This window comes from Oryzias melastigma, linkage group LG7, assembly GCF_002922805.2.
Source record: "Oryzias melastigma strain HK-1 linkage group LG7, ASM292280v2, whole genome shotgun sequence".
NCBI classification, from domain to species: domain Eukaryota; kingdom Metazoa; phylum Chordata; class Actinopteri; order Beloniformes; family Adrianichthyidae; genus Oryzias; species Oryzias melastigma.
The window spans coordinates 8727587-8788866 of record NC_050518.1 but is presented as its reverse complement, the minus strand read 5'-3'; the positions used below and the strand labels follow the sequence as shown (position 1 = coordinate 8788866).

The 61280-nt window shown below is 39.3% G+C and overlaps 5 protein-coding genes across 7 annotated transcripts; 4 read left to right on the top strand and 1 right to left on the bottom strand.

Moving 5' to 3' along the window:
- Positions 1–751: 751 nt before the first annotated feature.
- nr1d4a (nuclear receptor subfamily 1, group D, member 4a) lies at positions 752–10682 on the top strand. The gene is made up of 8 exons (XM_024293247.2): positions 752–1455; positions 5365–5673; positions 5754–5842; positions 5933–6077; positions 8058–8620; positions 8712–8897; positions 8999–9209; positions 9307–10682. Exons 1-8 carry the CDS (start codon positions 1437–1439, stop codon positions 9501–9503), a joined length of 1719 nt encoding a protein of 572 aa, XP_024149015.1. The 5' UTR covers positions 752–1436; the 3' UTR covers positions 9504–10682.
- Positions 10683–14113: 3431 nt separating this feature from the next.
- On the top strand, positions 14114–18911 carry mfsd5 (major facilitator superfamily domain containing 5). The gene is made up of 2 exons (XM_024292259.1): positions 14114–14271; positions 16824–18911. Exon 2 carries the CDS (start codon positions 16905–16907, stop codon positions 18351–18353), a length of 1449 nt encoding a protein of 482 aa, XP_024148027.1. The 5' UTR covers positions 14114–14271; positions 16824–16904; the 3' UTR covers positions 18354–18911.
- A 279-nt stretch (positions 18912–19190) lies between these two features.
- LOC112158757 (protein lifeguard 2) lies at positions 19191–25556 on the top strand. Its single transcript, XM_024292263.2, has 12 exons — positions 19191–19578; positions 21198–21288; positions 21406–21494; positions 21585–21649; positions 21725–21778; positions 21868–21918; positions 22097–22136; positions 22264–22301; positions 22405–22492; positions 22611–22706; positions 23940–23993; positions 24099–25556. The coding sequence occupies exons 1-12, from the start codon at positions 19564–19566 to the stop codon at positions 24246–24248; spliced, it is 831 nt and encodes a 276-aa protein (XP_024148031.1). The 5' UTR covers positions 19191–19563; the 3' UTR covers positions 24249–25556.
- A 221-nt stretch (positions 25557–25777) lies between these two features.
- On the top strand, positions 25778–34866 carry si:dkey-21c19.3 (sentrin-specific protease 1). Its single transcript, XM_024292258.2, has 18 exons — positions 25778–26413; positions 26596–26654; positions 26764–26945; positions 27079–27154; positions 28711–28903; positions 28986–29130; positions 29207–29325; positions 29583–29863; positions 29965–30028; positions 30887–30925; positions 31017–31101; positions 31177–31314; positions 31934–32065; positions 32182–32385; positions 32459–32538; positions 32619–32703; positions 33824–33919; positions 33999–34866. Exons 1-18 carry the CDS (start codon positions 26280–26282, stop codon positions 34059–34061), a joined length of 2175 nt encoding a protein of 724 aa, XP_024148026.1. The 5' UTR covers positions 25778–26279; the 3' UTR covers positions 34062–34866.
- A 138-nt stretch (positions 34867–35004) lies between these two features.
- LOC112158756 (RNA-binding motif, single-stranded-interacting protein 2) lies at positions 35005–55573 on the bottom strand. 3 transcript variants are annotated; one of them, XM_024292262.2, is made up of 14 exons: positions 55271–55568; positions 50219–50406; positions 47524–47582; positions 46878–46969; positions 41894–42051; positions 41688–41767; positions 40577–40686; positions 40384–40430; positions 40223–40316; positions 40096–40146; positions 39845–39955; positions 38105–38182; positions 37945–38026; positions 35005–37864 (listed from the first exon to the last, which is right to left on the bottom strand). In XM_024292262.2, the coding sequence occupies exons 1-13, from the start codon at positions 55340–55342 to the stop codon at positions 37949–37951; spliced, it is 1218 nt and encodes a 405-aa protein (XP_024148030.1). In that variant the 5' UTR covers positions 55343–55568; the 3' UTR covers positions 35005–37864; positions 37945–37948. The 3 variants fall into 3 exon arrangements, with proteins under 3 accessions (XP_024148030.1, XP_024148029.1, XP_036068610.1); XM_024292261.2 differs by having other exon boundaries at positions 50219–50409; positions 55271–55564; XM_036212717.1 differs by lacking the exons at positions 35005–37864; positions 37945–38026; positions 38105–38182 and adding an exon at positions 38212–38374 and having other exon boundaries at positions 50219–50409; positions 55271–55573.
- Positions 55574–61280: the final 5707 nt, after the last annotated feature.

Below are 61280 nucleotides of genomic sequence, written 5' to 3'. Positions count from 1 at the left end.
AGCAACTTCAATTATTTTTTTATTATTGTTATTTTATAGGGATTTTGTAACAATAGCAATAACACAATAAATAGACCATAAATATTCAGAGCATCCAGAATCTACACTATTTTTTGCATTCATACCCTTTTTATTGGTTTTAAATCTACAATCTTAGTACCTGTGATGTACAGCCCAGACATAAACAAAAATCAACGCATCACTTTTCGTAATGATTGCGGAACATCCATAAAATGTCAAATTGATAAAGGATCCGTTAAGGTCTTGTATCTTAGAACTAAACATGACAGTGGGTCAGAATTCCCTTTGACCATTTCTACCTTAACTGTTATTTCCACGAATTGTCACAAGATGGCGCTTCAGCCACCTGATCACTAACATGTACATTTTATTACAGGATAAACATTGGAATGTTGAAAATATTTGATGTTAAAGTGACAGTCATTATCATTACTGACTATTGAATAATTGTCAAAACAACCGAGAATTGATCAAAAACAGACTGTCTGGGTTGAATACTTTGGTGTGTCACGCGCCAAGTCTGTGTTATTTCCGCTTGTGTTTCCATCTGGGCTCTAAAGGTGCCTCCTGCACGATGTTTGGCATGGGCTGGTGTTTACCATCCATTTGTGGCTCTGCCCGTCTGAGAGCAAGCAGTCACGGTGAGCCACGCCTATTGCCCATGTGCCTCATCCTCCAATCTCTCCATCCCTCCCAGCACGCTCCGCGCTTTGCATAAAATGTGTATCAGTAGGGCAGCGCTCTCCGCGGCACATGCAGAGCGCACATGCAGCGTGGCTTTGCAGGACGCATACCACAGTCGAATAAGCGCATCAAAGTCCCCTCAGCTCCAGATCCCCGCCAATGAAAACGCACAAAGGCGTGAAGGGGGGAAAGAGGGAGAGAAAAAGACTACAAAGAGAGAGAGGAATCCCACACATACAGACACAAACAGAAGTTGGGGCAGGCGGGCGGGGAGGCTGTCACATTTCCTACTCACCTGCAAACGTGATTGATGTGGGTGTTTGTATCAGTGGGTGTGTATGTCATGCTTGCCACTCTCTCACTGCGCCTGGATGTGCTGACTCCACTTTCTTGGAATTCATGAAAATCGCCTAATCTTCGCTCGTGCAGCAACACGCGTGCTCGACCCTGGTGAGGCAGTATCCAGAGCGCAGAAGGCACTCAGGTACCTCAGAGGAGCGCAGCCAGTGAGATCTCCACCTGTCAGAGAAGAAGTCTCAGGTTACCACAGTCTACTGGAGGAGCCTGACGCGCACTGGACGCGTTTTTTTCAACGTTTTTACGCTTTATGGAACAGGGGTTGTCTCCATAGACGACTTCTGATTTTCACAGCTGTCTTCCCAAGACTTTTACTTCGTTTTTCTGAAATCTTCCTTCAAGGTTGATCAATTTGTTCAACTCCAAAAAGCGAAATGGATAACAGTCCTGGCGGTAAGTCAACTCTTTGGTTTTCTTTCATTATGATATTATTATATTTATGAAATGCAAACTGTAAAAGTGTTGAAAACAAGTATAGGAATTATATTTTTTATTTTATTGCACAAATATTTTTTTCTATAGTGCATCTGTTTCATTGATCACTGCGTTTTTTTCTTGATGTGCGCGCAAAAAGTCACATTTTCTGATTTGATTTGTGAGCTGTTTGTAGATTAAAACTTTACTGTTTTCACTTCTGACTATCAGTTTTACCAAAGTTAAGTTTTTGAATGTTTAGTTTTTAGATCTACAGTGGAAAAAAAACATTTTTTTCTGTCAAAAATGTTTGGTGAAGCGGTGAAGTCACCATGATGCATTCAAGGGTCAACTTCTCGTTTGGCTGCATTCACGGCCGCCCCTGCTCATGAGTGTAGTGAGGAGTGTCACTTCCTCTTTCTCTTGATGAAAACAAACTCACGTGGAGCTACAGTAAGCAGACTGTCAGCGCAGCGCAGTCATCTGTCAGCGCTGAAAGCAGACTTCAGCTCCGTAAGGGCGTGCTGGCGCTATCAGGGCTGCTTTCGCGAGGCGTAAAAGTTGATAACCACTTCAATTAGAGGCATTAAACTACGTTTTCTCGAGGTCAGCCAAAAGTGTCACATGTTCCTAACCCTTAACTTGACGGCGAATCATTTACAACGACGAGCATCACGTTCCCGCACAGGTGATGGGCGCAGCCTGCTCTGTCAACACGAGCTGCTCCACTGAGGAAACTGGGCTGAACCCACTCCCTTTATGTATTTATAGTTCACTGATAAGTGGACCCCGTGTTTTCCTCGAACAAGTTGATGAATGAAATGATTAATCTTAGATAGAGTTGTTGATGCAGCCACTAATGAAGAACTTTGGTTGTTTGGCTTCAGAAATTACAAGTTTCTTATGTTTAAAAGTCAAGAATCTAAAATAAAAAAGACTGATAAGCGCTAATATTAGTTCATTTTTTTATGTCTGCATGTTTTATATATTTTTCTTGTGCGTAAATTGTTCAAATTTGGCACAATCACCCTTTTACCCTTTATTTTTCCCTATTTTTGACTTATGTGTTCAATTTAGATTAATTAGGTTAATTACTTGTAGCAACTATATTAAAAGTTTTGAGACACACGTTTCTGTGCATGTAGGTGGTGGGACGCGCACTATTACGCACGTGTTGCACACAATAGCACCTAAATAAAACAGGTTCAACTCTCCCTGAAACATCACTGAAATCCATTAAAATAGAGGCTTTTCAGCAGAGATTACACAGACAAACAGTAATACCATCTTATTAATATGAATTCGCAGTATTATGTCATAAAACTGCATCCTAAGTGAAGGGTGTGCGTAAATGTGGCGATTTTTTATTCTTAGAACGAGATGAGTCACTTCCACCACAGAGTAAGAATTGCGGCTAAAGTTGATATTTACAGAAATTGAGGGAACTTGGTCAGTGGATGCATTTCTCTATATTGCCAGTGAGTGGACGTTGCAGGTGCCCCCCCCCCCCTTAAATGGAGCATCAAAACGCATGACATGCTGCTCTATTTAACTCTCCTTGTGCGCTTGTGCGGCTCCGGTCTGCGGGTTGAGACGCAGCTTCGTGTCTTCCTAATGCGCGCTCTGTCAAGAGCCTCCTCACGTGGCTTCCTTTGCAAAGCCGCGTGCGGCGCGTGAGGCGCCCGGGCCCTCCCCCTGCCGCCTCCCCCCAGCTCTCACGGACGCCTGTGAGCTGGTGCCGCCCGTGGTGATGGCGAGGGAGAGCCTGGTCAGTGGGTCAGCGATTCCGTGCATTAACTTCCCTCTCTCTGGTCACGTTTTCCCGCCTCATGCACTGTTTGCTCTGGCTCTCCCTCCCTCTTTTTTTTCTTTTTAAATTGAATCACCAACATTGTGTTGTGGTGCTGGAAATGGAGTCGATTTCTGTGAGTGCGCTCCAAAGGGGGGCACACATCCGCTTTGGATGCGATTCAAAGAGAACGTGACTCTGCCGCATCCTCATGGCCTGGCATGATCCCTCTGAAGGAAATTGTATTCTATTAGAATGATAATATTTTGCATCATTTCTGACAGCTTTTAATGTTTGTACCAAATCTGTTTCTATGACACCAGTTTGGTGCAGTTCCACCAAGTTCCTGTGATATTGACCTACTTCAACAAGCCATGTGCAATAAAGTGTGCACTCAAGGACTCTCATGGTTTTTACAAGTCTGACATAGTTAATGCATTTCTGGTATGTGGTTCTAGTTCAAGCAGCATTTTCATCCAAAGTGCAAACACACGGATGAGACTGTGGATTGCTCACTGCTCACGTTTCTCTGCCTGCTTCCAGTCTCAGGCAGATTAGTGTCTGCACGAGCAAGCTCAACCTAAGACTGAGTGACTCTTCAATCAAAGCACCAGCAGTGGCCTATATCTTACATCTTCTGATATGCATATTTGCACAGAACTTGAGACAGACATGCAATATGTGACTCCTCCAAATATCATATATATATATATATATATATATATATATGATATTTGGAGGAGTCACAATTTTTACCAAAATAAATAATTTATTTAACCTATAAATTGGGCTCATGGTGATTTAAGCTAAAAATAAACATTGGTGATGCTATACTCCATCTGGATGATTTGTTGTGAAATTCTATGTTGAAATGTCCCTTTATGATTGCTAAAACGGTGTGGTATTAGATGGATTTTTATTTGACATATCACGTTGACTTTAAGGGTCAGTCACAAAGCGTGTGCTACTGTACATGTGAGCCTTCAGGTGGACTTGCAATGTGTTAGAATGAGTGGGAGGTTGGGCACAGACTGAATAAGCTCAGCAAGAGGTAGGGCTGCTGCTGCTGCTGGATCTTTCTATGACTCTGGCATGAGTCAACAAATCCAGGAACACGTGCTGGTGTTGGGATTATAAAAAAAAGCATTTGAGCAAAACAAAACCTCGTGCAGCAGAGGGATGATCATGCAGACCCAAACTAAGCTGAGTCAATCGTGCCATGGTTGGAATTTCTTATCTGTAAACATCAGTCACTCATTGAGTTAAGACAAAATATTTGCCCAAAAGCAGAATTACATTTGCAGACAATTGTCCACTCTCCCTGTCACTCCACAGTGTTTATTTGCAAAAACGTGACTCGCATTCTTTAACTGCTGGCCGTGCATGACCAGCTGAGGCTGCAGACTGCATGCAAAGGAGCCTCCCAGGCGTGCATGTGTTTATAAACGCAGCTTTGACTTTAGACTGTTGTGTTTTTCTGCACGAGACTGCGGATTTGGCGCGGACAGGAACCGTGTCAGGAGTCCATCCATGTGAGGCGGCGGTCAGGTGTCGTTCTGTAAGCTGACGCTGGGCATGGCGCCAGGGGAGTGAGGCTATTATTGGAGCGGAGGAGGCAACAGACCCCACAGACACGTGAGGTCGTGTCTCCTCTCATCCACAGCGATGGGATGGAAGCGCGCGCTCGGAAAGGGGTGTGGGGGCAAAACAAAACAATAAATATAAAAAAATGTGGGTTTTTTACTAAGAAAAAGTAAATCGGAATATTAATAAAATAAATTAGGATCAGTTTGGTGGATCTGCATGTTTGGTTGCTGGGCAGCCGCAATATTTTTAGCGCGCACTTTATCCGCTTGAGCGCATCATTACCCCTGTTACGCTCGGGATGCTGCAGATCCTCAGAGCTGTTCTGCAATCGCCAGAGGATATGCAACATTACATCACATCCCAGGCAACTATTCAGCTGATAGGTTTCTGTGGAAACACGCATGCCCAGCTCCATAAGTCACTTTTGTGTGTTATTTAGTTGGGGCTCCAGGTCAAATTCAAACCATAGTCTCATCTCTAAAACTTCACTCTCCTTGATATCATCCTTGCAGGAGGTGGGGTCATCCTGTATGCAGGGTCTTCTGGCAGTTCAAGTCCAAGCCCTGGCAGCCCCTCCAGTGGGTACCAGACCCAGTCGCCCTCTTCACACTCCCAACCCTCATCTCCAGAGGAGGTTACCTTCACAGAGATTGGGGCCCTGAAAAAGGGCAGGACGTCCGGATGCAACACTCCATCTTCCAAACTGGTGTTCCAGTTTCCGGAGGTCTACAGCAATCCTTCAGCAGCAACCACTCCACAGCATTCCTATGCACACCCCATCGCAGCAAAGAAGCCCTGTGGCTTTACTGGAACTTTCACAAGTTAGTGTTTCCTCTCTGTCACCATAAATGTTCCCTCACCAAATTTTTGGTGGCTAATCTGTTTGTTTTTCATTCTTCAGAGACAGGAGGAATGGTCCTGCTTTGTAAGGTCTGTGGAGACATTGCATCTGGTTTCCACTATGGAGTGCATGCCTGCGAGGGGTGCAAGGTGAGGCTCCAACCACAAAAATGCCTTTCTAAAACGTGTTATTTTTTATGTTAAATGGCTTGAAAAAAAATGTGTTTGTGTGTGTTCCAGGGTTTTTTCCGCCGCAGCATCCAGCAGAACATAAACTACAAGATGTGTGTGAAGAATGAAAACTGTCTGATCATGCGCATGAACCGGAACCGGTGCCAGCACTGCCGTTTCAAGAAATGCCTGGCAGTTGGAATGTCAAGAGATGGTGAGCCATCCTCAGCCTTGTTAGAGCACTTCAGCTTTCTGAAAAGCTTGGGGGGAGAGCACAAAAATGTGATGCAGAGAGGATTTTGAGGTCATCATGCCAGTAGCTCAGTCACTAGAGAAGTTGCACCTGAGTTGCCCTCTGGTTTAGTCTTTAGTCACTGTGTTACCACACAAAACCATCTGCCTCGCTCACATGCGCCTCTGTGCCTTTCCGCCGTCCCTCGCATCCTTACCTTCAGGTTCATCCCCTCCTCCTTCAGCGTGTTCCCTCAGCTCCCTTACATTCTCCCCTCAGACAGTGATTTATGAGAAAAGGAGCTCTGAAGTCCCTAAAGCTATCCATCATCTGGAAAACTGCAGCAAAGTCAGTAATTATTTTGGGAAATTGGAACAGGGTCAGTTTGATTACATTGTGCGTGCACACAGAACGCCTCACTACAATTATTTAGAAACAGGGCAACAATTAAGCAAGGACTGCAGAAAACATAACTGTGGCGAACTTCATTAGGTATTACCTCCCTGTCACCTGGTTTTAGCTCTGCGGGCTGAGCCTTCATTGATCACCCATCATCTCATATGAAAGGAACAGTTGGGTCGACCTAGAAAAACAATACAGAATTGTCCCCATGGTGTACTCATGCATCGTGACCTAGTTGGTGTAGTTTGCCTGTTTTCTTCCTCTCAGTACGGTTTTTTGCTTATCTCCACCCTCCAGCACTCTGCAGTGCCTAATCTAGTAAAGAGGTTAGTGTTATTTCTGCATGTGCTTGACACTTCTAGTGCACAGAGAAAATAGGCTGGCGAAACACAGCTCAGTCAGGCCGACCCTCTACGGGGAGGTTTTTGAAAGAGCTAAGGACCACAACCTAGAAACCCCTTTTTGTATCTGTTTCAACAGTTTTGAAAACAGGAAAACCACTTGCAACTGCCTGCAGCCCATAACTTACAATGCCATAACTTGATTTTTTACCAAAGGCAGCTGAGCGATTCAACAACAATCTGTTATCAGGGTGGCACACTTTTTTATATCGAACTTTTGTGTAAGAAGTGAAATGCTTCCAAGTTTTTCACCACATCTTTGCAACCTTTAAGCTTGCATCCTCATCAAGAACCTCTAAAGGCAATAAAACAGTAAAGCAATATTTTGCAGCACCAAGTCAACCTTCTCTGTAAATATTAATGCATGTAAAACGTTCATGTCATGGTGCATTGCTTTGCTGAAGGACCTGCTTCAGTGCAGAATTACAACCAAACCTCTAAAAACTGTGGTTTCCTTGCAAAAGTCTTTGAAGCTCAACTTTTTTTTCGACCTATTTAACTCCGACCTTGCGGGTACGCACATTTTCACACATCACCTTACTACACTGACCTACATTATTTTCCCTTTGGCCTTCTCTAACCTTTAGTTCCACCACTTACCCCAGTTTTCAACCAAACCTGAAGGTCATATAGTTTGAAATTTTGTTTAAAAAACACATTTTTTTATCTTCTCCAAAACCCTTTTACGCTCTGACTGCATTCTCCACAGTTAATTTATGTGCCTCTAGCTCGATTTTCTCATCCTTCTCGCTTTAACACTCTCAAATCCACTGACATCATGCTCACGTTGCCCCACTGCCCTACTTACATAAGGTGGTAGGGAGTAAAATAGGCAGGAGAAAGGGGTGGAAGGAGGGGAGAACGAGGCAGATGGCAGCAGGAGGTCTATAAATAGTCTCTGCAGATGATGGATTCTGAGGATGGGGACACGGGTGAGGAAAGAGACGGTCTCATTTGCCAACTTGCACTCATCCTGAAATTCCTCAATGTCATTTCATGGGAATTTGTTATGTTCGCACATTAAAGGAGATCTGGAGGACTCTGACCTTTACTGATTGAGTTGTTTCGCCTTATGAGATACCAGATCATATATTTACAACGTCAGTTTCCCCATTTTCACAAATCCTGAAAGCTGATCATTTTTGTGTGTTTTCTGCAGCTGTGCGTTTCGGTCGCATTCCGAAGAGAGAGAAGCAGCGTCTCCTGGACGAGATGCAAAGCTACATGAACAGCCTGAACGAGTCGGCTGCCATGGAGGTGGAGTCGCCAGCGAGGGACAGCCCCACCAGCACAGATGATTGCAACTCAAAAGAGGCCATCGGGGCCATCTCCAGAGCCTACCGCGACATCTTCGCGAGCAGCAGCAGCATCCGCGAGAGATCCGCCAACATCAGCACAAACAACAACAACAACACAACAACTTCTTATTCTCAGGATGGCAATTTTGCCCAAGTCTCCTCTAATCCTACCCCTACTCATAATTACTGCCCTGTTGCCCGTGCAAGTGCGTGCCCCGCTGCCTCTCAGGACAACAAGCCAGTGATTCAGAACGTGGACAACAATCACTATTCGTATTTAGTGTCAACACATCAGAATCATGGCCAGTCCAACTACATGGCGCATCAAAGGAGCAGCTCTGTGGACAACAGTTTTGGGAGTACAGGAAACATCCAGAACCAGCCATCCTGCCCATGGAAGCTGCCACCAGGAGCTAAAGTCCTGGTAATTACAATAAACTTTCTATAATCATTTAGTTTGTTAGATTTGTATTCAATTGACATTGACAATTTTGTTCTCTTTGTTTTTGTCACAGGCCTGTCCTCTCAATGCATGCCCTGTATCAGGAGCAGAGCGCACCAGTCAGGAAATTTGGGAATCCTTCTCTCAGTGCTTCACCCCAGCTGTCAAGGAGGTGGTGGAGTTTGCTAAAGGCATCCCTGGTTTCCAAGAGCTCAGCCAACAGGACCAAGTTTTGCTGCTCAAGTCTGGCACCTTCCAGGTAATACTCGTCTCAAATTCTTTATTTTTACATAAACGCAAACCCTGTGTCTCATTCTTGTGTGATCTTACATTTTGTGTTCCTTTTCTTCTGGTGTTCAGGTTCTCATGGTGAGGTTTTGCACGTTGTTCAATGCTCAAGAGCGCACCGTGACCTTCTTGAACGGCCAAACCTACTCTCTGTCCACCTTGAGGTCCTTGGGAATGGGTTCCCTCCTAGATGCTATGTTTGAATTTAGTGAGAAGTTGAGCTCTCTGGGGCTGGAGCCTGATGAGATGGCCCTCTTCATGGCTGTGGTGCTGGTATCTGCAGGTAAGGTGCAAATATTTCAAAGTAACGTGGATCTTTTTCTAAAATACATAATGTAACTGCAACATTCACTCACACATGTATCCTCTGCTCTCCTCAGACCGCTCTGGGATCTCAGACATGGAAGCTGTGGAACAGCTGCAGGAGGGTCTGATCCGAGCTCTTCGGTCACTCATCACCCGCCGTCGTCCAGATGACTCCGCCCTCTTCTCCAAGCTCCTCCTTCGCTTACCAGACCTGCGAACCCTAAACAACCTGCACTCTGACAAACTGTTGGCTTTCCGCATAGATCCCTGAAGAGTCAGCTCATCCGTGGAAAGCATGCAAACAAACTGCATACCGACCAGACTTTATCTTGAAAGGGCAGGACTTCCTTCAACATTGATGAACAAGGACTTGTGCAATCAAAGGAGTGATTTTTGAGAGGGAAATACGAAGGAACTGAAGATATTTTGGACTTATTTTCCTCAAAACAATAAAAATACTCAGTAAAACTCATGTACATAAACCTCAGCACTTCCTGCAAGACATCAAGTGCAGACCATGTTTCTGTAGAAATTTACATTTCTGACTGATAATTTGTTCATTTGCTTACCTCAAAGAATTAAATGTAAACAAAATCAAACTTATTGAAGTGAAAATCTGTATATTCCATAAACCATCTGTTATCATCCCACCTTGATGCTGTAACCAAGTCACAGAAAAACAGTTATTACTTTGGGACCATTCATGATAACCTCTTCTAAAGAAAAAGGGAACCTGTACATAATAAATAGTGAAATAATATTGTATCACAATCATACCATCTGCATTAGGACAAGAACTAGGCTGGTATTTTATAGTGTCAGGATGTGTTCAGTCACTCATTCATTTTGTAATTATATTACCATCATTTGGTTTTAATACACCAACTTCACAAATCAATGGCAACTTTGTAATCCATGAAAACATTGTGCGTGTGTTACTGTATTGTGTCTCCTTTGGATTGACGGAATGCACTTCTTTAACGGGGACTTTAAAGTTTATTTTTGTCGCTGTAAATATTATTTTACCCAAATGTATATATATATAATCTGCTGAAGAGATTTAATGGATCAGACATGCTGTTTGAGTTTAGTCAAATGAAGAATGTACTACCCTCTCTATACTAGGGAGGGTCTGGCTATGCCAAGGGGGGGTCTTTCCATTACAGAATGTGTGGTAGGGGTTTTCAGATGGCTTATATACACCTCTTGCAGTTAGATAAGGTAACTGACCAGCATAATCCTTGAAATCACCAGCACTTGGTTCACACACCCTTCCTGAGCCCTCAATGTTTGTCATACAAACTCAAGAGATATCTTTCGGTGGGAGATCGATTGAATTGGTGCTCTAAGCTTGTTTGATTGTGGTTGATTGAGCACATATTGTACATTTTGTATTTTGTTCCTTCCTAATTGAAATAATATAACAATATAAAAAGAAAATGACAAATTATTTCCTTATCCTGTGTCTTTAATTTTTATTCCCTCACACTCAAAGCAGTAAAGCGCTTAGAATGCAGCTTTTTCATTGTGTCAATTAATTATTTTTGGGGCATTTTGTGATTTGAAGAGTGGCTTTTGTTACTAAAAAATATGCAGTGTGGAACAGATAAAACACAATTAGTCTAAAAAGTCTTACTTTCTTAGGTTACAGTAGACAGAAGACCACAAAAATGTAATTAACATCATGTCAGATTGTTAAGAACACGTGACCTACTAAACCCTGCCTCCACTCATTCAAACAGTAAGCTGTAATACAGAAACAAAAGAAAATTCGCTAAATTCTTTGATATTTTGATAAATCCTGTCAAGCAGCATTACCTTGAAGTCATTGAGTTGTTAAGGAATTTTTCTTCACACTCCTCACAAAAGTACATCGGTTCACTCAGGTTGGCAGGTGTCAATTCATGTGCACCTCCCTTAAAGTTCAGAACAGCTTTCCAATGAGAAGCAGGTCTCCACAGCTCTGACCCTGTTTTCTATTGCTTTAGCCAATTTATTTTTTATTAAATTCTTTAGTGTTTCTGGGAATATTGTCCAGCTGCATGACCCAGTTTTGTCTCCTCTTGAGCTTTTCAAAAGAGATGGCCTCACACTCTTGACTCTACAGAACTTCAAGATACAGATTCATTCGTAATAAGATCATGTGAAAAATGAGTTTAAGTCATCACACCTCCAAAGTCACACTTGTCAGGGTGAGCTGTTAGTGTTGACAGAGCCTTCACTTGAAGATGCTGTTTTCAAGCTCATCTTAAATTTGTAGTTACATTTGTTTTATATTTGTAATTAATTAAATGCATCAAACGAATGCTTGATTAAATCCGCACTTCCTCTTTAGAGTCAATGAGGTTAGCAGTCAAACAGGTAATATCCTTCCACAATTCAAGAAACCAAGAAAGTAAATTAAATTTCAACATTTATATGCTTTTCTGCGTAAGCCTGTATGGTTATTGATATCTTAGTTGAAATGCAAAATGTGTACATATGAACGTATCGCATCATTGGTTACTTACAAGATACAGTATATTAGGGACCATCCAGAAGATGGAAGTTGTTGTCTGGTACTAGAAACTGAACCAAAGTGTTCTTCCTTTCATGATTGTATTGGGTATTTTATACAAAAACACACGAGATTTAAGCCTTATTTATCATGTAACACTGTTTACCAATCCAATAATATCTGTCCAGTCAGGTTTAATTTAAAGTAAAACAATTTCTGACAATACTTTAACTTTTTAAAAATAAATCTAACAGGTTAAAAAGTTTATTGTCTTAATAATGTAAATAGTTAAATGAATAATGCATCCCAAGACCTTCTACGATTTCTCTCATGGATCTTAATGTTGTGGTAAAAAAATAAAATAAATAAATGTTTATATATATATATATATTAAATACATCTAGAAATATATATGAAAATACAAATTCAGTTAGATATCAAAATGCTATATTTGGTGATACTTGTATCTATGTAAAATCCTGTCAAGCAGATATTTAGTTAATTATGTATAAGCAAACATGTAGTTCAGCCTTACTTTTTTTTTCCACTTAAATGTTTCCTAAATTACCAAAAGAAAAGCACCATGAATTTGTTTGAGTAAAAGCAATTTGTTTGTGACACACAGTTGCAGAATTTGATGTTCTGTTCATTAAATAACAGGTATTTTAAAATGTTACTTTTACAAAAAAATTATTAACATTCAGATAATTCTTTAGTCATGATAAAAAAACCTGTGAAATATAGTGTGGTACTGCCTTATATCAGGATATGTATCATATCATGACACGTGTATTGCTTTACATCATGTAGGACTCTAATGCACTCAATGCTAATAAATTTGACAGCTTCCCCCCCATCTGCCCTCCTCATTAGGATCTTTGGGGAGGAGGTGGGCCTATGACAGACTTTGAAGGTTGGTCTACTTGATAGAAGAAACTCTCCCCTGTGCCCCGTCCCTCTTGGTTTTTGATCGCACATCAGACATGAAGGCCCATTATTTAGGAGAGTGTTTGGACACCACTCTTGACTCCTGGTGGCAGGCCTTTCCTTTGGGGCTGGAAGAACCTCTGGGTGGATGAGGTGTTTTACTGGACCCTGGGAAAGGTAGATGATCTGCTCTTTACCCAGGCTGGAACCACAGCCTGTGTTTCTGTGCTCTCCTACTCCTGGGGCTGCTATGTCAGACCCTTAGGCCCTGTTTCAGGGTGGCTGGTGTCAAGTTGTCTGGGGGGGTGGTTGTCCCCTGGTCTGCTTCGCTATGAGTAGGGTATAGGAATCTGGAAGGCTCCGACTGTCATTGTTGCAGCATTGTCTTCTCTGGGCTGTGAGTGAGGGTTCCATCTTCTTAGTTTTCTTTCAACGTTTAAATTCCATAACATCATTATACATTTACATAACACACTCACCTGAGCACACCTGCCTGCTCACCCTTGCACCGACAACATTTGCATGCATGCAGGTGTGATACATGTGCTACATGTGTCTGTGTATGTGCGTGACTTTGTCTGTATATGTCCCACATATGTGTGGGTCTGACATGTTTATGAGGGTTTTTGCAGTTAACACTTTTGTGTGCTGTTTGGATGTGTTAGGTCACTGAACTACAATCAATCCAGGACATCTTACGCCAAAAATTCAGCCAGTGTGATAAATACCTGGTACTCAACAGTGCAGGTGAGTTTTCCAGATTCCTTGTATTTCTTGCAACATAATAAAGTGTAATTTAAATATGCGTAAAAATAAACAAGTAACAATAAATAATGACAAATCCATTCACATTCTAGATTCATAAACTTCAGCCCTCATAAAAATAATACAAATAGAACATAAACAGAACATCATTAGAACTTTATACTACATGGTCATCTCTTTGCAAAATTCAAAGTATTTCCTCACATTAGACTGTAATGATGGTTTGATCATTTTTTGCTGCCATCACATGTGTGTTGTCTGTTAAGATGGTCGTTTTTACGTAATAATAAAATAAAACTATATCTTAATCCAAATGGTATTATATGATCAATTTATTTCATATTGAAACAATTGTACTGTATATTGGTCTAGGTTAATTTGATTTGATTCGATTCACAACTTGCATCAGACAGATCGACCTGGTTGGATAAACTGGTTTATTAATATTCGATTAATTGTTACACTTTTACTGTTTAGTTGTCTATTTTTTTTACCCACATCTTTATCTTTTTATTTCTTATTGTAAATTACTCTCCATGTACACAAAAACTATGTCTACTTTTTCTCTTTTCTTTCCCCTCTTAAGGTGAATGTAGAATTGACAAAGGTAGTCAGAGATGGTATCTCTTGGAAATGGATGTTCTCAGGCATCAAACACCTGCTCCAACCAAGTACCAACAGAGCACGAAAAAGAAGAGCCACGGCTGCCCCCTGGTGGTGAAATAATAGCACACACACCACATCCAGGAAGTGAATGTTTTAATGTGTGTACCTGATTCTGTTACCTACTCGTTCAAAACTGACGGTCGCGAGGGACTCGCTTGATATGGGACGGTTGTCAAATATTACGGTAGGATTGAATACGTTGGATAATGTAGTATTGGTATTGAAAAATTAAGATGGCGAGACCACTTAGTCAACTTAATCGTAGTAGCATGCAGCTAACGTTAGCTAATAGCATACGGTGTTCACTACTTTATTTCAAGAACTAAATTGTTTATCTGTGTTTTAGGTATTAGAAATTGTTGAGTAGTGTTAAACTATCATAGAAAAAAAACAACTTTAACCACAAATTAAAATTAGTTATTTTAAATAGCAAAAATATTTAGCTAACACCACATTTGATTTTACCCAGCTTTCTTTATTCAAATCGTTGTGAATGTAGAACAGATGAAAAAATCTCCTTTGAAAAAACTTGTAGCTGTGACATAGATGCTACAGTTGGTTCCCAAGGTTCCTGCTCCTCTCTATTCTGAGCATCCACTTGCTAACAAATAGATCCATGGGTCTCTCTCTTTCCTCATCCTGGTATCTGGCTCAAAAATGTACAGCTAGATAGCTCCAATATTGGTCGACATTTTCATTGCACCTACTATGTTAGGTTAGGGTTAAAAGGGGCTGTAAGAATTGACTGTATAAGATAACTGTACCGAGGGAGTGTGTCACCCATAGAAAATGCCTTACTTCCTGGTCCAGTGAAATGAAGCCAATTCAGTCGTTTTTTTTTCACGATGCGGACGTCGCCATGTTGGAACCAGATGACGGTGATCAGTCATGGTTGATCTAGGTCAATATTTCTATGGCAGCTACTGTCACCAACCATGAGTAAGCTTGTTGGTAGTCCCACGCCCCTTCCACTGACAGTGTCCTCAGGAGAAACTGTCAATCAAACGTTTGAGATGGGTGCCAACGGACATCACATGCTTTAACTGAGGCTTCTGATTGATCAATTTATAACTTTCACAACTTGTGATAAAGACAATATATCATGAAAAAAAAGTATGATTAGCGAGAATATGTTAAAAAATATGCATCTGAACATGTATTAACTGTGTAATAGCGGTTTATTTCTCAATAGAATTTGAATTTCTATAGCCAGCGCATACTTCTTCTTTGGAATATGAGGGGGAAGGAATCGCTCAGTCCAGTTCTAATATACAGTCAATAGATGTAAGCTAGTGGGAGAGTGTGCAAACCAGGAGTGTCCAAGTCTAGGCCACAAGGGCCGATGTTCTACATCTTTTCCAACCAACCTGCCATTGAAGCTTCGTATTGGCTAAACACACTTGATCAAGGGAGTCAACAGCGGATAAGGCGGGATTTCTGGAAAACTAGCAGGAAGCCGGCCCCCCGAGACCTGGATTTTGACACCCCTGGTGTATACCAGGGGTGCAACGGATCAGAAAACTCACGGTTCGGATCGTGTCACGGTTTTAGGGTCACGGTTCAGATCATTTTTCGGATCAGTAAAAGTGAAAAAATCTACGTGAAATCTAAATGAGGGCTGCACGATGGCGCAGTGGTTAGCGCTCTCGCCTCACAGCGAGAAGGCCCCGGTTCGAATCCCGGCTGGGACCTTTCTGTGTGGAGTTTGCATGTTCTCCCCGTGCATGCGTGGGTTTTCACCGGGGACTCCGGCTTCCTCCCACCGTCCAAAAACATGCTTCATAGGTTAATTGGTGACTCTAAATTGCCCCTAGGTGTGAATGTGTGAGTGAATGGGTGTGTGATTGAGGCCCTGTGACAGACTGGCGACCTGTCCAGGGTGTACCCCGCCTTCGCCCTTCAGTAGCCGGGATAGGCTCCGGCACCCCGCGACCCCGAAAGGGACACAGCGGTCAAGAAAAATGGATGGAAATCTAAATGAATCCTTTTGCTTGCCATACTATCGTCCCCTGACTGCACGCGTCCCTGTTACTTCGTCCTGAGCGGAACAGCTGCTGCTATGGCGGATCCTAACAGGGAGATTCACTGAACCTAGAACGGACACTTGTACCAATACTTTTATTCAGCTCTTAAAATTAAATAAACCTGATATTTTACCATCCATGTCCTCCATGATGAAGTCGAGAAAAGTTTTCGACGGGAGCTCCTACCACAAGCAGCAGCAGCTTTGAGTTCCCACACTTTTGGAGAACTGTCAAGCAGCTACTTTAGCGCTTGTTAAAACAAAGACAATTTACATGAATTTGATGCAAATTACATTCGATGTGAACGGACAACTGATTTCAATTATGCAAGGCCGAGGTGTGTGCGCACGCGGGGGGTGGTGGTTGAGGTGGTCCGCGGTACACGCGTGTGCCGAACCGTGGCTTGTGATCCGTTCGGATCAAGGTTTATCTGTGATCCGTTACACCCCTAGTGTATACAGATGGGTGACGGACAGTGGGGCTTACTCTGTGCCAACAGGCACGTTTCCAACCCAGAGGCAAATTTCTGATGAGCTCCTGTTGCTCTGCAGAAACTATGTCCTAGAAAACAATAGATCTATTGATTTAGGGTAAAAGCAGCATGCTCACAATTAAAAGACCACGGAAAATGCTTATACAATAGATCAAAAGGTGACTGGAGAGGGACTTAAAAGACACATTCATGTTTACATTTTCTTTTTCTCTTCCGAAGGAGCTGAGGAGCAGACGGAACAGAGTTGGAACCGCTTCAGTCTACCTATTTTGACCTCAAGCGGATGCAGTCTCAACCACCATGCTGGTCACAGCATATCTCGCCATCATTTTCCTGCTCGCCCTGTGTGTTGGCCTGGAGCTGACAGCACGCCGCATCACACCCCCTGAGTCTGCTCCTTCAGCTGTGGCCAACCCAGCTTTCCGGCGTTTCCAGAAAATCTTCCTGAGGGCTTACCTTTTGGCTCTGTGGGCAGACTGGCTCCAGGGACCCTATCTCTATAAACTATATCGCCACTACAGCTTCCTGGAGTCCCAAATAGCCATTTTGTACGTGTGTGGCCTGGCTTCCTGTGTTTTGTTTGCTCCCTTCTCGGGCTGGCTGCCTCAAGCCTTGGGCCGCAGACAGACCTGCCTTCTCTTCTGCCTGTGCTACTCTGCTTGCTGTCTCACAAAGCTTTCCAGAGACTACTTTGTTTTGATTGTGGGCCGTATTTTGGGGGGCCTGTCCACATCCCTGCTTGCAACCACGTTTGAGGCCTGGTACGTGCATCAGCATGTAGAAGTCCACGATTTTCCGAAGGAATGGATTCCCAGCACTTTCACCACAGCTGCTACTTGGAATCACGGCCTCGCTGTGGGAGCAGGGTTGGTGGCCAATATGCTGGCTGAGTGGCTCCACTTGGGCCCAGTGGCTCCATTTCTTCTGGCTGTGCCCTGTCTGTGCTGCTGTGGCTGGGTGGTGCTAACAGACTGGGGGAAGGAGGAGGCTGATGGCAGTTCTGAAGGGGACAAAAAGACTCTACTACTTGGTACTCAAAATGGAGGAGGTCCCCGTTTAACCGCAAAAGGCAGGTTCTCCAGGAGCTGCCACGAAGGGCTGCGTTGCCTGTTATCCGACAAAAGAGTGCTCCTTTTGGGTGGAGTACAGGCTCTATTTGAAAGTGTTCTCTACATCTTTGTTTTTCTATGGACTCCTGTACTCGACCCTCACGGGCCTCCTTTGGGAATAGTTTTCTCTTGCCTGATGGCTGCAAGTATGGTCGGCTCCTTACTGTACCGCCTCGCCACCTCCACTCACTACCATCTGCAGCCTGGTCACGTGCTCTGCCTCGCTGTTCTGATGGCCTTCTTCTCCTTTTTCATGCTAACTTTCTCGACTGCAGCAGGACAGCCGAGACCACATGAATCTTTTTTGGCCTTCCTGCTGCTAGAGTTGGCCTCTGGTCTGTACTTCCCGGCAGTCAGCTTCTTGCAGAGTAGAGTGATTCCTGAAGAAAAGCGAGCGGGCGTGTTGGCCTGGTTCCGGTTGCCATTACACCTTCTGGCCTGCCTGGGACTCCTGGCGCTCCACGGGGAGGTATCGGGAACGGGTGGAGGAGAAGGCGGTGGCGGCACGAGACACATGTTTGGAGGCTGTGCCGTCATGATGCTGGCAGCACTGATGGCTGTCGTTAGTCTTTTCACTCTGGGTAGAAACGATGCCGACCTCAGACTTGAAGGAACTAGAGGAGACGGGGAGATGTTTTAAGAACTGGAAACACCTTTGACTCCACAGTTTAGGATGCCACATTTTGTTGATAGAACTTAAAAGAAAATGTGTTCGGTAAGTTCATACGTTTGCCAAATGAAGGAGATTGACAACCTAAATAAGGCTAGTTTACAACTTTTGTCACATCATTTGTTACCTTTTGGTTCTTTATTTAAGAAAACACCTATAAATGTTGTCAAACAAAATACTTTGGATTTGACAAATTTTCCTGGAAATTTGTCAAATCTTTCAAACCATTCCAGGCTGAATGTATGGAGATGGTGTTATTAATGGGATGCAGTTCATTTATTTTCTTCTAAGCAATCAGTTCAGGTGCCCATTTTAATTTAAAGAATGATCCCATAAATCCTTCACTTCAATATATTTTATTTTAGTTGTTTCAAGTGTCTTACGATCATTTAGGTCAGATTTTCTTTGGATTTTTTTTTTCTTCTTCAACTTGAGGATATATTGTGCGTTATGCTAGTAGCAAACATGTTCATCACACTTTTAATAAATATGCACCTACCTGTTAAAAAGGTGAATTTGTTTTCTGGATGTCTGTGTTATTGTGTTTTATAAACTACTTTATTTAAAAAAAAAAAAAATTAATTTAAATACTGAGAATCTTACTGATTTAATTAAAATAATAGTTCATGCTGCACAAGTCTTTTATTTACTAAACAGATGCTTTGGGTGTGTTTTAGAAGACCTGCAATAACTTAAATCTACAACATTTTTCTAGAAAATACGTTTCTAGGATTGATCTTGAAATTTCTCAGATGTTAAACTCTCTCAACCCCTCCCACTTCTCCGTTAAATCTGCTGCAGAACAGATTTCTAGATTTCTCTGGACTTGTGTCCTTGTAACAAATGATGCAGGTCCGTGCCTCCCCGTTTTTTTCGGTGCTGTGGTACAGTCCCAGCTCTCGTCTATGGGTCTGCTCCATCTGGATGCTACTAGAACATCCCTGTTTAGGTGAGGGAGGGGGCCATCTGCACGCTTTAAACGGTGTCTATTTGGGATTACATCATCACATGCGAGAGGCTTTGGAGCAGGCGAGAAAGACACCAAAAGTCTGAGATCCTGTCTGCGTCACCAATCCTTGGTTAGGTTTCAGGGTTACAATAACAAGGAGGGAAACACTTGAGCCTCTTATACTGGTTAGCGCACGGATCAAGACGACCGGCTGGAAAAAAGACTGACATCATGACACAGGGCAAGGTATGATCTGGCTGGTTTTAATCTTTTTATTAAATCTATGCCTAGACACTTGAATGATCTGAATTTGTGCAAGTGCCTTACATTATTACGTAAGAGGTAGGAAACATGGACCATTACTCATTCAAAAATCATCCTGTTTCTAGATTGAAGTCCACTTAATAGGTTAATAAAATAATTATTTGTGCCATGTATCAACATCCTTACTTTACTTGAGCTATTCTCCGTCTGTTTTCTTGATTGAAATAGATGCTCAGGAAAATGCGTCAGCAGTTGTTGTGTCCCTATGACAACCTATTGCTTATAGATGGATACAACCCAGACAAGCCTCTAGTTTTGGCCTTTAAGGCCTCGTGTTTTCATCAAAATGGTGACTGGACCCTCTTAAAAATTAACCCTTACATGTCACTCAAAATGTTATGTAACATTTGCGATTTGAAAGATTTGTAAGACAATTGCTTGGTGAAGCTGCAATTATAGATCCTTATTTTTATGTATTTATTTTTTGGGTGTGATCTAACTTTACATTTCAGTAAAAGTGATAGTGTATGTTATGGAAAATGTAGCTACAAGCTAGAATGGCCCTATAAAAGGAGAAAAAACAGCAGGAGTTACCTAAATTAATAAGTTTTAAAGGAAAATGTATATGTTAATGACAAATTATTTTAAAAAATGACAGTTTTCAATTAAAATAAACTACTGTAACTTATCAATCTTTACAAAAAACATATATATCTAATATACATATCTTACATATCTTATCTAATTTTAGGACTCTTGGATGCCTTAAAACACTTGATTAAATTAATAAGCAAGAACTATTTTTTAAAATGAGGTGACATGAATTTTGTCAAGGTTTTCTTAGAAGATTGTGCTAATAGAAACCCTCAAATGCCTGTCAGGTGGAGCTCTAGTTTCTCTGCTCTCTTTAGGGTCAGTGGTGGGGTTCACCATGGGGGCTCCCCTCACCAGCTTCATTCAATTTATGCACAAATATGCTCTCAGAAGAACTGCTAGTCTTTAGAATAGACTATTCTCTGGTCAGTCACTTATATTCTGTCTGTGCAGATATACAAACAGCTGCTGAACTCTGAACACAAAATTAAATATGATCTAACTTTTAATCCAAAGATAAGAGTTGTTTTAATTTATAGAACCTCACAAGATAAAATCCTTTATTTATAGATTTTTTTTACCTAATTGGAACAGGTGCTACCTATGTGCATAAAAGTATCATGGGAATTTCATTAGTATATTCATTAATGAAAGCATATGTCTGGTTTCATTAATAGGGAGGGTTCATCTTTCTTTGATTAGCTTAAAGTGAATCATCTATGCAGTGAATTCAGATAGTAAAATGTGAGAGCTGAAATTTGAAATGTAATTCCTATGTATCTTTTATTCCAAATGGATTTATATTGATAATGTTTTTGTATTAATAGACTTAATGTTTGCTAATGAAGGTGATGATGATGATTTTATACATTTTAGTTAATTAAATGAGTTTCAAGTTCAGGTCAACTGTAAAACAGGCTTTCGTTGTCACGTTAGTAGTAACTTTATCTCTCAAGGACTCTTACAAGATTAAATTAAGTGTTTTTTTTTTTGTTTTTTCCAAAAAGCTTTCACTTGCTAACAAGTCCACTGACGGCTCCTCCTGTGAGCAGGCCATCGTGGCACCATCTCCTCCGACGTATGAGGAAGCTACAGTTGGTACGGCTGAACTTTTCCAACATTTCATCCTAAAACTAACAGTCAAATTGTCATTTTTTTGGTGATAAATGTGTGTTGCATAAGCATATTCAGTGGATAACATGTTGCTACCTTTAGGCATCAGTGCTCCGTGCTACAATGATGTTGAGATGCTTACAGAATTCACCTGGGATGATCACAACATCAGAAGAATCTTCATCCGTAAGGTATAACATGGGTTTATTATCTGAGCTATTAATGACAGTTTATGATTTATTTGATTCCTTCACCACTAATTTACTATGTATTCCCATAAGGTGTACACCATCTTGTTGATCCAGCTGCTGGTGACTCTAGCTATTGTGGCTCTTTTTACATTCTGGTGAGTATTGCTCATTGTTATTTTAGGGTTTGATCAGCATAAATGCAGTGCCTAATTTAAGGCTTTTTCTTTCAGTGACCCTGTCAAGGAGTACATTCAGACAAACCCTGGGTGGTACTGGGCCTCATAGTAAGTTACCCCTTGAACCAGAAAAATCAATTGTTTTTGTATAAAAACCTCTCCAAATGTGGCATTTATGGATGTTATTTGTCTTACAGTGCCGTGTTCTTTGTGACTTACCTGATTCTGTCATGCTGCTCCGCACCAAGGTAATAGAACATTTCTAAAGGGAGTTAACAACATGAACATTTTAGATGTTTTATGAGTTTTTTAATCTGTCTGATGAAATTCAGTGCATAAAACAGAGTAAGCACAGCAACATGTGGAAGTTCTAAAAAGATTAAAATTACCCTGCTTATTAAGAAAATGTTATTGTCATTCCTGTAGGAGACAGTTTCCCTGGAATCTGATTTTACTTTCCATCTTTGTAAGTATTAAGCCAATTATTATCTTATCTGTTGGAATATTTTGTGTCACAAGTTAATGTAAAGAATAACAGAACATCCTATGTGAAGTCAATGTTGACAGCATGTGTGTTCTTTGCTTTGTTACAGACTCTTTCTTTGGCCTATATGACAGGGATGCTGTCCAGGTATGATTATTTAGGTTTATCGAGCAGCCGCCTATATTTCCTGTTTGAATTGTGTGTGATAAGTTAAGCTAAATAAATGGTGGCATATCCATTGTTTTTACAGTTTCTATAACACCAAGTCAGTTGTGATGTGCCTGGGCATCACGGCTTCAGTCTGTCTCCTGGTCACAGTCTTCAGTTTCCAAACTAAGGTGAGAAAATAAAATGTCCCCTCTTGTGCTTTCTTTGAGATCATAAAAGTGTAGTAGTTTATGTCAAATGCCTTCTCATGTTTTCTGCATGTCTTGTTGCTCTCTCCTTTTTTTCCAGATCGATGTTACTTCATACCAAGGAGTACTCTTTGTCTTCTGCATGGTTATGTTCATCTCCGGACTGCTCCTAGCTATTGTCCTCCCTTTTCAATACGTAAGTCAGACTTTATTCATTAAGGAAAAATACCCAGGACATCATGTAGAAGCTGTTGATGGAGATAAAATGTTACATAACATGAACGTCTTTGAGAAACTAGGGCTTAACTTGATGAGATCATGACTTCACTCGAGCTTTCTCAGGTCCTTTCCTTGATCATATTCGATTCCCTGACTCATCACAGATATGCATGAGGTCAGGATCAGGCCGCATCGTTTTTCAAGGCACAAACTGGCCCTTTGGCATCATTTTTCCATTCAGAGAAATGTGATACAGTTGTCATTTGACTTTTAAAGCAGACACCAGGAGGCTCAGCCAAACGCTGATGGCATCACACTCTAACAAGTTGGTTGTGGCAACAAAAATGAAAAAAGACCAAAAGAAAAAAACAAACAAACTTCCGTTTATGCCATTTAAAATACTTTTTTATAATTATGCTAAAATTGGCTTTTCTTCAATAATTAGAATGTGAAGATGAGCAATTAAAGTTGTTATGTGACTATGGTGTAAAATTAAAATGTCTCAAGTCACAAAGGAGTGGCAATGATCTGAAACTCTGTCATGGCCACAGGTGAAGAGGTTGAGCATCTGTAGATTTAAAGATAAGAAACTGATCTGCTGGAACCTCAGGAAAGTTTTACATCTTCATATATGATACTGGTAAATGCTGATATAAAACAATTGTTAGCAAATAGCAAAAAATAAATAAAGCTAACCACTAAAAAATAAATGCCAAACAATAAAACTTCTGTTGTAGAACAAAAAAAATAAAAGATAGTAATAGCTAAAATGGCACATGTAAATAGACAATATAGAAACCACAGAAACAAAGGTAGGCAGTGAGGGAAAAATACCATCCCAGATCAAACCCAGAAGTTTAGACCTGCAGTGGGATAACTAAATACATGGCTGATGGTCAATCAACTTTAAAGAAAATATTCAAGATCCAGCCTCAAAGATGGAAATATACTTTATTTTAGCCTACTCCATCTGCAATCAACTCAAAGAATTTCTGCTAACATAACACACAATGGCATTTTTGCATATTTTGTCAATGAGAAGCAGTTTTTTTTTTCATTTGAACTCTGAAGAGTACCACATTTGGAAAAATTATCATAGTAAATGTGTCCAAATTGGACTCTTTTCTAATTTATACTGAATTATCATGATTTATGATTGGTATGCAGGATTTGAAGAATCATGCCTAACTTGCCAACTTTTACAAAACAGGTACCTTGGTTGGATTCCATCTATGCTGCTCTTGGAGCTATTCTGTTCACTATGGTAAGAACAGTGATAACAAAGCAAGTCAGATACATATATAATGTATTGGTGAAAATTACATAAAGCAAATGTTTCTTTTTTCTCTGTCTTTTCTGTTTGTTTCAGTTTCTAGCCTTTGACACCCAGCTCCTAATGGGTAACAAGCGGTACACCATGAGCCCGGAGGAATACATCTTTGCCACTCTCAACATTTACCTTGATATTGTGTATATCTTCTCCTTTTTCCTTCAAATCGCTGGCACCAAACGGGAATAAGCACATTTTTTACAAGTGGCATACAAGTGTGGCATTGTTATGAAAAGTTAGTTAGAATACATATTGACTTTATGCATTGCTACAGCAAAAATTGTGTTTTAAAAAATGTAAAAAAGGCATCTACTGAAATAAATCCACGTCCATTCACATTTAATAGATGATTTTATCCAAAGTGACTTTAAGATAAGGTACATTAGCAGCAAAAACTAAAGTCAAAACTTTCTAAGTTGGGGCACATTTTCAAACCTATAACTCAAGTTAGCAACTTAGCTATACCAGCTGAAAACATTAAATATTTTTCCATTCATAGTTGATAAACTAAATTGGCAATGATGACAAAAAGCTGTATATGTATGTTACAAACTTAAAATAGTAGCTTTTTAGTCTCATTGGATGCAGTCTATAAAACAAAATGCATGAGTGCTGTGAATGATAGACTATTCTGAACTCAGTCATCACATCTCTAGAAAAATCTGTGTAACTGCTGCTTTCATGAGTGAAGGTACACGTTTGTTTAAATAGCTTTAAACATATTAGTGGTTATTATGTGTTTTTCTTCCCTTCTGATCTTGTCTTAATACTGTGAATTACAAGATTTCTCCTCTATGTACTGTAACATTGTTAAAAATAAGGCTTGTTCTGAAATTTAAATGACAATCTGATATTGTTGCTGCAGACCTAAGGACTATGTTACTCACCCTTCTTTATTTGTTCACTTCATTTCATTTTTATAAAACTCTTTGTGTTCAGAAAGCTTAACAGACCTCACATTCAATGTCATTCCGTTCTTGTGCTTGTTTAGTATTAGTCCAACAAAAGGGATTGTATGAATTTGAAATATTTTAAGATTTGTTTGTTTGTTTATTCAACTTTACAACTAATGCCTTTTGGTTCTATGACTCTGTAAACTTTGAGCTGACTTGAAGTGTTGACGGACGGTAAAGATTAACATGTACAGTAACAGAATGAGAATCTTCATTGACATGTACAGTAACAGTGCCAAACAAATGGATTTGCTATAAGTTTTGATAAGGTATTTTTGGAAGGATGATTAAAGCTATTGTTCAGATTTAAAATTTTATTTTTGTATGATATACAGTGTTTTTCAAGAAAGATAAATACATTGCAAGGTTGATGATTTAAGAACATGTATAGACAACTTTTTACTTGGTTTATTACTTGATTGCTGTACATTAGAAACAACTAATACATTTCATTGTAGAAATAGCGTTGCTGTGTTATTTAAGACATGTCTAAAAAAACTGGTCAAAAGTCTTCCTTGTTTCAATAAACTGTACTCAAATCATATTAAGAGTTTAGTTTATTCTTTTGTCATTTTCACATAATTAAATTCACAAATATAAATATACATTAAAATATATTTACCAAATTTACATCTATATAATTTATAAATGGTAGTGTTAACTGAAATAAATATAAATATATTTATCCACAGGTCACTGATTACGGATGTGACGTTAAAATTAGACGCTTCTTTCCGGATTGTGGTCCGCCAGTAAATTTTTAGTAAACTTGATTGTCCAACGTCCAGCTGTCCAATCAGAACGCAGAATGTTGCATCGTGAGAGTCAGCCATGTTGTGGTTTTGAATGAGGAAGAAGCGGGAGATGTTATTTAAATAGTTTATTTACCAATATAGCCACAATAATGCCTTGTAAATAAGTTGGACTGAGACACAAAATGATAGCAAAACCTCCGACATTGCTCATAGTGACTCAACGTCTTCTTGTTTGAATTTAAACACGTTTCAATTAATCAGCCGCGTAGCTAATGACGCTAGCTAGCGTGTTAGCTTAACAGCGCTAAATCCAAGCTAACGAGCTAGCAGTTGTGTCGGGGGAAGTATAATGGTTTATGTTCGGCTTGTTAGCGTCTGTAACCGCGTCAGCTAATCTACCTCAGTTTAATGAAGCGCTTTGGCTTCTTTTGACTTCCGCATTTTGATAAAACAAGAGCAGCTATAACGATTTAACTTTAAGCCAACGGCGTAATTTCTGAAACTTTTGAGCCATGTTAAATAAAATCTACGAATGGATAGGGACAAGCTTCGCCAATCTTCGAAACGGTGAACCAGCTCCGGAAAACTCGCGTGAAGACCAGTCAACCGCTGTCGGTCAACTAAAAAGGAAAAGAACAATTGAATGGTAAGAGCGTTAATCGCTTTTTTGTAGGTTAAATATTTTAAACCAATTAGCGCGAACGAGTTGATAATTACGCTGACTTGAAGTCGGTACGTCTAGTAAGTTTTAGACGTGTTTTGTTTTTCATTGTGAATTTAATTTCATGGTGCTAGAATACCAATGTTGTTTTTTTGTTTCCCTCCAAGTTTGCAAGATGACCATAACATCGATCAGGATGGTTTGATGATTAAGAGAACCCGGATGGGTACGTGCATTATCATTTATACATACACATGCGTGAGTTTGGGGATATAGCTTTAATAAGATTCTCCTTCTATTGCTTGTGCGTTTTTTTATTTATAATTTTTTATTAGGAGACCTCATTGATTCAGTCAAGAGTGCAGCAGAAGGGGTCAAGAGCCACAGTACTTTTGTGTCAACTTGGATGAAGAACAATATGAGCCCATCTCTAAGAAATATTCTCCCTACCTCTCCTGGCTTGCCTTCTGGAGAGACACAGCCTTCAACATCAGCAGCAGCCTTGACGAGGAGACCAGTAAGGCTTCTATTTTATGAGCTTCCCCTTCATACATTGTCAAAACGTCTTTAGAGATGGCAAAAATACTTTTTTTGTCTCAATATTTTAAATGTCAATCAAAATTCTTAATGTCTCTTGTGTTTGATCCAAGATTGCTGAGAGGCATACGCTGAATGAGAAATTTGCTGCTCCTTCAACAACTTTAGAATGGAAAACATCTAAATCAGGTAAAACTGCCTTTTACACACTGCTAAGGAATTGGTATGAATTTAGTGAATAATATGTAACATTTATGCTGCAACCCAGGGCTGGGCAATAAATTTGATTTTATCGCATATTTCAAATTTGCCATTTAAGATTTTTTTTTAAATAATTTTTTGTTTCCAGCATCCTGTCTTCTTTGTTGTTTGGATTGAGGTCAACCCACCCATATCTCGCAGCACGCTGACATTGAAATGCAACTTGCAAAGAGGAGCTTGTTCCCAAAAAAGGAACAGTTCTTCTTCAGTATTATGGAACTGTTTTGGTTATGCGACTTCAGACTTAGAGCAATAAACCACACGCTAAAAAATCAGCTTGAATGCCGTTGCTATCAAAACCGGGCGTAGGAAAACTTTGTTTGATCACCTGAAAAGAGTTACCCTGTCAAGAACAAGAGGTGCTGCTCTTTATGTGATGGGCAAGCTAGCAGCAGCTCACTAAACACCTGCTGTATTTGTACTGATACTCTCACTGGAGACTATTTCAAAAAGTCAATGAAGACCCCAAGTGCATTTTTACAGATAGTTGCTCGTTTTATTCAGATCAACTTCCAAAGAAGATGTTAAAATGAGAGTTTTTGTTAAACATATTCTGTTATTTATCTTTTTCATTTTAGAAAATAAAAAGAGGGAGGGAAAAAGTTGGTTAAAAATTGGATATCAGATTTGTTGTGAAAAATTTAGATTTTATTTTTACGCCACGTCACCCAGCCCTACAGCAACCTCGCGTTTTTATTTATTTTTTAATCTGTTGAAGAAAAGCCTCCACTGAAGTAATTCAAGTAGGAAAATATGTTGTTTATGGAAATACACATACCACTGATTTTTATCAAGTAAAGGCAGATTAAAAAAAACATGTATGAGTTTGTTCTCCATTCCTTTTTCTGTCTAATTCTTATATATTAAAACTGAGAGCTCAAGTAAAGAGAGGTATTTAAGTTATAGAAGTGGGTTTATACATTGAAATGATTAGTTTATTGTTGGATGTATTTCAGAATTGATCAGAGTAATTTTCTGAGCTTCCGCTCTGACTTGGATGTATTTTAAGGATACATTTTTTTTATTTTGCCAAATTACCAGTTTTTGAAATTGTGGTAGAAATATTTTTGTGTAGCAGTGTGTTGAGAGCTGTACTATCCAACAAGTGCAACCAAAACATATATACTGAACGCTCCCAGAGTGCAATTGTAATAAAATGTAAAATAATTTAGCAAACGTCATCAAGTTTACTGTTCATTGGAGGCTTTTTGTCAAGCACTTAAGCAAAGGTTGTGGTATATATTGGTGGTAAAAAAAAAAAAGAAAAGAAAATAATGTGGTTGCAATTTATGATTCCGGTATTAATGGAAGAGGATGCAACTCTTCCATGCAAATAGGTTTTTCACTCTCTGTGGTCTCAGGTTACTGCTGGGCTGTGGAGCATGTTTCAGAGATAAAACGGCTAAGACCTGTAGAATGTTTATCTTTTACTTCATGTGAGTTTTTTTAAAAACAATGTTTGTTTTTTTCTCTCTCAAATTTAGAGTTGTTGCGCAATGAGAAATTTGTTACGGGGTCAAAGGTCTGCCGGCGGCAGATGTGCATGGGTCTTGCTCATCGCGAAGTGCCAAAAACAAATGGGCACTCTGTCAACGTATCGCCCTCGGCCACTTCCAAATCACACCTCAATCCCCGATTGGGCAGGCCGTTGAATTTCCGACCTCATGGAGCATCAAGGTATTCGTTTTTTTCCTGGTTTCAGTTGTTCCTTTTGTTAAACTGTCAGCCAATGATTTTTAATTCCTGAGCTCTTTTGTAGTTCGTTTAGTGACTTGGGTACGCCAAGCAGCTCTGGTACCAGCATGTACGAGAAGACATTTCCCATCAAACTGGTTCAGAGTCCCACTCACAGCACCTCCTCCAGCCACTTACCAAGGACCAAACAGCACTGCACAGCACAAGAGGTCAGTAGCACAGTGAGACTCCATCATTGTCTAAAACAATTTGTGTGTAAAGGCTTTTGTTCTCCTTTAACCTCAGTCCATTTGTGAAGAAGAGAAGGAGATCTACCGGCAGCTTCTGACCATTGTAACTGGTGGACAGTCATCTTTCCTTCACAACGGCAGCTCGCACACCATTGTGAGATCCCATAGAGATTTGTACGTATTCAAAAACTACAAAATGCTGTTTCAGTGGTTATCAAGGGGGAGTTAAAGGGTTATGGTCATTAAGTTACCTTCATTTATTTAACTGAAAGTTCGCTTTTTTGTCTAAATGTTGCATTTCTAATATTTTGTTTTTGTCAAGAATAATTGACTATAGTCTTTTTATTAAAAACCCTTTTGACTGTTAACTTTTCTGACTTGGTTCATAGCGGTGACTATAGTTTCAATCTCCTCCTGATTTGTTTCTGCAGCACCAGCCTGCTCACCAGCCGCAGACTGCTACAGTTCTCCTCTCCAGCTCAGTCAGCAGCAGAAGGAACTTCCGAGGAACCCAGTAACCCTCCCAGCCCGAGGGCGACGGCCAGCCGGTGCTCCAGCAACATCCCCAGTCCAGTGGGGACTTCCATTCATCCAGGGATCCAACCATGGTCTCAAGACCCGGACACCAGCTCAAGCAGACCAGCTGCTCTCACATCATCTCCTTCTCCATCATCTCTACAGGATAATACCTCTCAGGACACACAGTCATCAGGTAAGATGTGCAAGAGAAGAATGTTGAAGTGAAACCAAGTAAAACTCTGGGTTTCTTTAGAATTATAAATCTTGATTTGTAACACTTTCCTCTTCTTGCAGCTCAAGATAGCGACTCTGTTATCATTGTTAATGAACAAAAGGGTAAAAGACAAGACAACTCAAGGTTAGTATATGTTCATCTTCAGAGTAACTCTTTCTATCAAGCTGCTTTTATCATAGTTTATTTTGCTTTAAACGTTATTTTACTATAAAGATCATTTCTATATATTTTTATTTCACCACAATTATGTTACTGATATGTCCTATTTAGAAAATATAAAACATCATTAAGAATAATTGGATGTTAAGACAGACAGGTATGTTTATTGCTGCATTGGTTTGCATCTCACTTTTTGATTAATTTAAGAATGACGTCACTCAATTTGTGATCAGCTTTAAGCTGTTATGCAGCTAAATTTTAAATAGAATTCTTCATATCGTCACGTTACATTTATAGAGCAGTAACAAAACATTAGCACAACTTTCTTCAATTCCAGAGTGTGGTTCATTTTGTGAAGAGGAAACAGATTTCCTGATAATGAAGACTTTGTTCAGGAAACAAAGAACCTTTTATCAGACACAAATACGCCTCCAAAGTCAGATCTATATCGGAGATATTCAGGGACACTGCAGGAAGGTTTTCCTGTTTGTCTAACTTTTTATTTTTTTAATCCATAAAGCATGAACCTTGAACATTCATTTATGTCATGAATCCATGTCACTGCAAATATTAAGATACTGACGTCCTTCATCCCTAAACACTCAGCTGAAAGAATGTTGAATTCTGTGTTTAAAAAATATATATTTTTTATATTTGATTTTATACTTAATCTATTCTATTCTATTCTAGAAACTGTTACATTTCATAATAGCTTGTCATCCATATATTTTAATTTTAAAAAGTACATTAGTTGTCTATAGTAGTAAAAAAGTTTCAAAGTAAAAGTAATTTTGTGAACATCAATAACTTTTATTTTCACAGTGTGCCATGCTTCCAAGCTGAGTTATGGATCAAAGAATTGTAAGTGTTTTACACAGAGTTGTATTTTTTTCTTGTTTTACATTTGAAGTGGTAAGAAACAACATTTCTAACATTAATTTTTCTTCTTAAGGACAAGTATGTATGATTCTCGAGCAAGAGAAAGACGAAGACAAATAGAGGAACAGGAAGCCCTGGCCGCCCGGCTGCTGCGGCAGGTAACTCGTCGCCTTCTTTGGTCCACTTTTGTCATCTTTTTACTTGTACTAACGCCTCATTGTCATGGGAACCAGCGGTTGTCTGAAGAAGAACAGCGTAGTCCGGATGTGGAGGTCCGAGTCCGAGTTCCTCTGGAAAAAGAGGTTCCTTTAGCGATCATAGAGGAAGAAAAGCCTTTGAAAGACAAACCAGAGTTTCCTGAACTTACAGAGGTATGTCTATTCCCACATCTACATTTATTCATGGCATTTGTTACATGAACCACCAAAAATAGACTTGCAGTGTAAATGGTCATTCACAGATGACGGATACTGTTGAGCATTTATGGTGTACAACTTTAAGACCTCCAGACAGAAACCTACCAAGAGATGAAGGAGCAGCTTTGCTTTGCTTAAGGACAGATCACTTCACTTCTCTAAACAGACTTGATGGTGATGACAGGAAACTAGAGAAACTGTTTCAATGTTTTTTAATACATCAGCCTAAAAAAGCTTTTATCCTGTGCACCAAAAGCTCCCATCTAGAGAGAAAAGCCCAGGAGTTGGCTTTGGAGTTTGATCAGAGAGGCCATCAGTAACCATCCTATCCATTACTGTTCCACACTAACACCGTCAGAGGGAATGGACCCTAACAATGTGACAGTTTGAAGACACATTTTCTGTATTATATAAAAACAAGCTGAACTCTGCATTAATCAAAAGGGTGATTCTAACTGGAAAAGTTAACATTTCTTAAAGATTTCTGTCAGGTTTAGGAGGAAAAGTGTCATTTCTGAAATTAATATTGTACTGATTTTCATTTTTTGTTTTCGTATTGTGTTTTTTTTAACAGAGCATGGAGACTGAAGTGAGCAGGGCGCTGAAGGGCGGCAATCCTCACGAAATATTAAGTGAAGGGTTTGGTCTCAGCCTCACACGAAAAGATCTGCAAACCCTCAGCAATCTCAACTGGCTGAATGACGAGGTGAGAAGACACTTTTGAACATTTCAAATTAGATAACTCAGATTTCAAAATCGTTTTTAGTTTAATACTATCAATTTGTTCAATTGCTGTAAATTTGCTTCTTTTTATGATTCCAGGTGATTAATTTTTACATGAACCTGCTGGTTGAGCGAAGCAAAGATCCCAATCTGCCATCGGTCAACACGTTCAACACTTTCTTTTACCCGAAGCTGTGCAGTAACGGTTATTATGCTGTGCGCCGCTGGACCAAAAAGATGGACATCTTTGCTAAAGACATTCTGTTGGTTCCCATTCATCTGGGGATGCACTGGTGCCTCTCTGTGAGTCTGACTACCTGAAACTTGAGAACTCTAACACAAGGAAGTCATTCATATCACTTTTGATTCGTTTCAGGTGGTGGATTTCCGCAAAAAGTCCATAACATACTTTGATTCTATGGGTGGGAAAAATGATAAAGCCTGCCAAGCATTGTTGTAAGTTTTGTGGCATTTTGTGCAAGTGTTCAAAAACTACATGAACACACGGATGAGTATATTGTTTTCTTTCTCCGCAGTGATTACCTGCAACTAGAAAGTAAGGACAAGAAAGGCAAAGAACTGGCTACCTCAGGCTGGACTCTGCACAGCAAAGAGCCTAAAGTAAGTCCAGCACAGCTGATGCATCATGGGTATCAGAGTGTGTGGGGTTATTATACCATCTTTATGTTGTGTTCTGCTTAAGCTTTGTAATTTCTGAAAAACACTTATACTCTTTATCTAATATTTACTAACTCCTCTTTGGGGAACTTTATGTGTAAAGGTTAAAAAAAGTCATTTTGTCACACTAAGGAGTATCAGATTTTTCAGCATTACAGCCTTGTTTGGTTCACTTGGAAATGTGGTGGACAATTGAAGTGAACAATTGTAAACACTGGAATTGAAGCTCTGGTGTTAAAGGGCCTCTATCATTCTATTCTTATGCCTTTCAGAGCAAACTAAGCAATATATATGTGACCTTTGGCACACTAAGGAAGAATTTTTAATGAAATATGAGTCATTTTCGTGAACTCCTTTTCCCACTCGACCTCTGAGGTGCCACCTTTTGCTCCTTGTGGGTGCCGCCCATTTCATGAGGTCATCCTAGAGCTGGCCACTGCAGTTTGTCTGTGTTTTGCCCATGAAATCAAAGATGGATGTTCATATAAAATTAAAGCATTTTGACTATCACCACTATCTCAGTGGAGAAAGTGGTTTTGTGTATTGGCGTAGCAGCACAGACTCTTCCTGGAAGGGGCTGTCATTTTGGGCGGATTGGGAAGGGGCTGGTGATCAGAGAGCATGGTTTTAGAGGAATGCTCAGATATAAATGAATGAAGCAGAAAACTGCTTAGGGGCTGCTTTTGGTCATTGTAATACACGTAAAAGCTCAAAAATTGTGATTTTTGCATAGTATAGGCCCTTTAAAGGGTTAAAAAAAATAGAATTGCATTACATTTTCAAAGCTTTGTGTAAAGAAGTCTGCTGCCAGTTTTAGAGGCTCCCTGCTAGATGGCGACCTGACGTATCATTCTGATGATCTCCAAATAGTTTCAAAGGAGCCCAAAATCACGGTGCTTGATTCCTGATCATACTACGGTAGATCAAATTTGTGCATCAAACAAGACGGATTTCAAAATGGGGATACAAAAATGTTCATGTTTTAAGAGTATTGCAGCTTGTTTTGAACATCCACGCATTAGAAACACTTCGTTCAACAGTTTCGTCCTCCCTTTGCTTATAGGAAATCCCTCAACAGATGAACGGCAGTGACTGTGGAATGTTCACATGTAAATATGCAGACTACATTACCAAAGACAAGCCAATCACATTCACACAGGTAACCTCGGCCACCAACAACACTCTTCGTCGAGTTCTGTCATCATGAGCTGCTCCCTCAGAATCTTTTCTTTTGACAGAAACACATGCCCTACTTCAGAAGACGGATGGTTTGGGAGATTTTAAACCACAAACTCTTGTGATGTCACTTGTACAGCTGGCTCACCTTTGCGTGAGATGTTGAAACCGTTTCTCAGGAGGATTCGCCAGAGATGGTTCTCTTTTATTCTGGGAAAGACTTGCACACCAGCTCCTCTTCAGGAACCAGTTTTGTTGTTTTTTTTTGTCACCCTGAAGTTTCACTCGGCAGACGGCTGATGTTGAGATGAGACGTTTCCAGTCACTGCCTCCCAGCCCTCCAATAATACATCGAAATACAAAGATCTACAATACTGTACAACCCAGACAGAACTGGTTCTGAATTCACACTCGTGCTGACCTACAGCTCTTTACAGAAGTGCATTTTCTAACAAGAATGAAACCCCTGATGTGTGCTGGTATTGTTATCTTCACAAAAAACTGTTCTTTTTTTAATACAAAAGGGCTGCCAATAATCAATTGGTCACTTTATTACTGACAGCATTTGCTTATTTTTGTTAGGAATCCAAAAAAGTAGCTGACTGACACAAAAAACAAGAAAGCGCTCCTAAGTTTAGTCAGATGATGCTGCATCCATTTGATATATAGTTCAAGCGTAATGCTGTCTGACCGTCACTCCCTCACACAGCAGGACAATAAAGTTTTTTTCTTGTTTATTATTATTGTTAAGATTGTAAAAATGGAGTTTGAAAGTATATTTTATGTATCAGTCTTTGTTCAGCAGTACCATTCAGGGGCATATTCATTATATTTTGTACATATGGTAGAACACACAGCCTTCTATGTAATAAACATTTTCTATTTTATCTTGGCCTAAGTATGTTTTACAAATAAAGTGGTCCAAGTTTAGTGATGCTTGTGTATTTGCAGCAATTCATACTGTGTGAAAAGGTCACATTTGATAAATCTGAAAAACAGCGTCTGGCTTCGTTTTTGTTCTGGTCAAAACAGATCCTGTTCTTTAGGAAATAAAAACAAAAACACTGGAAAAAAAACACATTTATTAAAAAAAAGTGAACAAAGTTGAAGTTGTAAAGATTGTTTTTCACCAGAAAGGATGGCACAAACATTAAAAGGCAATGCAACAAAAAAAAAGCTTGAGACGTTGAATGTGAATTAGAAGTTGACCACGTGAACTATTGACCTTCAGATAAGCGGATAGCGCTTCAAAGTTAGCAGCAGTTGGTGTTGAGATTCATGCCAGAACAGCTTTTTTTTTTCAGAGTTGTGAATGTTATCAACAAAGGTAAAACACACCTGCTTGTGTGTCTGTGTCCAGAGGAATTGTGAGTTCAAACGATTCCAGTTAGAGATTTAAGCCCACAAACACAAGGCTGCTCTTTACAGTTCCTCCCAGAGAAATCTAAGGCATTTCAGTGAAGTTGGACGGTGAGCCACAGCTCTCGCATAACAATTCCCTTTTAAATTTAGAATTTGAACCTTTAGTGGAACAAAAGATTTGTCAGAAAAGAAAAAAAAAGTTTTATGGAAGATAAAAGCCACATTATGGTGTGATTTAATGACATTTTTTGAGCTTTCTTCAAAATAATTCTATTGCATTGCATGAATTATAAATTAATTGCATAGATTACCAGAACTTGGGTGTTTTCTAAATGTTGGACGGAAGAGTTAAAGGATGTGGACACAGAACCAGCTGTGAGGAGCCTGGAGTTGGTCTTTACATATGAGAAATGTAGACAAACAATCTGCAATGTTCTGGCAGAATGAGGTAAGTCGAGGTTTTGAGCATGATTTCTTTTTCCTACTATAATCCCAACTTTATGGGGTTGACTGTAACATGGCATCTGAACCGAACATACAAGATCTGGAATCATAAAGTGCCAACGTTGTGACACAGGCCAAACAAAATTAAAAACAAAATTAAAGCCTTTTTCACATAAACACTGAAACCAGAACAAGATACAAACAATCACTATTTTAAAAAAAAAACCTATTATCTATTTCCTAATATCTGCAGGACACAACACACTATCAAAAATAAAATCAAAGCTTTTTTTGAAAAAATATGATCAATCTTAAAAGCTTTAAAACAAAAAATACAAACCTTTTAAATAACTTTAAAAAAGGGTGGGGAGGGCAAAACAATAAAAAAGGCAGACGCATCATTGACCGCACATTTCAACTACTTTACGAGGTCATTTTCCAGTTGATCGCCATGCTTGCTTAGTCAAATCTACACACTTTAGTAAAAATTGCTGCTTTGGAAAACCATTTTCTGAGGATTTAAGAAAAAAAAAGTATTTTCCTTGAAATAAATGTTTATGGGAAATGCAGAAATGCAAAGTTTCCCCATTTTGTTACTAAATGAATCGTCTAAAAACATGTATGTGATGTATTTACAGGCACCACTGAGTATTCTGTTGATCCCTGTTTTGCAACTTTGGATTCCATCAGGTGGAGCAGCTCAAAGTAAACCTAATATGTCGTTTCAGTGGCGCACAAAATAATCAGACAAGTGAGCAGAAGACGCACACATAACCAAAACACCAAACTTTAAAACACTGGTTGTAATGGATGAAAGGAGTTTGGTTTACGAGGAGCTCTGGAATATACCTACCACTAGGGGGCAGTACCACAACGTTTTTTTATATTTTATAAAACCAGTTTTAAAGAGGGAATTCAACAGATATTAAAAGCATGCATCAAAGCTGAATGACTCTAAGAAACTAATATTTAACTCCTTGATGTCTGAATTTATTACCAGATATGAACAAAACTTACTTTCAAAATTTAAAAAAAGCTAAATTAATGTCATTTTGGAGCTGAAGTGGTTTGATGCATATTTGCCTGAATTATTGTCAAGATTAAGCTTTGCATCAGGATGCTTGTTAATTATCCCCAAACCCATAAACTAAAGCATTTTGTCAAAAAACTCAGCAAAAAAAGGATTGGAAACTTTGCAAAAGTAACAAATAAAGGCAACAGAATAAGTTAAAAGATGCAAGAATTATTTTACAAGGGAAATAGATTAAAATCACTCATAATAGATAAAAAAAAAAATTTCATAAAGAAGGAAGTAAGTGTTAAAAAGTGTAGAAAATAGGGGGTTAAGAACGCAAATAGCCATTAAAAATGTGTGAATGGTAACGTGTCATTTTTATTTGATGTGTTGAAATGATGTTGTCTTCTGCTCACACTGAAAAATCTGAAACAGACTTTTGTGCGCCACATTATTTGGAATGGTTAAACTACTTTTTCTTTGAAGCGTTCTTCTTGAGACTCCTTTTTTCTTTGTAATCTTTTGATTGTCTGAAGCTTTCGTGAAACTTTCTTATAAGGAAGTGCCAAACAGTAGTGAGACCACCCAGACCAGCTTTCCTATCAAGATGCTTAATGAGAGCGCTATGACAAATTCAGTCTCTTCAAATATTTGAATCCAATCAAGACAAAAAAAAACAAAACAACAGAAACACACAAATAAGGAATTATGTACACAAGGCAGTTCCAAACCTGAAAATGTCAGACAGCAAAAAAGAGAAGCAAGATCAGCCTATTTTACAAAGAACTCCAAAAATAAGAAAAAGAAGCTGAAATGTTCTTTCCTTGGTTTCTCTCTTCCTTACTGGAGTATTGTGGGAGATGTAGTGAAGTCCAAAAGACCTTTACCATGAATGTACTGCATGTGACTCCTTCCTCTTGATTGTAATCAACAAAGTTGCTCCTTGTTCTGTTCTCGTTTGTCTCCAGCTTTGCTTTTTTTTTGGGAGTAAAAGACTTAAAACATCAGTTCATAGAAAATATATTTTCTGGTCCGTTATGGAGAAAAGTTAGCCGCCGCTGCCGCCGCCCCGTCTCTCAAGAGTCGGTCCGGCCTCCAGAGGAAGATCTGACACATAAACCTTCGATTAGGAACAAGAGAAGCTTCTACGTTAGACCTGGAGCACGAAGCAACGTATAAAAACTCACCTCTTCACTTGTTATGCTGGTAGGAATAGGTTGAGTGTTCGGTGGGCGTCTCTATGGCAACAGGCTGCTGGACAGCACTTTCCTAAGGGAGGCGAGAAACATTAAATCCACCATTTATCATAACATTCAGGAGGTGTTATAAAAAGGAAATCTAGATTACCTCAACTGAGATGTTGGTTGCAGGCACTTGGGTGTATGGAGGTATGTATGTTCCCTGCATGGATGTGTTAGGCATGTACTGGAGGCAAAAAATGTAGCAAAAATCTATTACTATTACATTAAAAATTACCAATTCATTAAAAAGAAATATGACTTATACAGAGACATTAAACCAAGACACTGTAGGAAAAGTCTTTGACAAAGTGGGAACGGTCACATTCTCATGAGGGCCTGGAACCGCACTTGCCAGATCTGATTCACAATTTCCATCCTGAAAACAAGATAAATTCCATCTAACTTTATATTTTTCATTTATTTAACCTTTATATAACCAGATCAAAACCCACTGAGATGGAGATCTCTTTTGAAGGAGCGACCCGGCCAAGAGGTCAGCAGCACACATCAATGACATTTACGAGAGTTTAACAATGAAGGAAACATAAATAGAAAAGTCAATAAAAAGTAAAAAAAAAACATTAAAGTTGAATATAAAACCAGCATTTGAAATTACAATAGATAAGAAGTAGAAGAGTAACACCTTAGAAAAACAAGAAGTATTCCTGTTGTTTTAAGAAAAAAGACAAAGAGGAATATAATGTGACAGATTTGACCTCAGTTTGAACTAAAAAGCTTATTTTCCCCAACTAACAAACAAATGTAACTAACATCCTAATGTCTTCTTGACCTTTTTAGAAAATAACTTAAACTAGTTTTTTTTAATCCTTCCCTTACCCAATGAACTAATTTGACAGTAGTGTGTGAGACAACGACTACAGTCTTACAAACTGCAGGGCACAATAATACACAGAGTTTAGAAACTGTAAGGCCTTTCTGGAGGCATTCACATGATCCAATAAAAGTGAAAAGGTTGCAGTTATCCTGGAGTTCAGGATTTATTTCTGTAATAGAATCTAAGCTTCACCCACACAGACCCGGAAAAGACAAGCAACAAAAATCCAAGGCACTTTGGCTCCAAACTGCTTCAATAGCATGGATCTACAGAATCATTTGGTTCACTTTCTGACTAACCAGACCCAAGAAAGAGCTGCAAAATCCCACTTCCAGTTTTTTTTTTTAAGTTGTGTCTTTTATTTCTGAATATTAATTGAATTATAACAGTGTTATTTTTTGCTATGAATAAAACTTCATTTACTTTTGACAGCAGCTCCTACAAATTCCCTTTAAAATAATATATAGCTGATGCAGTATATTTAATTACAATTATACTCTTTTAAGAAGTTCCTCTAAACAGCATCTGTTTTAGTGAATGGAATGTACTGGATTACTGCAAAGGTAGTAATCATTCATAGAATAGGAATAAGAACATGATTGTACCACTGGTATACATGTACATACCAGTGATACAAGATATTTGACAAAGCCAAAATAAAAAACATGCATCAATAAATTTTAAAGAAAAAGAACTAAGACAACAAAAGTCGTAGGTGGAAACCCACCCAATCTGATAACACCGTTTGAATCCTTCAGACAATGTAAATTCAAGATTTTGACCTTCAAATGTTCAAGTCTCCAGGCAGGACAAAGAGAATTATGGAAAGGTTGAGATCCTTTTTTTTCTCTGTAACTTCGCTAATATGTGTAAATCGCAAAGTGGTTTTGAGAACATAACAGTTTAACATCTCCTGCTATTACTTAGCGCCACAAATCTGTCAAGTTGTCCAATAAAATCTCCGTATTTAAAGATCATATCAGCTCAAGGACAAACTGTCTGCAGTCTTACTGTGCCACTGCTGCCCATGGAGAGGTGGCTGAGCTGCTGTGTCAGGGGTCCTATCATGGAGGTCGGCTGGATGGACATGGCGTGGTCCATTCCTGACGTCAGCACCGCTCCCTGTGGCAAAACAACGCTGTTAGCAACTACTGTCCAAGCAGCTGGTAAGACAGACTGTCCCATTTAAACAAAATGAAATATTCAAACACATTAGGATTAGGATTCCAAGGTCAGAGAGGTCGCAGCTCAAAGATACTCACTGTGGGTGGCATTATGTATGACTGGTGATGTATCCAGGATGGGTTGTGCACCTGCAAAAATAATTTAGGCCGTCAGGTATCCATGTTAAAGAAACGAGGATTTTCAGAGTCCGACACCACCCTCTACCTGATAAGTGGACACGGGGGAATGCATGTACGGGGAGAGGGAGGCTGGCCCAACCATCCGACTGGGGGTGATGCTATACGGGGAGGAGTAGAACCTAAACAGACATGGAACCGTTAGTGAGAGCAATGTGTTCCCCTTCATACAGAGGGCAAAATACTGACCCGTTCTGTAAGGCTGTGGTGGGGTCATAGGTGAGGGTCATTCCTCCCTAGAGGCAGTAGGCAAAGCAGAAGGTCATAGGTGAGGTGCTACCTGAGCGCGGCAAACTTATTCTCCTCTAAGGAGTCAGACAGAATCATCAGGAAGCATTTAAGTGACATTATTGATATAACAGGAATGAAAACTGAAACATACAGACTCTCCGTCTCTCGTCCAGGGCCGACCGCTCTGCAGATATTTTCCTTGGCTCTGACGCTTCTTTTGGCCCCCATCAGCAAATTTACACAGCAAGGGTTCTGATGGGCCTGAACCAGGATGTTCAAAAGCAGGAAAGCAAAGGAGTTCAGATTCAATAATAATTTTTAAAATGCAGATCTACGGTGGCCCTGAAGTACAATTCACATCAACAAATCACTTTGAAGGTCAGAGCAAATATAAAAAAAGCTAAACAAATATTGAAAAAAACATTACATTTTATTAAACAAAACTAAATTTCGGAAATCAAAACATAAAAAACAAAAACAAAGAACATTTCAGAAAATAAAATTAATTTCCATAAAACAAAATAAAATATTAAAAAACCATTTCAGGAAACTAAATACGTTTTCATGAAACAAGATAAAATACAAAAACAAACATTTCAGAAGATAAAATTAATTTCCAGAAAACAGGATAAAATATAAAAAAAAAACATTTTAGAAAATAAATTCACTTTCCATATAATAAAGTAAAATATTAAAAATATTTCTGAAAACAACATTTGTTCCCAGAAAACAAAATAAAAGTGAATAAAAATTCAGAACAAAAATTAAATATTAAAAACATTTCACAAAACAAAAACAAAAAAATCAGAAAAAAGTATTCCCAAAAAACAAAATGGAAAGTTAAGAAACCAAACAGAAAAAGGTAGATACCAGCTGACTGGATGATGATTTCCACCATTCCCACAAAAAGCCTAACATTCCTTTCAAATTATGGACAAACGTTGATAAACAGAAACCAGAAAAAGTAGATACCTTAATTTTGTTTTCTGAAATGTTTTTCATTTTTTTTTAATATTTCTTTTTGTCTTCAGGAAATTACTTTTTGCTTTCTGAAATGTTTTTTTTTTTTACGTTTGTCTTCCTGAAATATGATTTTGTTTTCTAAAATGTAATGCTGTTCCTTTTTTGCATTTGTTTTGCTTTTTACATTTATTATTGTGATCTTTTAAATGTTTTTGTCAAGTGATTTGTTGGTGTGATTTGCACTTCAGGGCCACCATACAGATCTCACATCACAAAAAGAAAAAAAAAACAATGTTCACCTTGAACACCAGGGGGAGTTTTGATAAATTTTCCATTAAAATGTTGGATGATTGCTTCACATTTCTCTGTTGACTCCATCCTGAATAATAAAGAGGAAGAGCAGAACTCATCAAAAGGAGCCACAAGGGGGCTCCCTTACAAAAGTGAAGCTGAAGACCAGCAAGAGACTCAGAACTTAAGAACTGATCCAAACATGAACATTCACCTGGCAAAGCCCACTCCCCTGCTGGTTCCGCTGGCGTCCCGGAGGATCCGGGTGGAAATGGCCTGGCTGAAGGGCTTCAGCATGTTCTCCAGCTCCTGCTCATCCATCGACAGTGGAAGGTTGGAGATGTAGAGGTTGGTGGGGTCCTGCTCCTGTTGCTGATCAGAGAAGGGGAAATGAATGAAAACTGTGCACGAGGAGCTCCCCACGAACTCATGAAGACCATGATTTGAAGTCTGAACAAGTAAAATAACCTCTATGGTCCCTATTCTCACAGAATTTGAAGGAATATTATCATAATTCCCTTGTTTTACTCAAGTTAATAGAAAAAGGAGACACTGTGTTAGGCCAACCCTTCAATAAACAGAAAGTCTAAGACTTCATGTAATGTGACACTGGAGAATAAATCCATTTAGATCTTCAAAATGACGAAATGCCTCTCTTGATGGTGGAAGTGGAGCTGTGACGTCTCTGAACAAAGACTTCAGAGAACATCCGAAGCTCAGTGTTTTTAGGCCCTCCATAATGCTAACGTAATCCCCACGTTTCCCGCATTACCGGGATAATATGCTGCTTGGATTCAGGCTCCTATATCCGTGTGCTAATCCTGTTCTTATATTCCTGCACAGGCTTTAGAAATCAGGGAAGTTATGCAGCTCTCCCACACTTTTTTTAATGGAAACACTAGAAAGCAAAGTGGAAGAAACCATAACAAGCATAGTCTTCTTCTTCAAACTACACTCTTCATTCTTTTATGCTCAAACGCAAATTTGACCTACAGTGTTTTGCATGATATCCAATCTGCATCACCCTGGAGCCACTATGCATATTCATCATGTGGGGTGTGATTAAAGAAAAAACCTGCTAAAGCGGTGTGACTTTATATCCATCCCATGAATAATGGATGTGTGATGGTGGTTTCTCCTTCACCTTTCTCCCTCTCATTCTCCTTCGCAGCAGCGCCGAAGCCCCGAGAGCCTGCAGAGGAGACTCGCTCCACATTTCAGCTGTGGGTGAGTCAGAGTGACTCAGAGAAATACTCTGACGCAAAGCCAGTTGGAGAGCTGAGTTATTTAGCGAGCAAAATAAAGAAGCAGGAATGTCATTGATCTGGCTTAATGTGAGGGTCATCCTTCCCGAGGTGTGTGTGACATTATCGGGTTAAAGCATGGCCTCTAAGTACATGTTGACTGTCATTTGCGCTGTGTGTGTTGACAGGGTGGGCAGCTGGGCGCTGTGCCCTGCTGACTGGGAAGCTGTTAAGAAAATAAGTCAGATGCCACCAGGGAGAACAGACAGCTTCATTGTACAGCAAGTGCAGAAAGCAGGCCCTGGGACCGGGACACGCTCCCCAAACACTCTCACTGATATAAACACACATGAACCTGTGTTCACCTGTGAGCTCCTGTTTATGAAGAGTCTTCAGCGCAAGGAAACCCAATGATCAGGTACGGGACATCATCGCAGACAGTTAATTCAATTGGCTTAAACACAGAAACTCTTAGCAAAATGTTTCTACGTTTAAAAAAAGTCGCCCATTTTAAGTCAAAATATTCAAATGTACATTTTCGATTAAAAGTTGGTTAAAAACAAAGACCTTTGTTTAACCACTCGTTTCCAGAGAGCTTGGGTTGCACAATTATCTCTTCTAAATGCCTCTAAGGTATTTGTGCGGCGCCTGTTCACCTTCAGCTCAGTGAATCTTCAACTGACAGGTTGTGAAGAGTGGAGCACTAAGTGGTATTTTGGCAGAGCCAAATCCATCTGGGGTCTATCTAAATGTGAAGTTGTTCACAAACACCTTTTACTTCTCGTGCAGGTTTATAGTTTTTATCATTTTTATTTCTGGGACTTTGCATGTGTTGTTCACACAACACTCAGATCAGAGTCAAATGACTCAGATGTCAACCTTTTGTGTTCTTGAAGTCCCACTTTGATCATCTTTTGATCAGTTTTAACTATGTTCCTGTGATCTTTTAATTATGATTACGCTGTTTTTAGTCAAAATTGAAAAGTCTGTTGTTTTCTATGACATCATTTCTGGGGACTGACAGTAGTTAATTAGAAATTTGACTTTGAGTAAGCCTACCCTTATTTCCCATCATTCCTTAGGTTACACTCTTTCCTGCTAGCTTACAGCCACTCACAACATCAAACCTAACTTTACTGGTGCAACAGAAATGGCGAGCAATATTGGAGCTATCCAGTCGTGCAGTTTTGAGCCAGATGTCTTTGAAGAGAAAATAGTATCACCCCGATTTGTGCATGTGCAATTCTTGATTTGTGAGTAACTTTGGATTTGTGCTTGTAGTTAGTTTTAAGCTGTTGAAATTTTAATTTGTGCATGTGTAAATTATATTCTGTTTTTTTATTTTTTTATTTTATAATTTCTGTTCTTATGCAGAAAATCTATTGAATGAGTTACAAATCAAGAATTATGCACACGCAAATACAAAAGTTATGCATAAATCAAGAATTGTGCACACACAAATCTAAAAGTTACGCAAAAATCAAAAATAACGCAAGCCACAAATCAGGGTGATTCTATTTTCTCTCCATAGTTGGCAGCTCAGATGAAGAAATTAGGGAATTTATGGATCCTTTCATTCATTCATTCATCTTCTTGTCCGCTTCTTCCCTTTCAGGGTCGCGGGGGTGCCGGACGAGCCTAACCCGGCTACTGATGGGCGAAGGCGGGGTACACCCTGGACAGGTCGCCAGTCTGTTGCAAGGCCTCAATCACACACACATTCACTCACATTCACACCTAGGGGCAATCTAGAGTCAACAATTAACCTATGGAGCATGTTTTTGGACATTAATGTATCGGAATGGCGTGAAGCAGGAAGCTTGAGGCTTGCTATTGTAGGTACTACGGCAAATCTACAAGTTTTTTCCAAGACATTTGTTCATCTGTTTCTGGTTCACAATGAGTTGAATAATGAAATACTCAGAAAGGCAATTTAAAGCTTAATTTTATGTCCTCCATAATCTGAAAAATGCCACAAGAATTATATTAAAACACACACAAAAAAAAAAATTATGGCAATGGGTTTTTAAAAAAAACTTTTACAAAGTCTTGCTTTGAATGCTGGCACCAAACTCACATAGAAATGTCGAATTCTCTTGATGACCCCTTTGCTGAGTCTGTATCACAATCTGAAATGGTGCCTCATTTATAAGGAACGTGCATCGGGGAGCTAAACAGCAGAACTGACATTAGTTCTGCCAAATCTTCCCCACTTACTCCCCCAAAGGGTTTACTCTGATATAAACTCTCGTTTGGTGGATTGAATGACTACTTTTGAGAAAAAAAAGACTTATTATCCAACAATGTATTCTTAAAACTAACAGGAGCCTCAGTAGCATGTGGAAAAACCACAGAGCCACAACAGGCTGCACCTCCTCCTTGTGCTGGTCACACAAACTGCAGTGGGATTCTATTCAACCAGCATTTGACGCAAGTCGGCGAGTATAGCTGTGTTGGTCACTCTGGCAATGATATGTCTAGCCTAAATTCCATCATATTGCCCTTCAAACCATGACTCCAAATCTGTAAAAAAAAAAAACCATGTACGCTACCCAAGTACTGACTTTTTTGGGGGTGTTGGCTCAGCTAGAACATGTTATATGGGAGAGAAGGAGGGGAGCATAGCAAGGAAACAGCATGGATTTTGGCTAAGGTCACAGCGCTGACCGTCCAGATTGAATAAGATTAGGAATTCACAGCACAAAGGTGTAGAAAATAGTTTGAGGGGTTCAAAATTACATTAAAAAGTGTTGCTGTTGTTATTTTTGGAATGCCTAAAGACCCACTCCAATAAAAAGTGTCTTTTTAGTTTTTTTTAAACATGTTCTGGTTGCATTTTTGTCATTATAGAAGACATATATAAAACAAGTTAAGATTAAAAGTTAAAACTAATTTTTCATGAAAACATGTTGAATATTTCTTTATTAAAACCTGTGTTTTAGCTACTGCCATGGGCAGGTCAAAGTGTCCCTTTGCCCCTAAAATTCAAAATCCCGCTCTTACAAAGTAGATTCACATACGTCTTCATTTTCGTTGTCTGAGCTGCTGTCTGGATCAGAACTGTGCAGCTGGATAGCTCTGATATTGCTTACTATTTTTATGCTATGCTAATGTTAGCTTGAGCTTGTGACGAGCAGTAAGCTAACAGGAGAGCGTGTAAACAAAGGCATGATGGGATTTTAATCAAGGATAACTTCCAGGCCATTTATTTGAAGACAGAAATACATTTCTAATGAGCTACTGCTGATGTGCAGAAAATATGTCTTAAAAAAACGACAGGCTTTTTGATTTTGGCTAAAATCTGCATAATCATAATCAAAGATTTGGATCAGAACTTTAAAGAAGCTTGTATTGATGTTTTCTTAATCTTTGTCAATAATGATACTAATATTAACCTAAAAATTGGGGGGCTATTTGCTGCCCCCCTGCTCCCCTGTAGCCCCTGCGTCTGAACTTTGGTCTTCAATCCTCCAACTTGGGTTTGAGGAGAATTTTTTCGTAGTCGTCCTATCGCAACAAATTTAATTAGATCAGTCACCTGTGGCATGTCGGTTCCCGGAGCAGACTGTAACAGAGCAGGCTCCGCGTGCAGGACGCTCCAAACAAGAGTCAGCAGTGTAAACTGTTTGGCAGTAGCTGATAAGATTTGCCAAATTTTTTATGGGTGCGACTCACAAGCTCAGCTGTGCAGCTCATTCCACAAATACGTGATCTTTAGAAACGTGGCACCATTTAACAAGGAAAGAAAAAGTCTTTCCAGGACTTTAATATTTACTGAGAAAATACATTTTTATAATAAGAAGTCCATCAAACACAAAAACCCCTACATTGTCCTTTAGGAAAAGAATGAAGTTTCCACTCCTTGTGATTTTACAGAGGGGTGTCATCTCTTGCTCTGCTCTTGAAAAGTCTGTCAACACAACTTGATGAGCTTGACCTTGGAGGAGATCTTACCTTGGCCATCTGAGCCTGCACGCCACCCGCCTTCAGTGCTGTCACTGCCTTCTGAGCTGAGGCTGGACTGTCAAAGTCTACAAAGCCATAGCCTGCAGGGTTTGAAGCACACAACAAAACTTAACAGTTATGACAATGAGATATGATGCACACTGTAGGACGAGCAGGTCATTGCAACTCATAAAGTGATGTTACAGCCATCTATTGTGGATTTATATGCACTTATACAACACGATTGGCATTAAACTGAGCAAACACAACTGACAGCCACATAGAATAGTCACCAAGTAATGTGATTTAGCCAATAACTGCAGTCTTTCCCACAGTCGAAGCACATAAATGCCAAAGTAGGTCACATTTGTTTAAATATGTGATGCTATTTGATCTCTTTCTTCCGGATATACAGTAAAACCTCGACTGATAGAAAAGACTTTTAGAGAAAGGGACTGTCTAACCAGCACAATAAGGAATTGAGCAATAGCTGTGGGAACTAAAAAGGCATAAAGCTAAACAGCATGCCTCAGTGAGCAACATAAATTGCAAAAGATGGAAGATACTTTAACCAGGCGGATGATTTAGATAAATCCCACGGCTTATCTTAGAATCCGACATTCCGTACTAAGCCATCTTTCAGTGTAAGGCTCACCTTTGCATTTGTTTGTGGTCTTATCCAAGATGGCCTTGGTCGACACAATTTTCCCGTACCTGCAAAAACAGTCAGATCATCCTTTACGAAATGCAAACAAATGTCTAACCTTGTCATTGAGGAAGTGTGCTTTCTGCTTAACTATTGACGTTGTTTATTTTTGAACTGTGAAAGATCGTCTTCCAGATATTATGCAACCGAACTCAACTTTCCGACTTGATGATAAATGATATCCACAGGCGAATGTTTAACTGGAAGAGGCATCGGAAATAAAATATGAGTGTTAAAAACACATCAGTAGATATCCTGCTGCAATTTTAGATAAACCCACATAAAGCCACATTTAAAAAAATGTAAATAAACCAGCAGTTGTATGTAAATAGTGCAGATGGACAGGAAGAGTGGTGCTTGACTTTGGCAAACGCTTTTCTGCAGCAGCGTCTATCAGTTCCCATCTCCCCAGGCATGTGCATGCAGTGTAATCTGATACGCCTCTCCTTGGCTGTCCTGTCCAATGATGGCTCACAGCCATGCTCTCACTTACACACACACACAGCACGCACACAAAGAGCCTCACTGCAATCCAGCTTTCAGGTACAGACGCTGCAGCGCTGCCTCATTCCATGTGTTCTAGTCACTTTTAGAATCAGTTTTTCTGTATGATGAGCCTAGAAATGTTTGATGGACTGTTGATTTTAACAGAATAAGCGTCCATGTTTTCTTTGACTTTCAGACAGGTCACCTTTTTAAGAGACATGATGGCAACCTACATGAAACAAAGGAAGTCGTTTTTGTCTGTTTCCTTTACATTGACATGACAAAGGGCGGAAAATGTTGTTTTTAAGCATAATCTCTTCTACATTTTTCCCATCACCTCGATCATCTTTTGATTTATTTTAAAAGTGTTCCTAGTGGTCTTTTAATAATGATCAGTCAGTTTCAAGGACATAGTTTCTGCAGAGCGGCAGTAGTTCATTAGAAATTCACCACTGAGTTGACTGTTGGGGCGGAGTAAGCCTGCCCTGATTTCCCATCAGCCCTTTATTTAAACTCTCTCTTGCTAACTTACAGCCCTTCACGCCCCCAAGCTAACATCACCGGTGAAACAAAAATGGTGAGCAATATCGGAGCTATCCAGCCGAACAGTTTTGAGCACAGACAAGGAAAATGTGGAATAAGAAACTTGTGGCCCACTGATTGAATCTTATCTCACAGCTACAGGCTTTTTCAAACAACAATTTGAATAAAAAATACACAGTCTTAATCTTAATTTTCTTCATATTTGTCCTCCATAATCAGAATAAACGTCACAAGAACATGTTAAAATCCTGAATTTTATTAGAGTGGGTCTTCAGAACTGAACAAAGGACCCTGCTTCTACAGGCAACCAGCAGATCTAGATCTTATTTTTTCCCTCTAGAGCTCCATGTTTGCCTTTTCCTGATTGACACCTATCCAGTCAGTCTATCACTTCACATTAGATCTGCAATGTAAGCTCTGCTTCTTGCTGCTAACATGGTGGAGTTGCTTGGTTTTTGCTCAGCATTCTCTTGTCGCTGTAAAGTTGAGGGAATCAACCATGTGTGAGAGAGCACAGCTGACGCGGTCCAGCTCATCCTCCTTAAAACGCCGGCCACCAGACACAAGACGGGCAGAAACCAGAAGAGCAGAAGCAGCAGCAAAGCACCCTGAGACACAACTGCAGGGGCTGGACATGCAGATCCAACCCCCTCTCCGCTTCTCATCCCTCGTTCTCCACATAGTAAATCTCAAGTCTTGCATGCAACAGCTCCAAGTGTGGGGGAAGGGGGTCTGCACGTGTTAACTGGAGAAACTTAAAATTTGACTCAAATACTTCTTGCTTTTTGACAATTTATCCACAACCTCATAAAATTCAGTCAAAATAACAACTATTGGCTTGAAAATAATCGTATGGACGGCTAATTTTAAGCAGCGATTTTCTTAAAAAGTACAAATTTAAAAAAAATCCAGCATTATCTGACATACGAAACTCCATTCACTCCTGCTTTGATTCTCGACAGCCCCCTCTGCCGCCATGTTTGTCTTTCCCTTTTCCCTGGGCTCGCCATTTCCTGTAGGGTTGGGCAGCCTCATGTGGGCCATATCTTCCAGACAGCTGTAAAATAAGGGGCCTCACCCTCCCTCTCTCCTTTATTCAGTCACTGTATCCTCCTTTGCCTCCTTTTCTCTCACTCCTCTCCTCTGCTCCTCTGGTTCTCATCACCAGGCTCCACAATTCAATTAGGTAAAAGCAGATCGTTCATCTCAGCCCGCAGTATTTTGATGTCTTTCACTGAGAGCCCAACAAACATATCAGATGGACTGGATGAAGACACTGCACGCACAACCATAATGAAGCTGCTCAACACTCGCAACCAGGCTTTAAAAAACATGATAATCATCGGAGACAAAACAGAAACTCAAACAGAAGGATTCACTTTGATTAAGAAGAAATGATGCATTTTGATTTCCTTTAGCATTCATGTCCACGTCAAATGTAAGGAAGGCATCCATCTGCTGCATTAGACATGCAAATATTCAGCCTGCTATAGCCGGCTAACAGCAATCACTCAGCATCTGCTCTGCTACTCCTACCAGGCTCCTGCCTGACAGAGATTTAGTGGGTGAGAGAAGAGAAAGTGATGCAATTCTTTTCTTTTTCTGTGAAACGTACGGTTGACAGAGCTTGACCAGATCTTGGTCTGTGGTTCCTGGGTGGAGGCCACGGATGTAGAGGTTGGTTTTGCTGAGCTGCTCTCCCCCACAGTTGGTGCTGCCATTACTAATGGTGGAGCTGTTGATATTGTTGTTGCTGTTGGGGCTTGGGGGAGCCATCTGATGGTTGGAGGGGGACACATATGTCTGCTGAAAAAAACAAATACAACACCTTTACTTTACAGCAATTTGAGTCTGTCCACCAACGGAAATATATGACTTAAAAATTAGAAATTTGACAAATTAACATACACTAACACTATTCTCAAAAGTCAGGCAGGAAGAAAATAGAGTAAATTTCTGACATCATTAACATTAACTTATTAAACAACAAAACTGAAATGCAAAGAAAATTCTGCAAAAAAAGGTCAGAACATTCTGTTGGTGTTTGATGTAGGGAAAAAAAGAAAAGCAAACATAGCATCGACCCACATACCATGCAGACCTGATGGGAGCACGTATTAGGTCATACTGTGACATAACTGACTGTCTTGTATGGAATATAATGTCAGTGGCCTGTAAACAGAACTGACAATATGGAAACTAATCCCAAACACTGCTTGGCTTCTGTTTTCACATTTCCGATGCATCACTGACTGACGCTGACATCTGTGTGAGTTTTGAAAGTACCAGCAGATTCTGTTTTGAGTGTAAATAACTTTCTTTGTTGTGTATCCATGTTTTCACTTTTAAATATCACTTTAAGGAAGTATAGTAATAGAAATGAAGCTTCTTAGTGCCAGTTTTTTCCTTTGTGTTGGTTGTGGTTTATTTCATGAACCCTAAAAAACAAATTATTGGAGAGAAGACGTGCTTAATCAGAGTATTCATTTCCATGATCTAATTTCATGATCAGATTGCTCTGTCTGTCTGTCTCTGTGCAGATGCTTTCTCCATGCAAAGAAAAGGCAATAAAAAGAGCAGAATGTGGACAGACTGAGAAACGCTCTTGTTCTTGATTTGACGTGTAAACATAAGAAGCACCTCCATGTGAAGCAGCTGAACGGGATTTTAAAGCTAAATGTATTTTTGCTTCACACTTTTAATATTGCTGACCAAAGTGTTGCAATGACAGTTGCACTTGGCCTTGGTGCCGCTCCCCCCTCCAGGGGGAGGAACTGTTTGATTGGTTCAGGTCAGTAGGTCAGACCAAAGGGAACAATAGGATTGCTTGCAGTAGTGAGTGATTCCACTAAATTAGCTGGTGATCCATTACGGGATTAAACCGTACTAGTATTGTTAGCGTTTTATATTTACATTTCATTTTTATTGCTGAAAACAGACACAGTAGTTACATTTAAAAGAGTGAGATGTGTGCTTTTAATTGGGACGACAGATAGTTTCAAGAAAAATTGTGTTTTTAACTTGTTTTGTGGTGTTTTTCTGATAATGGAGGACATGTATCAAGAAAAAAGGCTGAAAACTGCATTTTACAGTTATTGTGGATAGTTACAGCATTGCTCAGCCTTTTTGTTGCACCAGAAATGCTTGGTTGGGGTTGTGAAGGGCTGTAAGCTAGCATGTAAACAGATGGATGACGGGAAGTGGGGGTGTGCTTACTCCATACTAAAAGCTCCGACCACAACTCAGAGGTGTGTTTCGAACAAACCACTGCAACTCTGCTGTGTCCTTGAAAACAACATAGGCTTATTGATCTTGGCTAAAAAATAATAATACAAATTTCCTGGGAAATCTTAAATATATCAAAATATTGGCCTTTAAATTTGAAATTAAAAGTCAGTTGGGGCTGTAGTGGGTAATGCTGGGTTTCTTCTGTTGAGTTTGGTTCTCTCTGCGAATTCGAACCCTGTGGGGTTTCTCTGACCCCTCTGGGATCCTGTCACAGATCAAAAACATGCTTTGCAAGTTGTCCCTTTCAAATGAGTTTGTGTGTGGTTGTCGTCTGTGTGGTCGAGATGGACAGACAGGCTGTCCAGGGTGAGGCCTGCATTCTCCCTATCATAGCTGGGATTGGCTCCAGTGACCCCATTTGACCTTACGAGACAAAGTCAGTATTGAGAATAGATGGATGGAGATCACCTGTGCATTCTGATACATCTATGTTTATGGAAAAACGATGTACAGATTACAGAACTCTGCACTGTAAATAGAGACTGTTCACAATTTAAGCTTATATCAATTCATTTTTTATTTATTTAAAATTGTATTCTAAAACTCATTGTTATGATAAAGGTTTTTACCAAACTTGTGATTTAAACTAAAGAGAGTTGGTACTTTTGTTGAAAAACGTATCGACTCTTTCATTTAAATACTTAAATTGTGTTTTGCATCTGAGTAAAATGCATGAAAATCGCTTTACAAATAAAAAAAGAGCATTTTGCAAATGAGTGCCTGGCTTTAGCAGCTTTCCTCTGATGAGTTGGTTTACATTTTAGACAGCCTTCGCCTTGAAGTGGAGGAAATGTAGTATTTAAAGCATCTACTTTTAAATAAAAGTTGATTGGATTATACTTTTTTTATGCACAAGTAGCACCAAATAGGCTTAAAGTGCTGATCTATCTTTAATTCTAAAGGAATAATAAAAAAATCTGAAAAGATAAGTGATAACGTATTATTAGCGTAGATGTTTGATCCATATATACACAAGTGAAATGTGCATCAATGTCTATAATAATATCTTTTGTAACCAAAACAGATGCGATGTCAGCTTTCAAAACCTGAAGGTTTTTTTTTTTTAATAAAGCTGAGAAAATTGCCACAACACATTCATCTACATTTGCATCTCCAATCTCGTCCTCTTCATCCTCACCAGCGCTGTGCGTTTTCTCACAATCTCAGCCTATTCTTCAGCTTCACTGTAGCCGTGACCAGATGCACCTGCAGAGGTTTGGACACACGGGATCTGACCCCATCCGGGCTTGAGCCTCGCTAGTGGGGCCTGTCTAATTGGGATCTAAGTTTGTTAGTAGAGAGTGCTAATCCCTCTCATGTGCTTTCTAGTCAGAAGGTAGCATCTCATTAGGGTTGCTCTGTTAGGTTTCATCTAAAGAAAGGATGGCAGGGAGTCAGCCCTGCATCTACCCCCATCTATGCACCAGATCAAGGTGTTTTGCAGCCATGTAGAATATCTGACATAATGGCACAATAGCAGGCATGAAAAGAGCTTAAGTGCATCTATGAGAGGGAAAGTCCTACATGAGAACCACTAAGCACCACAGATGCATTTACACGTGTCCTTGCACCCATAGCTGGAACATCTTTGTGCATTCTTTACATTCCTCTAAAGAAATTCTCTATTAGGGCAGACAAAGACCTTTAGGGGACGTCGGTTCGATATTCAAGTTCAATAAATTGATCCACTTTCCCGGCAACATCACAAATCTACTGTAATTGGTTTCAGAGGCTCACGAGCAACGTTCAATCAAAAGGCAAAGCAAAACATTCAACATTATATAATAATCCCATCAGGGAAGGAAAAAATACAGTTTAAAAAAAATCACTGCTCTTATTCTATACTAAAAAGCTGAAGCAACCTTCCAATCCCTGTGTCTAACAGATTTAGCAGTTCCGGAAGCACGCGAATAATGAAACGTTTGTGTGATTCTGATTGTGCAAGAGGTCTGACCGTAGGTAAGTGGCCAACAAAGAAAGAACGGGAGTGTGGACCAGGCTGCAGCCCCAGTGAGGTGATTACAGCTGTGGGCAGAGGAGGTGACGTCCGTGGGGAGGCCAGGTGACTCAAGGACTATTCCAGCTAAGGGAGTTAGAATGCTGCCATTTAACATTAGAATTATTATTTTGGAACCTAAAAAAGTAGAATTTGATTCAAAAAAGGCAATTGTTGACATTATTCTACATTTCCAGCAGCTCATATTTCATCCTGTAACTCATAAGAGTCTCCATTCTAGACAGGAAGTCTTCAAGAGTCCCACCTGCTTAGTTAAAGGGACAGCAGGATATGTAGTAATATTAAAAGATGCTATCTCTTTATATTAAACCTTGGTTTTCAGGAAATCCAAAGAAAAGGCTTCAGCTGGTAGAAACTGTAACAAGTCTGAGTGTTTTCTGTCTTAAAGCTGACACCTCCGTGCTCCTGTCCTCCTTCCTCGGACCACTTTCATCTCCCACTCAAAGGAGCTGTTTTCAACTGAATCGAGGAATGTGAAAAACGCGGAAGAAGAAGAAGAGGGAAAAAAAGATGAGAAGTTAATGGAAAGCAGAAGAAAGAAGGGGTGCCTCTTAATCCTTTTTTCTCAGAGTAAATGACACAGAGCAGAGGTTACCGCTTGATGCTGGATTTAATAAATTCACCTCTTTGGCACTCTGACAAAAAAGTGAAAGAAAAAGTTACTTTTATTTTTATAAAAAATAATAATTTGAAATTTGGATAAAAAATTCTAGGAATTCCGTAATGAGCTAAAAAGTAGGAGGAATACATGTTAAATCCAGGTTTAGTTAGTGAAAACATCTGGATTTGAAGACTCTTCTGTATAGCTGCTCCTGTGAAAGCCCCCTCAGTAATGATTACTGGCGGGGTGGGGCATAGTGCTACGCGTAAAAGCTAGAAGAAAAACTTTCCAAACTTGACTTAAAACTGCTGAGAACATCCCTCAAGTGAAGCCACTCTGAATGTATCTGCTATTAAAGTTGGAGAACATAAAGCCTGCAGGGCTAATTTGGAACGTTGTGTACATCTCGGGCTCATTTGTAAGCTCTGGGCCACTCTCTCTGCGCAGGCTGGATAGAGGAAGAGCGCATCGACCGTGTCCGAGAGGACCAAAGCGCCTGGAATCGTTCACGGGTTCGGCCGGGGCGGTTCGGGTCCAGTTTTAGTTGCCAGCAGGAGTGGAAAGGGGGGCGAGAAAGCAGCTGGAGAGTTTGAACGTCGCCGGAGCGTCACTTTCAAGGACACTGCAGCTCCAACAGCCGCTCGTACGTGGAGAGCTCGAACAACAGCGCATCGACAGAAGGACTTAGTTTCAGAGAAAAGGCGACAGAAGTAGAATGAGGGCAGATGTGCGGTGCGGGGGTAGGAGGGGGAGTTGTTTACCTTCTTGCTGTTTTTGCCGGTGTATCCGTTGTACGCGTTGATCCCCGTCCTTGGCGGCGCAGAGAGCAGCATTTTTTACGCGCTGTTGTGTCCACGGGCGCGGAGAGTCAGCTGACGTCAGGCAGGGGAGACCGAGCCAGGAACAGCGGCGGGGATTGGAGTCGCTCTGCCCAGCGCTCTGGTGGACTCCGCTCAACACACACACTAGATCTGCTTATGCTTTATAATTGATCTCATCCAAGCGTGCCGAGCCGTGCCAAGAACGACACCAACGAAGAGAGTTTAGATCACACTGCGTCACGAGGACATTTATTACACCTCAAAATATTCGGACTTATGATTTTAAAGTTTAGATCACAAGTTTGTATCTGAGGCACATTAATAAATAAATGTTTTCTATAGAAGATGTATCCAAAGAGGGCCAACTTCTTATAATAACATCAAATGAAACGAATTATATAAAGAGTCCCTCCATGTAGGCAGATTAACATTATTGAAGCATTTTTTATCATGATGGAGGGCATATATATAAAAAAATATGCTAAACATTGTTTTTTTATATATACATATTTCTTTATTCAAATCGTAGTGAATCAGGAGCAGAAGAAAAAATCCCCTTGGAAAAGCTTGTAGTTGTGACGTAGGAGCTACAGTCCTGCTCTGCTCCGTTCACATCCACTTGTAGAAAAATACTGTGGAGAGAAAATAGTATCACCCCGATTTGTGAATGCGTAATTCTTGATTTGTGAGTAACTTTGGATTCGTGCGTGTAGTTAGTTTCAAGCTGTTGAAATTTTAATTTGTGCATGTGTAAATTATATTCTGTGGTTTGTTTTTTTTTTCTTTGAATTTCAAAATTTCTGTTCATATGCAGAAAATCTATTGAATGAGTTACAAATCAAGAATTATGCACACGCAAATCCAAAAGTTACTCACAAATCAAGAACTATGCACACACAAATCCAAAAGTTACGCACAAATTAAGAATTACGCACGCCACGTTATACTATTTTATCTCCATAAATACATCCATCTACGTCACATTTGTCAAAGTCAAGGCTCAGGCCAGAGTAATTGTATCTGGTCCCCCAGATCATTTTATATTATTATTATTATTATTAACCGCCTGATGTTATCCTGTGTAAATGTGACAGGATATATTTTATAGAAAGCACAATCTTTTGGAATATTTATACTATACATTTTTTAACATAAAATGATGTACAAGTAAAGAAATTACACATTTTTTTACTTTTAACATTTACTTTATTTCTAAGTTGCTCAACCCTTGTGCTCTCTTATGGGGTCCAGATGACCCCCTTATAATGATTTGTGTTCCCTCCCATGATAAAGTTGGATGGGGTTGTATGTCTTTCCAGTGAAGATAAAAATCCTTGAAAAAATTGTTCAGCATACTGTCTTGAAGGGTCCATATGACCCCACTTTTAATGTAAACATGCCCAGGAGAGCACAAAGGATCATTTTGACAGAATATATTACTAAGGAGAGCAAATATTGAAAGTAATTTAAGGTTTAAGTTGATTTATTCGGGAACAATACTCCTGTCTGTTTTTAATCATATTTATGTTAGAATGTTAGGTTTTTAAAGCTTAAAGTTTTTAACAAGTGTTTTTTTAATTTTTATTATGTGTTCAATAAATGTTGATCCTGTTCGGCCCGCGACCTACTATGTGTTTTTGGATTTTGGCCCCCTGTGTGATTGAGTTTTCCTTATCTGAGCTGGAATCTGGTTCAAAACTGTACAGCTGGATAGCTCCAATATTGGTCGCTATTTTTTTAATTTTGCAACAGTAATCATAACTTGGGGTTGTGAGGGACTAGTGAGAGACACTGTAAACAAAGGGATGATGGGAAATATGTGAAAGCTTACTCCCCACCTACAGCCACGCCCACAGTTTAGAAGTACATTTCTGATGAATTACTGCAGCTCTGCACAAACTATGTCCTAGAACAGGACACAGGTTGTTTGATTTTTCTGAAAAAGGTCAGAACTCTAAAAGATAATTAGAGTGGAACTTTAAAGAACATTTTATTGTAATTGAATACTTCTCATTTCTTCACATAGAGCAGAAATATACATCTTTATCATTTTTACCTAAATTAATGTGAATTTCATATTTGAAGACCAGAAATAAACTGAACAAAAATGTCTGTCTGGGGGAAAAAAAAGATGAGGACATCAAACCTGGCTTCATGCGATAGTTTAGATATTCAAATATTAAAAGCTCACTGTGAACTTCTAAATATAAATCATGCAAACAGGAAAATAACCCAAACAGTTTTCTTATAGTAAAAACTACTGTTGTTTTAATCAAAGAAACAAATCTGTTTCAGTCAAGATTTTAGAAATGAGCTAGAAGTGTCACCTGGTCCATCGAGTGTTGATTTTATGACGGTAATGTATTTGAACGCAGGCTTCATTTGACTCACAGGCCAGACTTTGGACATGCCTGCTCCATTTTGATACAGCAAAATAGCTCAGGGTCTGAGATGTGTGTCTTAGTATCTTCCTTCTGTTTTCGTAGATTTCCATGCCGAACCAATGATGGTTGGTTTAGAAAAAGAAATTCCTCATATCTAACAGCATGACCTGAACAACGGATGAGCCTTCATAACTCTAACAAAATGTTAACATGTTTAAGCCCATCACTGTTTTGGTTAAATCATTTTTCTGGGATCTCTAGTAAATCCAGTTTTGATGTCCTCTAATCTCATAAAACCCAACATTTGTTTTTCAAAGCCAGCTCCCAGACCACTGTTGTCATTTTTGTAGAGATTTGGGGTTTTGGTCTTAACTTCTCCCCCAGGACGAACATTTTAATGGAGCCTAAATATTAAAGTAACCAGTATTTTCTGTCAGGAACCAGTGGTGTTGGACCCAAAACGCACTAGAACAGACTTGTGGTTAAAACTTGAACATTTCCTAAATAAACATGACAAAACTATGAAGAAAGAGTGCATAAAAAAGGATGACAAAAGCAGAAGAGCTGACAAAAGATGAAGTAGAACCAGTCTCTTACATACATACATGCAAGGTAGTTCATTCAATTAATAACAAATGAATCCAGGTGAGTCATAGGTAAAAACAAATCTGAAAAAACAAGAAAGCATAACTGAGCACAAACCTAAACAGAGGGAACAATCCTCACAGTTTTCTGCTTCCATCAGTGGACTTAAATAACGGTATAGCTCAGTTTAGGCAGCCGTTCATTCACTTTTTAAAATGTTTTGTCTGCCGTCAATTAAAGGATGAGGATGTTTTTCAGTGTTTAAAATTCTATCATTTTCTCCTCTTTTAAAGAAAAAAAATAAAACTCAAAATAAATAATACATTTTTGCTGTTATTTTGGCTAAACTAAAATTTGAGATATTTGATCAGAGTCAAACAAGAACTATCATTTAAGTTTGACTGAATTTCCCAGGAAAGATGGTTAAACCGGTACTGGCAGGTGAGGAATATTGCACTTTCAGTTACAATAACTTATTTTTGGCAAACTTAGTAGAAAGCTTAGTGTCAAACTCAAAGTGAAAATGAAACAAGAATATTAATCTGATTTGCCTCCCTGTGATCTGATAATCCTTTTTACTCACTGCTCAAGTTCTTTTCCTGAAAGTCTTTGGTTTCATAAAAGTAAAGCTGTATTATAACAGTTTTTCAATCTAATAGCTAAAAAACAGAAATATTTCACCTTGATTTGAACCCCTTGATGCCTAAATTCATTTCCAACTATGGAAAGTTTTTAAGTTGGTGCTAAATTAAGGTAAGTTTTGAGCATAAGTACTATCAATGGGTTAAGCTTGTTTTTATTTAAACTTTTAACCTTATTTTTAAAATCAAACAAATTTAACCACATTTTCAGCCGTTTTAGCTTTTTCCATTTTTTGCTCAACGAAAAAAATGATGGTATAATTTATCAACTGTTCTATATAAATCTAATCAACTTTTGTCTAGTGACACAAAATAAATGTACTTTTAAAAAGAATTGAACCTAGTTTGAACTTTTACCAAACACAAAATGCTGATTATTACATCCATCTGTTAAAAGGTTGATTTTTAATCAATTTTGCCACATAAGTCAAAAAAAATTCCAATAAGAATAAAACTAAATTAAATTCACAAAGAAAAAAAGAACTGAATTCACAAAAAACAGATACAACATTATAGGGTTCGTGTGTTGGGATTCAGTATAAAGATATACAGGCTCATATGGGATGTTATAGTTTTGTAGAAAGTTTTATTGATATTATTTTTGTGTTTTACTCACATTTCTATTAAGCTACCCAATAATTAAAAACACATTTTAACAGCTATATACCCACCAAAAAATCTCACACTCTTTTATTTTTTCATCATTTGTCACACCTTCTGACAGCTCTTATCTTATGGATAAAAATGTTTTTTCCACAGGAGTTGCTTGGCAACCAAATCCCCTTACTCTCTGAAGTTGCTCAATGATCCTGACTGATTAGTCCCACATGTTACTGAAATATATGCAATTATTTATTCTTACAATTTACCCCAAAATTTACATTCCACTGCAAAACTCTGAACCAGAACCCCCACATAGACTTTTTCATGTGACTGAGCGATCTACAGATCATAATTTGATCCCCTTGAGTTGTTCACTTCCAATGCAGAGTTTTCATGTGTGTGCGAGTGTTCAGGCAGATGGGTTGTGAGTTCCAGAGAGCTCAAGGCCAGTTTAGGGAGTGACTCAGTCGGCAGAGGGCCTTCGCCAGCCAACACACAGCATATATTCACCAGTGACGGGAATAATGAGGTCTGCTGGGAGCTGGAATTTGATTTTGTTCATAAAAAAAAGCTAAATAAAAAACACACTGTTGGGGAGAAATCAGTTTGATCTGAAACTACAGTGAAAGAAAGCAGTAAAATGACTTCAAATACTGTGAAAATGTTAAAGCAAAGTTTAGGTTGGAGGGGTGTTTTGTTGGGGGGAGGGCTTTAAATGAAAAAAAGCAGAGGTGGGTTAATGGTTGGGGGTGGTTGTGTGCTGTTGCATGCTCCGCATTCCTCAGGTGTTGTCAGCATGGCATGCTCAGTAATTACCTCTCAGAGAAAATATGCACAAGCCACATGTTACAAGGAAGGAGCAGCAAGGAAAAATGGAATTGTTTTAGTTGAATGTAGGAGTGATAGTAATATTTTATTTTTAGCTTTAGCAAACTAAAACTTGTTAAAGTAATCACTTTTAGTCAAAATTTCATTCTTGGAAAAATGTATGGAGAAGAAGATTTGGGCATTAAAGCATTGTGATGTGCAGAAAAATGTAAAATGTATCACCTTTTTCCCATCTTCCTATTTTAATCTAACATTTCACATATATCACCAATGCAATAAGATGAAAGGAAAAGCAGGTTCTTCCTGTCTGGGAACATTTTCCTCCCTTTCTCCTCTCCCTTCTTTTTCTGTTCTCCGTCTCCTTGACTGGGTTGCCAAAAGCTCCAAGAGCTGAGGGATTGTGTGCAGATGTGCTTGGAGAGAGGCCAGCCCCTCTGCCCTGGGAGAACATGTGGTCTGAGAGTGTTTACGCTGGCTCTCTTTCAAGCTGTCTCCCACACAGCATGCTGGCGTCTGTCTCTTTTCAGATGATAATGCTCGAGCCTTCGCCCATATAGGGGGGCATTTTCAGGTTGAGGTGACACCAGTTGTTTGAGCTTACTTTGTTGACAAACAGAATGACAAAACAGGAAATGTCAAGTAAATAACTTACACAAGAAGGGAAAGAGTTAGAATAGAAAAGAAGAGAGTGAAACTTTTAGGGAAAACAACATTTAAAGCATTCAGATTGGACATAGCTCCAGTCTGATCAAATGTACTTTTAACATACTTTATCTTCAAGCAGCATTTAAAAGGAAAGCTAAAACAGAATACTAGATCTAAACCTATAAAGAGACATTTGAATGGTGCATAATAAAGTGGTAAAAGACTGCATTTACGCCATCATACGTGCAAAAAGTAATTCTATCA

Coding starts and splice junctions, on each gene's coding strand:
- nr1d4a (XM_024293247.2), top strand. Junction 6,078..8,057: donor AGTTGGAATGTCAAGAGATG/GTGAGCCATCCT, acceptor TGTTTTCTGCAG/CTGTGCGTTTCGGTCGCATT. Junction 8,621..8,711: donor CACCAGGAGCTAAAGTCCTG/GTAATTACAATA, acceptor TTTTTGTCACAG/GCCTGTCCTCTCAATGCATG.
- mfsd5 (XM_024292259.1), top strand. CDS start 16,905: ATGCTGGTCACAGCATATCTCGCCATCATTTTCCTGCTCGCCCTGTGT.
- LOC112158757 (XM_024292263.2), top strand. Junction 21,495..21,584: donor GAAGAATCTTCATCCGTAAG/GTATAACATGGG, acceptor TATTCCCATAAG/GTGTACACCATCTTGTTGAT. Junction 23,994..24,098: donor GAGCTATTCTGTTCACTATG/GTAAGAACAGTG, acceptor TGTTTGTTTCAG/TTTCTAGCCTTTGACACCCA.
- si:dkey-21c19.3 (XM_024292258.2), top strand. CDS start 26,280: ATGTTAAATAAAATCTACGAATGGATAGGGACAAGCTTCGCCAATCTT. Junction 29,131..29,206: donor AGCACTGCACAGCACAAGAG/GTCAGTAGCACA, acceptor CTTTAACCTCAG/TCCATTTGTGAAGAAGAGAA. Junction 32,539..32,618: donor AAAGCCTGCCAAGCATTGTT/GTAAGTTTTGTG, acceptor CTTTCTCCGCAG/TGATTACCTGCAACTAGAAA.
- LOC112158756 (XM_024292261.2), bottom strand. CDS start 55,342: ATGCTGCTCTCTGCGCCGCCAAGGACGGGGATCAACGCGTACAACGGA. Junction 40,147..40,222: donor CCCCCGTGTCCACTTATCAG/GTAGAGGGTGGT, acceptor TTATTTTTGCAG/GTGCACAACCCATCCTGGAT. Junction 38,183..39,844: donor CCATGGGCAGCAGTGGCACA/GTAAGACTGCAG, acceptor TTTTGCCTCCAG/TACATGCCTAACACATCCAT.